At 45.1% G+C, this 72,089-nt stretch overlaps 1 protein-coding gene and 1 long non-coding RNA gene across 5 annotated transcripts; both read left to right on the forward strand.

Moving 5' to 3' along the window:
• Positions 1-17,785: 17,785 nt before the first annotated feature.
• LOC123146866 (uncharacterized) lies at positions 17,786-58,683 on the forward strand. Of its 4 annotated transcripts, XM_044566138.1 has the most exons (20): positions 17,798-18,056; positions 18,506-18,547; positions 18,668-19,004; positions 21,466-21,557; positions 25,590-25,754; positions 25,846-26,233; positions 26,317-26,435; positions 27,139-27,211; positions 27,289-27,500; positions 27,597-27,641; positions 27,828-27,906; positions 35,002-35,181; positions 35,721-35,824; positions 35,922-36,012; positions 36,603-36,734; positions 36,969-37,106; positions 37,443-37,613; positions 57,299-57,358; positions 57,436-57,625; positions 58,316-58,683. In XM_044566138.1, the coding sequence occupies exons 1-19, from the start codon at positions 17,980-17,982 to the stop codon at positions 57,568-57,570; spliced, it is 2,640 nt and encodes an 879-aa protein (XP_044422073.1). In that variant the 5' UTR covers positions 17,798-17,979; the 3' UTR covers positions 57,571-57,625; positions 58,316-58,683. The 4 variants fall into 4 exon arrangements, with proteins under 4 accessions (XP_044422071.1, XP_044422072.1, XP_044422074.1 ...); XM_044566136.1 differs by having other exon boundaries at positions 17,786-18,056; positions 18,506-19,004; XM_044566137.1 differs by lacking the exon at positions 58,316-58,683 and having other exon boundaries at positions 17,786-18,056; positions 18,506-19,004; positions 37,443-37,858.
• On the forward strand, positions 37,869-46,094 carry LOC123146867 (uncharacterized). Its single transcript, XR_006472949.1, has 2 exons — positions 37,869-38,811; positions 38,895-46,094. It is a non-coding gene; the product is annotated as an uncharacterized lncRNA (long non-coding RNA).
• Positions 58,684-72,089: the final 13,406 nt, after the last annotated feature.

Here is a 72,089-nt window from a genome sequence, read left to right on the forward strand (position 1 = left end):
ATGTGAACTTGATATGTGTTACTATATGAGAAGTTGTTATGTGTTACTATATGTGAACTTGATATATGTTACTATTTGATACCCCTTTGATCTTGAGCATGATTACTATATGTGAACTTCTTGCAAGCACCGACCCACTCACATATCAAATTATCAAAGTAGCGAACACGAATCGAATCAACATGATGAAAGTGACTAGATGAAATTCCCATGTACCCTCAAGAACGCTTTGCTTATTATAAGAAATTGTTTTGGCCTATCCTTTGCCACAAAAGGATTGGGCTACCTTGCTACACTTTACTTACCGTTACTGTTACTTGCTCATTACAAATTATCTTTCTATCAAACTATTTGTTACCGACAATTTCCGTGCTTGCAGAAATTACCTTGCTGAAAACCACTTGTCATTTCCTTCTGCTCCTCGTTGGGTTCGACACTCTTACTTGTCGAAAGGATTACGATTGATCCCCTATACTTGTGGGTCATCATATCTTGAAGAGAACAAGAGATTGATTCCGAGCTTGCGCATAGGGTCTTCCAAAAGTAGCTAAGGAACTTGACGTCGCGGTCCAAGACAATCGTCTTTCGCACTCCATGTAGACGCGAAATTTCCCTACAAAAGTGTAACATCCCAAATTTTCAATTTGGAATGTTATACATTAGATCATCATTGCATATCATATTTATTTGCATTTTGGTTGATCCTAGAAATTCTACGCAACTCAAGGACCCTCGGAGAAAGTTGGGGATTTCGTTATTTTTCATATTTGAGTTTTCTCAAATTTTGAAAATAGGATCATTTCATTTTACTTATTTTATCTTTAATTATTTCTATTATAAAAATATGAGAGAGGGAATAAAATGACTTTCCCAAAATAAAGAAATATTGAGGATTTAATAATAAAATCAACTAAGATTTTTTTTGGATTTAATTGCTATTTTATTTGAATTTAGGAAAAATGCGTGTTTTCAAAATTGCATTTAGGCCCCCAAATAAATGTTCATCCTATGTGTCTTGATTTTAGAAGACGTGAAAATTTATTTCGGGATTTTTGGAGTCCATTTAGTATTCCTTTTGTTTGTTTTTCTGTGCGTAATAAATTTTTTTTAAAAAGAGCGAACCGACTACAGGCCGTGTTTGGCCCGGACTCCTTAGGGGGGGGGGCCTTTATATAGCGCGCCCCGGGGCCCGAATCAGCCCAAGCCGTCGCCGCCCTAACCCTAAGCCACGCCCGAGCCCCGCCGCCACCGCCGCCGTTTTTTTTAGAAAAAACGTTCGGTTTTTCGTCGGTTTTTTTAGATTCGTTTTTTAGATAGATCGGTTTTTTCGGTTTAGTTAATTAGCGAGCGTTCGCTCGTTCGTTCATTTTAACGAATGAAGTTCATCGTTTAGATCCAGATACGAACGTTTGTTCATTAATCTGTTCGTCGTTTTTCTTTTTCTCAGATTTATTCCGCGATTTTTCTGATCCGATTTTCGTTTTAGTATAACTTTTCGCTCGTTTATCGGAATCAGGCGATTCAAGCGCCTGGAGTTTTGTCTTGAAACCCTCTTTTTGTTTAACCAACTCAAACAAGTTTTTGCCTCTGTAAAATTTGACCTAGATCCAGAATAGTAAACAAAGCTTGTTTCTTTTGTCGTTTGTCTTTCGTTGCTTCGTTCGTTTTGATTCTTTTTGCCAACCGGAGTTCTTAAGTTGAACTTTCTGGTTAGATCTCTTATTTGAGTTTTACCTATGCATTAGATGAGTACTTATTGTATGCTTGTTTGTTTGTGATAGAGTACCCAGAGTGCGCCGCTTGCTACTTCGAATCGCTAGGTTTTGCGGATCATCAGCAAGGCAAGTAACACTTTGATCATACCTCCGACTACCCAGTTTTATTGCATTAGATCAATCCTCACACATTGCATGATTAGGATCTAATTAAATTGTGGGTTTTGGGAAGTAGATGAGGTAGTACCTATTACCTGTGTTATTATCAAACCCTTGGGAGTTACTTCTATGTTTGCTTATATTGCCATGCTATGCTGGTAGACGTGGATTAGGTGAGTGTATCCATGACAGATGTGAGATTGTTAAATTAATGGTTTATCTAAGGTGGCAACTTAAACACACATCTGGGTGGATTGAGGCACCTAGGTATTCCAGCGATTGCCTGTTTTTCTTTTGGACCGCCACCCAGGCTCAAAGGGATCATGAGATTATTCATACTAGAAACTTCCGTGTGCAGCCACAAGCTACTATGGGCTCTATCATAGTTGATTAAATTGTGCGAACTCTTACAGTGGTAGACTAGCAGATGTAGGGGAAAGTAGGTGTAACGGTCTACCCGATCGTAAGGTGCTAGCGCTTCTGAAAGACTATGTCTCGGTCATCCGTTTCTCAAACACCATGAAGTGTGAGAATCCCAACGGAGGAGATCAAGTCTTGTGGGGAAAAGTGCGCAGACCTCTGCAGAGTGTATAAACTAATCATGGTTAGCCGTGTCCCCGGTTATGGACATCTTGAGTATCTAGTACTTGGATTATCATGTGAATCTCATCATGTCACTCTAATTAATTTGTTGGGGTTTTAATGATGATGTTTAATTGGGATTGAGAGGGTGTCTACACTCTCAATGTTTAACAACCACCATGATAGTTAAATAAAATTTATTCCTTTGCACTAGGGAAAAATTGGCTTTACGCAAAACTGTAACCATAGAGCTTTCCACCAACCAAATATGCATGTAGTATAGTCTTATTTTTTCATTGCTCTCTATGTGTTACATTGCCAGCATATTCCATGTGCTGACCCGTTTCGGGCTGCAATGTTCATGTTGCAGACTTTTCAGACGACGAGTAAGGTGCTTTTAGGTCGTGGTTCTATACTCAGTGATGCCGTTGGAGTTGATGGACTCACTTATCTTCCAAGCCTTCCGCTGTTATCGTTATTAGATGGCCTTATGCCATGTTTATTGTAATAAGTTCTCTTTTAAGACACTCGATGTAATAAGTGTGTGATTGCTACTCTATTATAAATCCTTCGAGTACTATGTGGTGTCAGCATTACTGATCCAGGGATGACATCAGAGCACAGAGATTGGACCGTTTGAGGTCTGGTCGCTACAAGAATGGTATTAGAGCACACATTGACTGTAGGACACGACCACTAAGCTAAAGCCCTAGATCACTACTCACTCTTCTCATTCTGACTCATCATCTTTTCTACTCTTTTAGGATGGCGGATGCAAGGAACAAGTTCATGCAATCACATGAAGATACACCCTTTGGACGTCACTTGAAGGAAGCCACTAGATATCTGAACATCGGAGTACCAAGCTTCACCGGAACCTACAACGCCACTTTACCTGAAGAGGAGCATTGGATGATTCAAGTTCAAGTTCCAGGAAGGACGTTCATGCCAGTCACCAAACCCATAGAATTTTCCTTTGATGCACCAACCTAGAGTCTAGGAAAGAGCATGGCACCTCACATCGCCATGGGACGTATTGGAGAAGTTTACCGCAATGATCTCAAGGATACTATCTACCAGATTTGTGGGCACCGATATGAGCAATGGGAGATGATCAACACCAAGAAGGATAGATCAATCACAGCTTTCATCCAAGAGTTAAGCCAGCACATTCGACGACAGGAGAACCAGATGTGCGCAGATATGATAGATCTGAAGAAGGCGAGGACAAGAATCACGGAACTGGAGGAAGAACTCAAGGCTACATGTGAAGATTATGAAGAGGAAATCAAAGTACTAGTGGATAAGAATGTCGACCTAACAATGAAGATCGGAATATTTATGGGAGGCCCTACACCAGTAGAAGAAGACGAAGAACTCAAGGAAATTCACCCGGAAGACTACATCATCATCGATGACACCGACTCGGATCCAGATGATAGCGATGATGACTATGTTGATGAAGCTGGAGCAGATATCATGGAGTCTACAACCGAAGAATATTTCTAGTAAACCACCCCAACAGTAGTAGTAGTCCACCATGTAAATATAGTAGTCCGAGCACTTTTGCGATAGTTAGACCGATTGTATGCCCTTGTTTGATTGAATGAAGTGAATTGTTTGCTTTTGCCTCATGTGCATATGGGTAGTGTTTTCTCTTTAGACCCCCTCTCTATTCTTAAATCTCATCTTTTTCTAAACCCCTCAGATGCCTCCGAGACGTGACCTCGGATTTACCTTCCCACCAGAGCTCACTCAGTTGATCCAGCAGTAGAACACATTAATGCAGTTGCTAGTCCAGAATCAGAATCAGGGGAACAACAACAACAACCCACCACCACCACCACCTGTTGATCACTTAGCCCGTTTTCTTAGGCTGAATCCGCCGGTGTTTTCCAGTAGCACCAAGCCTATAGTAGGAGATGATTGGCTCCGCAAGACAGCAAGGGAGTTGACCACAGCAGGATGCACAGATGCGGAAAAGGTGAAGTTTGCCGCACATCAGCTTGACGGACCCGCAGCATCATGGTGGGAGAATTTCACAGCCACTTTCCCTATCGACACTGTCACATGGGACCAGTTCCAGCAGGCTTTCCATACTGCCCATGTTTCAGCAGGAGCTATGGCCATGAAGAAGTGAGAGTTTCGCAACTTGCGCCAAGGAGGACGGACAGTTGGCCAGTATGTGGAGGACTTTAGTAAGCTAGCATGTTATGCCCTAGATGACGTTGCTACGGATGCAGCTAAGCAGGAGAAGTTTCTGGAAGGGCTGAATGATGAGTTGAGCATGCAATTGATGGTAACAACCTTCAACAACTACCAGGAGTTGGTAGATCGTGCTCTTATGATTGAAGGGAAGCGGCAGCAGATTGAGAACCGCAAGAGGAAGTATGGACAAGGGAAGTACAATTCCAGAGCTCAGCAGAAGTCACGTTTTACCCCTAGACCGGGAGGACATTTTCAGCATACTCATGGAGGAGGTAGCTCGCACAATCATAATGGTCCCAAGAATGGTAATGGGAATGGAGGAAGCAACGGCCAGAACCGTACCAACCCATCAACCCCAGCCAAAAGAGACCTGAGCCAAGTCACTTGCTTTAAGTGCCAGAAGACCGGACATTATGCCAATGAATGTCCTAAATCCCAGAATGGAAATGGCAATGGAAGATCTGGGAAGAAGTTGAACCCTTTCAATAGGGGACAGGTGAACCACGTTAACGTGGAGGAGGTTGAAGAGCAGCCGGATGCAGTAATCGGTAAGTTTTTGGTTAAGTCTTTTACTGCAATCGTTCTTTTTGATACTGGTGCATCGCATTAATACATATCAAGGGAATTTGCGGATAAGTATAACCTGCCCACTAAGGTTCTTAGAACACCTATGTTAGTAAGCTTACCAGGAGCGGAGTATATGGCCAGTAAGGGATGTTTTCAAGTGCCATTGAGTATAGGTAGGCATGTGTTTCCCTCAGATTTAATCATTTTGGAATCACAAGGTTTGGATGTAATTCTGGGTATGGATTGGCTGTCGATGTATGGAGGAAACATCAATTGCGCTAGTAAGTCGATTTTGCTCACCACCCCAGAAGGAAGAAGGATCAAGTATGTATCCTGGCATGTGCCGAAGAGGACTCAAGTAAATTCGTTAACATGAGTTGTGCAGGAGGAAGTACCAGTAGTGAAGGATTTCCCTGATGTATTTCCAGAGGAGTTGCCAGGCATGCCACCGGATAGAGACATTGAGTTTTTTATTGAGCTTTTGCCAGGCATAGGACCAATATCTAAGAGACCATATAGGATGCCCACAAAGGATTTGGAGGAGATTAAGAAGCAGATTAAAGAGTTACTGGATAAAGGTTATATTCGCCCAAGTTCTTCACCTTGGGGATCGCCAGTACTTTTAGTGGAGAAGAAGGATGGATCGTTAAGGATGGTTGTTGATTATCGAGGGTTGAATGAAGTAACAATCAAGAACAAGTACCCACTACCAATGATCAATGATCTGTTTGATCGATTGCAAGGAGCTAAGGTATTTTCCAAGATCGATCTACGATCAGGATACCATCAGTTGAAGATTCGAGAATAGGATATACCTAAGACGGCTTTTACCACCAGGTATGGGCTGTACGAGTACACCGTTATGTCATTTGGCATGACTAACGCACTGCATATTTTATGAACATGATGAACAAAGTGTTTATGGAGTTTTTGGATAAGTTCGTCGTAGTGTTCATTGATGATATTCTGGTTTACTCAAAGAATGAAGAGGAGCATAAGGAGCATTTGCGTTTGGTACTTGGGAAGCTCAGAGAACATCAGTTATATGCCAAGTTTAGCAAATGTGAATTTTGGTTGAAGGAAATTGGATTCCTCGGGCATGTTATATCCGGAGAAGGTATATCAGTAGACCCCACCAAGGTTGACACGGTGACAAGTTGGGAAGCCCCAACAACAGTTGGAGAGATCCGGAGTTTTATTGGACTCACAGGATACTACCGGAGATTCATTGAAAATTTCTCGAAGATTGCGAAGCCTATGACGAAGTTGTTGAAGAAGGATGCCAAGTTCAAATGGACTGAGGAATGTGAGGCTAGTTTTCAGGAGTTGAAGAAACGATTGGTTACCTCACCAGTGTTGATTTTGCCGGATCAGACCAAGGATTATGAGGTGTATTGTGATGCTTCACGTCGAGGACTTGGAGAAGTGCTTATGCAGGAAGGAAGAGTTGTTTCATATGCCTCATGACAGCTTAAGCCACATGAGTTGAATTATGCCACGCATGATTTGGAGCTAGCAGCCGTAGTGCATGCATTGAAAACTTGGAGACACTTTCTCATTGGAAACCATTGTGAAGTATACAAGGATCACAAGAGTTTGAAGTATATTTTCACGCAGAAAGAGTTGAATCTCAGGCAAAGGAGATGGTTGAAGCTCATCAAGGATTATGATATGAGATTGCATTACCATCCCGGAAAGGCTAACGTAGTAGCTGACGCGTTGAGCCGTAAAAGTCATGTCAACACCCTAATGACGGGAGAATTACCAAGGGAGTTAGGCGAAAATCTTCATGAGCTATGTTTGGAGATAGTTCCGAGAGGCTGTGTAGCAGCATTGGAGATTCAGTCTACCTTGATGGATAAGCTCAGAGAAGCCCAGAAGACTGACAAGGAGATTGCTTCTATTAAGGAGAAAATGAGCAAAGGAAAAGCTAAAGGATTTCGTGAGGATGAGCACGATACCTTATGGTTTGAAGACCATGTTTATGTGCCCAATGACCCGGAGATCAGGAAGTTAATTCTACAGGAGGCCTATGATTCACCATATTCGATTCACCTAGGAAATACCAAGATGTATTTGGATTTGAAGGATACTTTCTGGTGGACCGGAATGAAGAAGGATATTGCGGAGTATGTAGCAGTTTGTGATGTATGTCAGAGAGTAAAGGCAAAGCATCAGAAGCTAGTAGGATTGCTACAGCCATTGCCAATACCTGAATGGAACTGGGATAAGTTAGGCATGGATTTTATCACAGGATTGCCCAGAACTCGTTCAGGCTATGACTCAATTTGGGTTGTAGTCGATCATTTGACAAAGGTAGCTCATTTCATCCAAGTGAAGACTACCTACACTAGTGCCAAGTTGGCAAAGATATACATGACCAGGATCGTATGTCTGCACGGAGTTCCAAGGTGCATTGTATCAGATAGAGGAACCCAGTTTACCTCAAAGTTCTGGAATCAGTTGCATGAAACTTTGGGTACCAGGCTAGAGTTCAATACAACTTTCCATCCACAGACAGATGGACAGACCAAGAGAGTTAATCAGATTTTGGAGGATATGCTGAGAGCTTGTGTGCTAGATTACAGATCTAGTTGGGACGAGAATTTGCCATATGCAGAGTTCTCTTACAACAACATTTATCAATCCAGTTTGAAGATGGCCCCTTTTGAAGCCTTGTATGGAAGGAGGTGCAGGACCCCATTGTCGTGGGATGAAGTTGGAGACCGCTAGTTGTTTGGACCGGATCTGATTAAGGAGTCTGAACAGAAGGTGAAATTGATTCGTGATAGGCTCAAGGTAGCCCAGTCTAGGCAGAAGAGCTACGTAGATTCTAAACACAAGGAGACAATTTACAAAGTCGGAGACCGAGTTTATCTTCGAGTATCTCCACTTCGAGAAGTTAAGCGCTCTGGAGTTAAGGGAAAGTTAGCACCACATTTTGTAGGACCATACAAGGTTTTGGAGCGTATGGGAGAAGTAGCCTATAAGTTGAAATTGCCCGAAGGATTGTCAGTAGTTCACGATGTATTCCACATTTCCCAGTTGAAGAAGTGCCATGCAGAGATGGCTGATATACCGCTGAGAGACACAGTGTCGCTCGAAGCGATTCAGTTGAACAGTGATTTGACCTATGGGGAGAAACCAGTCAAGATTCTTGAGTATGCCAGCCGAGTCACCCGCAGCAAGGTTATCAAGTTTTGCAAAGTTCAGTGGAGCCACCACACAGAGGATGAAGCCACCTGGGAGCGAGAGGAAGATCTGCTGAAGGACCACCCTCACCTATTTTCTAGCCAACCCGAATCTCGAGGGCGAGATTCATCTTAAGGGGGGTAGGTTTGTAACATCCCAAATTTTCAATTTGGAATGTTATACATTAGATCATCATTGCATATCATATTTTTTTTGCATTTTGGTTGATCCTAGAAATTCTACGCAACTCAAGGACCCTTAGAGAGAGTTGGGGATTTCGTTATTTTTCATATTTGAGTTTTCTCAAATTTTAAAAATAGGATCATTTGATTTTATTTATTTTATCTTCAATTATTTCTATTATAAAAATATGAGAGAGGGAATAAAATGACTTTCCCAAAATAAAGAAATATTGAGGATTTAATAATAAAATCAAATAAGATATTATTTTGGATTTATTTGCTATTTTATTTGAATTTAGGAAAAATGCGTGTTTCTAAAAATTGCATTTAGGCCCCAAATAAATGTTCATCCTGTGCAGCTTGATTTTAGAAGCCGAGGAGATTTTATTTCGAGATTTTTGGAGTCCGTTTAGTATTCCTTTTGTTTGTTTTTCTGCGCGTAATATTTTTTTTAAAAGAGAGAGAGCGAACCGACTACGGGCCGTGTTTGGCCCGGACTCCTCAGGGGGGGGGCTTTATATAGCGCGCCCCGGGGCCCGAATCAGCCCAAGTCGCCGCTGCCCTAACCCTAAGCCGCGCCCGAGCCCCGCCGCCGTTTTTTTAAAAAACCGTTTGGTTTTTCTGTCGGTTTTTTTAGATCCGTTTTTTAGATAGATCGGTTTCTTTTCCGGTTTAGTTAATTAGTGAGCGTTCGCTCTTTGTTCGTTTTAACAACGCGTTCATTGTTTAGATCCAGATAACGAACGTTCGTTTGTTAATTTGTTCGTCGTTTTTCTTTTTCTCGAATTTATTCCACAATTTTTTTGATCGCGATTTCTGTTCCGATTTTCGTTTTAGTATAACTTTTCGCTCGTTTATCGGAATCAGGCGATTCAAGCGCCTGGAGTTTCGTCTCGAAACCCTCTTTCTGTTTAACCAACTCAAACAAGTTTTTGCCTCTGTAAAATTTGACCTAGATCCAGAATAGTAAACGAAGCTTGTTTCTTTTGCCGTTTGTCTTTCGTTGATTCGTTCGTTTTGATTCTTTTTGCCAACCGGAGTTCTTAAGTTGAACTTTCTAGTTAGATCTCTTATTTGAGTTTTATGTGTGCATTAGATGAGTACTTACTGTATGCTTGTTTGTTTGCGATAGAGTACCCGGAGTGCGCCGCTTGCTACTTCGAATCACTAGGTTTTGCGGATCATCAACAAGGCAAGTAACACTTTGATCATACCTCCTACTACCCAGTTTTATTGCATTAGATCAATCCTCACACATTTCATGATTAGGATCTAATTAAATTGTGGGTTTTGGGAAGTAGATGAGGTAGTACCTATTACCTGTGTTATTATCAAACCCTTGGGAGTTACTTCTACGTTTGCTTATATTGCCATGCTATGCTAGTAGACGTGGATTGGGTGAGTGTATCCATAACAGATGTGAGATTGTTAAATTAATGGTTTATCTAAGGTGGCAAATTAAACACACATCTCGGTGGATTGAGGCACCTAGTATTCCAGTGATTGCCTGCTTTTCTTTTGGACCGCCACCCAGGCTCAAAGGAATCATGAGATTATTCATACTAGAAACTTCTGTGTGCAGCCACAAGCTACTATGGGCTCTATCATAGTTGATTAAGTTGTGCGAACTCTTACAGTGGTAGACTAGCAGATGTAGGGCAAAGTAGGTGTAACGGTCTACCCGATCGTAAGGTGCTAGCGCTTCTGAAAGACTATGTCTCGGTCATCCGTTTCTCAAACACCATGAAGTGCGAGAATCCCAACAGAGGAGATCGAGTCTTGTGGGGAAAAGTGCGCAAACCTCTGCAGAGTGTATAAACTAATCATGGTTAGCCGTGTCCCCGGTTATGGACATCTTGAGTATCTAGTACTTGGATTATCATGTGAATCTCATCATGTTACTCTAATTAATTTGTTGGGTTTTTAATGATGATGTTTAATTGGGATTGAGAGGGTGTCTACACTCTCAATGTTTAACAACCACCATGATAGTTAAATAAAATTTATTCCTTTGCAATAGGGAAAAATTGGCTTTACGCAAAAATGTAACCATAGAGCTTTCTACCAGCCAAATATGCATGTAGTATAGTCTTATTTTTCATTGCTCTCTATGTGTTACATTGCTAGCATATTCCATGTGCTGACCCGTTTCGGGCTGCAACGTTCATGTTGCAGATTTTTCAGACGACGAGTAAGGTGCTTTTAGGTCGTGGTTCTATACTCAGTGATGTCGTTGGAGTTGATGGACTCACTTATCTTCCAAGCCTTCCGCTGTTATCGTTATTAGATGGCCTTATGCCATGTTTATTGTAATGAGTTCTCTTTTGAGACACTCAATGTAATAAGTGTGTGATTGCTACTCTGTTATAAATCCTTCAAGTACTGTGTGGTGGCAGCATTACTGATCCAGGGATGACACCGGAGCACAGAGATTGGACCGTTTGAGGTTTAGTCGCTACAAAAAGAGATTGGCAACATGTGAAGCATCATCTATCTTGTTGCATGGGATAAAGTGTGCCATCTTAGAGAAACGGTCCACAACAATAAACGCGGAATCCTTTCCATTTTGAGTTCTTGGCAAACCAAACACAAAGTCCATACTAATATCTTCCCAAGGGTGATATGGAATAGGAACTGGCATATAGAGACCATGGAATTGAGCTTTAGACTTAGTTTTGCGACATGTAGAGCATCGGCTGGTGTAGCGGGGGAAGTCGTGGAACATCTTGGGCCAATAGTAGTTCTTGGAGAGCGTAGTGAATGTCTTGTCGCATCCAAAGTGTCCCATAAGTCCTCCTCCATGAGCCTCTTGCAAAAGTAACAAAGAAAAAGAACTCGGGTATACAAAGCTTGTTTGCTCTCATTACATAATCGTCCTTGATATAATATTGCTCCCAAGATGTATGTGTCAAGCATTTGGCATAAGGAATCGTAAAAGTAGGATCATGCGCATACAAGTCTATGATGTGCTCAAAGCCAATAACATTCAATTCAACTTGTGTTACAAGCATGCATTTGCGGGAAAGAGCATCCACCAGAACATTTTCTTTACCTTTGATGCACTTGATAACATAAGGAAATGACTCAATAAACTCACTCCATTTGGCATGTCGCTTATTCAATTTTGTTTGACCCTTAAGATATTTAAGAGTTTCATGATCCATATGGATGACAAATTCACGAGGACGGAGATAATGCTCCCACACATGCAAGACTCGCACTAAGGCTGATGAGGACATGAATACCTTGGATACGACCAAAAATATTGCATACATGCATATTTGTGAGGTGATTTCTAATGCAAACTATACAATAATTTATTTATGTTACCCTTGCTCCTATATAAGTAGATCCATCTAGTAGCTTTTTCCTTGGGATTTGTTTAGTTAAAAGTTAGCATTGCAACTTCGTGTACTTTGTTTGTGTCCAATGACTAGACCAAGACCGCTTTCGAATCCCCACCTTTATCAATACTTCATATATATTCGCAATATTCAGATTGCTTTTATTATATTCTTACTTGTTCTTCGATTGCGTGCAGGAATAGACCTTCGTGGTAAGGCTGATCGTGCTTCCAACACCATCAGTAACCTCGGGAGATTGATTTAGCAATTGCTAAGGTTCAACGTCGTGCATGTTTGTAGTCGGATCGTCAAAGTAGACTCCACCAAATTGATAGTAATTATCTCATCGAAAGATCAGGACACCCTCGCCTCTATCAAAGGCTTATAGCTCTTTGTCATAGATGGGATTGTTAAGTTGCACTCCGGAAAGTTTCTCAGTAAAAAAAGCAATTGGGCACTTTTCTTGCATTAACACACCTCTTATGCCATTAGCACTAGCGTCGCAATCCACTTCAAAAGTTTTATCAAAATCAAGCAATTAATGTAGCATGTGTAAGAAAATTCTTAAGCTCATGAAATGCGGTATATTGCGATGGTCGCCAAACTAATGGTGCATTCTTCTTACTCAAGGCATGCAAAGGTGATGCAATAGTGCTAAAGTCCTTAACGAAATGACGATAGAATCTGGCTAAGCCGAGGAAACTATGCGTTGGTTGCAAGTTGGTTGGTTGTGGCCATGTTTTAATAGCATCAATTTTAGCTTCATCTACATGAACACCCTTAGATGATGCAACAAAACCAAAGAAAGCAAGCTTGTTAACACTCAAACCTAATAAAATCATTATTATTAGTGTTGGAAAAGTCACACAACTTGGTATTTTCTTGAGACATCGTGACAAAGCAAGCAATCTAGCACACAAGCAAGCAAAAAGCAATCGAAAAGATGAACGGAAAGAAAGGGTGAATAAAAAGGCAAATATTTTTGTGTTTTTTTGAAACGTTTTAGAAGTGGGGGAGAGGAAAAGAGAGGCGAATGGCGAATAATGTAATGCAAGAGATGAGAGTTTGAGATAGGTACTTGGTAGGCTTGATGTAGAACCTCCCCAGCAACAGCGCCAAAAATTCTTCTTGCTACTTCTTGAGCTTGCGCTGGTTTTGCCCATGGAGAGGAAAGGGTGATGCAGCAAAGTAGAGATAAGAATTTCCCTCAGTTAAGAACCAAGGTATCAATCCAGTAGGAGAAACACACAAGTCTTCAATGACAGCACCTGCACAAACAAACAAATACTTGGACCCAACGCGATAAAGGGGTTGTCAATCCGTTCACGGTTACTTGCAAGGATGAGATCTGATAGAGATAGGTATAAAAGATAGATAAAAGTGCAAAAGTAAATAAATTGCATTAAGGTATTTTTGGGTTTTTTATTTTATAGATCTGAAAATATAATGATAAAAATAGACCCGAGGGCCATAAGTTTCACTAGAGGCTTCTCTCTTGAAGAAAGCATACGATGGGTAAACAAATTATTGTTGAGCAGTTGATAGAAAAGCGCAAAGTTATGACGATATCTAAGGCAATGATCATGAATATAGGCATCACGTCCGTGACAAGTAGACCGACTCCTGCCTGCATCTACTACTATTACTCCACACATCGACCGCTATCCAGCATGCATCTAGTGTATTGAGTTAACAAGAACGAAGTAACGCCTTAAGCAAGATGACATGATGTAGAGGGATAGATCCAATCAATATGGTAAAAACCCCATCTTTTTATCCTTAATGGCAACAACATAATACATGCCTCGCTACCCCTTCTGTCACTGGGTGAGGACACCACAAGATATAACCCATCACAAAGCACCTCTCCCATTGCAAGAAAAATCAATCTAGCCGGCCAAACCAAATCCATAGATCGGAGAGAAATGCAAAGCTATCTTAATCATGCATAAAAGAGTTCAAATAAGACTCAAATAATGTTCATAGATAATCTGATCATAAGTCCACAATTCATCGGATCTCGACAAATGCACCACAAATAAATATTACATCGAATATATTCCCAAGAACATCGAGGAGAACATTGTATTGAAGATCAAAGAGAGAGAAGAAGCCATCTAGCTACTAGTTATGGACCCTTAGGTCCATGGTAAATTACTCACACATCATCGGAAGGGCAACAAGGTTGCTGTAGAGGCCCTCCGTGATCGACCCCCCCGGCAGAGTGCCGGAAAAGGCCCCAAGATGGGATCTCACGAGAACAGAAGCTTGCGGCGGCAGAAAAGTATTTTTGGTGTGCCCTATGGTATACGGGGAATATTTGGGTATTTATAAAGTTGGAATTAGGGTTAGGGAAGTCCCGAGGGGCCCACAAGCCTGGGGGCGTGCCTCTAGGGCTTGTGGCCCTCTCGTGGCTCCTCTGGCCTCCTCCTGAAGCTTCATGGTTGTCTTTTGGTCCATGAAAAATCCTCAAAAAGTTCCATTCCGTTTGGACTCCGTTTGGTATTGATTTCTGTAGAAGACAAAAACAAGGAAAAGCAACAACTGGCATTGGGCACTAGGTTAATAGGTTAGTCCCAAAAAATGATATAAAAATAGCATAATAATGCATATAAAACATCCAAGATGGATAATATAATAGCATGGAACAATCAAAAATTATAGATACGCTGGAGACGTATCATTTTCTTATTGCTATTTATAATGTTTTAGGTCAATATTTCACTTCATGATGCAATTCTAATGCATTTTCTCTCTTATTATGCAAGATTTATATGAAGATGGAAATTGCCGACAGTTGGAATTCTAGACCTGTAAAGAGCTATAGCATAGATGGTTATTCTCCGGAGCTCCAAATGACCTAAAATTTATGGAGACTTATTTTGTAATTAATAATATATACAAGAAGAAGAGTCACCGGGAGGGGCCCCACCAGTGATCCACAAGCTCAGGTGGTGCCCCCCTCTAGGCGCCCCATGTGAGCTTATGGGCCCACCAGCAGGCCTCCGTGGCCCTCCTCCTATATGAAGCCATTTACCCTAGAAAAAACCGAGATAAGACTTTCGGGACGAAGCGCCGCCGTCTCGAGGCGGGACCTGGGGAGGAGCACTTTTGCTCTCTGGTGGAGCGACTCCGCCGGGGATACTTCCCTCTGGGAGGGGGAAATCCAAGCCATCGCCATCACCAACAATCTTCTCATCATGGGAGGACTCATCTCCATCAATATCTTCACTGGCACCATCTCATCTCAAACCCTACTTCATCTCTTGTATTCAATCTTTATCTCAAAACCTCATATTGGTACTTGTGGGTTGCTAATAGTGTTGATTACATCTTGTAGTCGATGCTAGTTGGTTTACTTGGTGGAAGATCATATGTTCTGATTGTTAATCATATATTATTCTCCTCTGATCATGGACATGAATATGATTTGTGAGTAGTACCGTTTGTTCTTGAGGACACTGGAGAAGTCTGGTTATAAGTAATCGTGTAAAGTTGGTATTCATTCAGTTTGATGATGTGCATGTTGTTCTTTCTCTAGTGGTGTCGTGTGAACATCGACTACATGACACTTCATCATGTTTGGGCCTAGGGGAAGCATTGAGGAGTAGTAAGTAGATGATGAGTTGCGAGAGTGACAGAAGTTTAAATCCTAGTTTATAAATTATTCCGTAAGGGGCTGATCTGGATCCATATGTTTCATTCTATGATTAGATTTATCTTAATTCTTCTTTCATAGGTGAGGATGCTTGCGAGAGGGGGTAATCATAAGTGGTTTGTTTGTTGAAGTAAGAACAACACTCCATCATCGGTCCACCCACATATCAAACTATCAAAGTAGTGAACACAAATCAACTAAACATGATGAACATAACTAGATGAAATTTCCATGTGTCCTCGAGAACATTTTACTCGCTATAAGAAGTACTTTCGACTTGTCCTTTACTACGAAAAAGATTGGGCCACCTTGCTGCACCTTTGTTACTATTGTTACTTGCTACTTGTTATGAATTATCTTGATGCCAAACTATCTGTTACTACTACTTAAAGCACTTGAAGAGAATACCTTACTGAAAATCGCTTATCAATTATTTCTGCTCCTCGTTGGGTTTGGCACTCTTTCTTATCGAAAGGACTACGATTGATCCCCTATACTTGTGGGTCATCAATGGTGTAGGCGTGCTCTTGTGCTTGGACTCTCATTGACAAGCGTGAAGCTTAACTCAAACCTATGAACACACGAGGGAGCAGGGTCAAGTAGTATACCATCATTTGAGAACCAAGTAGACACATAAAGGATAGAGTTCACCCTAGTATATGTGTTGCGCGTGTTCATTGGCGATGGGGCCATATTTGTGGTGATGACGGTAGTGTGCTCCGCACCACATGTGCTCAACTATAGCAAGTTGATGCTGACAATGAACTTGTTTGTCTCAAATATCACCATGAACTTGAAGAAATTGAGTCAATGTAACTGGCTCTTGGTGAGAATGTGTCGCCAGTTCTCCCACATTCTTGTAGCAGTAGTCTACACGACTTCCACACTCATCTTGTATTATCATGTTATGCGGGATGATACAAGTTGTTGTAATTTCTCGGTGTATCTCCAGATTTCAATACCTTGTTGATCCACATACAATTGCAAAATAAGCTTGCTGAACCCCCAAAGGCACATGTGGGAGAAAAGTTTGTTCCTTTCACCATTGGATTTGGAATTGTCTTCACAAACGTGGCCCATTGGGGATAAATGACATCTGCAAGGTAATACCCATGTTGTAGTTGTGACCATTGATGGTATAATCCACTTTTGAAGCATGCCCTTCAACTGGATTTGCAAACATGGGTTAATAGGGAAGAACATTTATATCGTTATGAGATCCTGGTAAACCAAAGAAAGAATGCCAAATCCAGAGGTTGTGTGAAGAAACAACTCCAAGAATGATTATTGGCACACAATTATGGCCAACAAAAAAAATCCTTTATGTATAATAGGGCTATTTTTCCATTTACAATGCATGTAGTCGACTCGTCCGAGCATATCCGAAGACCCCCTTTGCTCTCTGACTGCAAGTAATCTAACACTATCTTTGGTATTTGGAGATCTCAGATTATGACAACAAAAGACCTCGATCACAACACACAAATCTTTTAAGATTATGTAAGATGAAGGACTTTACTAGCGGATAATACTCATGAGTAAGACCACCTGATACCAAATACCGAGGGCAACTTTTGATAATGATGTAAACCAGGAACACCAACGCTATTTATTCTTAGGAAAAAAATAGCTACCATATGCCTCTAGAGCATTTGCTATGCACGAAAAAAGAGGATGATACATTCTATACATGTGACGAAAAACTTAAATGAGACACGAAGAGCGACAAGTATGCCGAAAAATAAATAAATGCACCGGTTGCATATGCGGAACAACCTTGGGTCGAAGGTACATTCCTATGTAAAATAGTCCTTGTGAAGGTTTTGAAAGCGTTTGCAAAATCGTGAGAAGAGATTGACGTACCGAAAGTGAACATCCACAGCGTGCAACCACGCTTGTTTTGCATGATTGCAACCATGATGAGTTCCTCATCTTTGGATGAGGAATCTTACCAAAATTGTCGGGTCAAGTTTCGGTGAGGACCAATATAAAAGCAAAATTTTACTGTCCATTTTTACATGGCAAGACCAGACTAAAAAGCGAAATCATTACATAGACTTGTCTAGACAGAACTGAAGAAAAAATCCAACCAAAACCAAACCGAAAAACACACGACTGAAAACTAGACACTCCCAGAAAAAGGAAAAGAAGAAGAAAGGGAGAAGCCAAGTGGCCCTTCCCGGTGCCTATCGTTTCCGGGGCCCACTTCCCCCCTCCTCGCTCACCTCGCCTGGAAGCCTTGCTTCGGTTGAGTTCTTTCCCACCGCAGCTTCCCTCCAGATATAAACCCTATCCCTCTCGTCCTCGCTTGTTGTGAAGCTCGTGAATCCCGCGCCGATCTCGTCGTCGGCCTCGAGGAGTAGCAGCCCCTGATGGCGACCGCCGTGGCGTCGCAGCCGCGACACTTCACCCTCGGCGGCGAGCCGAGGGCAGCCATCTGCGCAGCCAGGTCGGACTTGTCTCTCTCGTTCTATGTCTTTCCGAGGCTTCGCTAGCTGTCCCATTAGTCGCTAGTTGCTACTGTTAGCTCTCTGGTGGGAGGTATTGCGCAGGAATGCGCAGATTAGTCTTGCTATTGGGAGGTGTAGGTGTGACTGCTTATGGTTTGTTGAATTGGTCTCTGAGTTGGGCGGGTGATTCGGGGTTGTGTGTAGGCTGGAAATTTCTGCCTGGTTGGTCTGGTAGCTTGCCGGCAAAGGTGATGCCTGTAGCATTGTGGTCTCACAGTCTCATCGTCAAAAATGACTTGCGAATCGGGTTCCAAAACTTGTTTTGGCTTCTGTTCTGTTGGTTTGATGGGTGGAACTAGTGGACAAATACTTGTGATATAATGAAGTTCATTTTACAGTTCTGTTTACTGTTTTGGATTATTAACTGATCAAATGGGTGTGTTTGCAGCACATCAAAGATTTGCACCCTGGACAAAGTATATGGATTCAGGTTCGTATGCAGAAGTGTTGTTGATCTAAGGAGTCAAAAATTCCATTCCCAAATTTCTAAGAGAAAGTGCTATTTAACAAGTTCACCATCGGAATTTGAGAAGATCATTTTGAGTGCTAGATGGTTAGAATTTAGGAGACAGAGGATAGCCTTTCAGAGAACTAGAAGGTGGGTTCACAGTATTCCATTGGCTTCTCAAGATGATGGCAGTGGTGTGTCTGTTAATGGAGTACCACAAGTTGATCCAGCAAGTCAAATGAAGGAAATAAGGGTGGAATTGGATAAAGCATTGCAAAATGAAGACATAAGCACTGGCCTTGTCCAATCAATACATGATGCTGCGAGATCTATTGAATTGGCTTTCCTTGATCACAGCAAATCATCAATAAACTCTTGGTTCCCAAAGATGTGGCTTGGTGTCGATAACAATGCATGGATAAAATCACTGTCTTACCAGGTAGAAACTCCTTTGTGCTTTGCGTGAAGAGAGTGATAAATCTCTGTAGTCTTAATAGGTTTTTGTTGAGTTTTCCCCCATTCCACTCAGAGAACAGCCATGAGTATTTTGTGTAAACCGTAGTTGTTACATGCATCCTTATTTCTTTTGCTTCTTCAGCCCATTCAGGTAATTCTGTTGTTAGTCAATTTTTCTTCTTGAATTATTGAGTACAATTCTGTATTTCTGTTGTAGTCAGTTTATATACTTGGCGGTTATTTTGTATGTTAGGCGGCTAAAAAAAATTATGGATGGGTTATCAATTGTAACTGAATCCAGTAGTGTGTATTAAAACAGTAGTAGCTCTGTCACAACCTAGGTTGCGGAGGGGATAACCGTGGGACGTTGGAAGGAGGGGGACGAGGATATTTGGGTCTTGGAGCCGTGGTGAGGTAGACATCCCCTCTTCTCTAATTCTTTCATCGATACCTGATTACATGCTAATTGCCTGGCTTTATAATGCAGCTTGGCAGTAGTTTAGGAAGGACTTGAACCGACTCAACTAACAAGGAAAGAACTAAACAGAATCTGAACTAACCAAACTAACTTGACTTGGGAAGCAATAAAAGCAATTAGGAGTTTAGGACCTATCTGTCTGGCCCAGTATCCCATGGCTGGCGTGACGTCACTCGCCCCTTCGACAAGCAGCTCGTTCTTGAGCTTGAAAGAGCAATAGTCTGCCTAAGAAGACAACGGAACCAGTGCTTGTGTCCAGTTGGTGCCTCGTCTTCGGAAACATCTACCCAACAAGCATAAAGGCACTTGCAGCGATGGCCGGGGTTGTACTTGCCATCACCGTTGTAGCAGAGGCCCTTGGCACGCCGCTCGTGCATCTCGGTTCGTGATAGCCGCATGAGTTGCCGCTTGCTGGGTAACGCCACCATCGCCTTGGGAGGAGCTGCATGTTCTGGAGTAGATGGCTTGACACCTCCCTAGTGGTTCCCTTGGGCACGACAGCTTTCTCTCTTGCTGTCTTCTGGTGTGTCACACTCCTCTTACGCGCGTGCATGATCCATGTCATCCTCTAGTGTCGCTGGGTACATGAGTTTGATGTCGGTCTGGATCGACCTGTGAAGACTCACCATGAACGGCCCCACCTGGTGTGCCTCTGTAAGTCCTTCGCACCTTCACACGAGAGTTAAAAATTGCTCCTCATAGTCGTCGACGGAGCCGATTTGATGCAGGTTCTTAATCCCTGCCAGCTCGATGTTCCGGATTTTGGCTCAAAACGCCGACCCAGCATTGAACTGAACTCCCTCCAGGGAGGCGCGCTATGTGCACGTCTGAGGCGTCGGTACCATAGTGATGCCTGCCTTCGTGCCTCGCTAGATGGTAGGATGTGAGCCACTCCTTGCACTTTCCGGGGTGCCTTGTCCATTTGCTCAACATGAGTGAGCCATGGCAGTGCGTCTTCGGAGACGTCAAAGATTCGGAACTCCAGCTTGTGAAATTTGGGTTTGCACTCGTCGGTTTCAGTTGTGGGCAGGCTGTTATGGTGTCTGTCTTCAGGTTATCCCTGTACTGGCCCTTGACGGAGCCACCCACTCGAGGCACTCGATGCCCATGCGATTGGCTGCTGCTTGCTCCCTGATTTCTCAGTGCCCTCTTTAAATTTCTTGAAGACAGTGCCTTTCAGTTCACCCAGAAGTTCTTTCTGGTGGGCGGACAACTTCTCATCCAGAAGCTTGGTGATCTTGGTGACCATGGGGGATGCTGGTGGGGATTGGAGAATCGGTTCGTCTCATGCCAAGTTGTCATGACCTAGATTGCGGAGGGGATAATCGTGGGATGTTCGACGGGGGCAATGGTATTTGGGTTTTGGCGTCGGTAAACCTCCTTTTTTTTTCTATTTCTTTCTTTGATACCCGATTACATGCTAATTGCCTAGCTTTATAGCGCAGCTTGGCAGTAGTTTACAAAAGACTTGAACCGACTCAACTAACAAGGAAATATCTAAACACAATCCTTACTAACCAAACTAACTTGACTTGGAAAGCAATAAAAGCAATTAGGATTTATCCGGCTGGGCCCAGTATCTATGGCTGCGTGACAAGCTTCCTGGTGGAAGTGATTTTGCTCTGGAAAATATGTGTGAACTTGTGAAGATGCTGCCACTATTAATCACCTTAGGTCCAAGCACCACAACTGACATGCTTTATTTTAATACTCCCTCCGTTCACAAATATAAGATGTTTTGGACATTTCAAAATATGGACTATATACGGACTGAAATGAGTGAACACACCAAAACGTGTCTATATACATCCGATTTACAAAAAAGTTAGAACATCTTATATTTGTGAACAGAGGGAGTATTTCTTAATTCCACATGGATATCTTTCAAATAAGCCAGCTGCAGATTACAATTTTTTTGGTGAGATTCGAATTTTCTTCTCCCTCAATTATTACACATTGTTTGCAGGCTGCTGTTAGCTCGTTACTGCAAGCAGTTATCGATGTTTCATCAAGGGGGAACGGCAGAGATAGAGATATTAATGTATTTGTTCAAAGGAGGTAGGTCCTCTAGCTTTTATCTTGATTTTCATACCGAATTGCTCAAAATTTGGCCGAAAATTGCTCAGAGCTTATCCTTATTACTTACTCCCTCTGTCAACAAATGTAAGATGTTTTAAATCACTAAAGTAGTGACCTAAAATGTCTTATATTTGTTTACAGAGGGAGTATATATGTGTTTCTATTACTGAGTTCAGTGTTGTGGTGGATTATGATAATCCCTTTTGCCTAATCAGCTCTTACCTATTTTATCCTTTGGTTTGGCTAGCCATCCTTTTCCTGTATATAAGCGAGTATATGTTTTCCTGTTTACACATGACTTGAGGTGCAAGGAAAGTAAACATAGACTAATAAGGACTCCTAGACCAATACTAATACTTCCGAACACCCCCCCTCAAATGCAAAGCGTATGCAATAGCATTGCACTTGAAGAAGTGTAATACTACAAAAAAGATGATAATCCAAATCCGCGTCTTGAGAGTGTCGTCGTAGCATGAAGAGTCTTCAAAACATGTCTGTTAGGAAAGCAACTTATCTTTATTGAAGGCCCAAGGGGCATATATATATTACACATGACTTGAGGTGTAAGGAAACTAAACATAGACTAATAAGGACTCCTAGACCAATACTAATACTCCTTAACACCCCCCCCCCCCTCAAATGCAAAGCGTATGCAATAGCATTGCATTTGAAGAAGTGTAATACTAGAAAAAAATGATAATCCAAATCCGCGTCTTGGGAGTGTCGTTGTAGCATGAAGAGTCTTCAAAACCTGTTGAGTCGCCAAAGGGGATAACGAAGAGATGGCACATCAGAGGAAGACACCGCATCGATAGAAGATACAAGAGAAGTATCAAGAGAAGATGGGTTGTCGAAAGAAGATGGCACATCAAGAGAATGAAGCATTGCTTAAAGAATCATGGCCCATGAAAACCGACGGCGAAAGAAGCTCGGCGGCAAGAGAATAGGCTTAGATCAACAATGCAAAGAGAGGCCATAGAAATCATATACAGAGGACAATGACCAGAAAAAGGCTGACGGACATAGCTATTGTAGACTCGCATGGCATGAGAAACACAAAATATCAACGGATTTGGTGGACGCAGCGGAACATAAACTAAAAACTAGAAATCTAGGAAGCACACACCAGACGAAGATGATGAAGCAATCGTGTTTGCAAAAGAGATTATGAAGGAAGTCGTGCATGTAAGATGCCGACAAAGAGCAGCAAGCAGAGATGCATGAGTGCTACGAGGTTTAGCAGCAGCCAGCGCAGACAAGCATGCAGCAGCAGCAGCCAACATAGCAGGAGATAGCAGCAGCCACGCACACTGAAGTAGAAGCAGGAGGAGAGTAACACGGCTGCATGAGCGGACGCACGCGAGTGAGAAGCGGCTGCACACGGGACACACGTGCAGAGAGCTGCGATTGATGAATCGGGATGGTGGTCGTCACGCGGCGGCGACGGTCTTCGTGCGGGAGGGCCAATCGTCCCGGTGGCAGACTTGGAGAGCAGCCAGCGCGAGCACAAGAGACTTGCACGGGGGCGACGCTGACCGAGGCGGTGGCGATCTTCAGGGCGATGAGATCCTGCGCGACGGTATTGACTGATCCAGCCCGATCTGGAGGCAGAGTTAACCGGGATGGCCCAATCTCCTGATTTGGAGACAACATTGACCAGGGAGGACCCCGGCAGGGCACGTGAAGGAGGGAGGGCGGCGCGAGATGTCCAGAGGAAGAGGGCGGCATGGCGAGGGGAGGTAGCGTCCGACCAAGAGGGGGTTGGTGGCGGCGCGAGATTAGATCGGATCAGCACGAGTTGCGCGTGCGAAATAAAACCTAACGCTCTGATACCATGTTAGGAAAGCAACTTATCTTTATTGAAGGCCCAACGGGCATATCTATATTACACATGACTTGAGGTGTAAGGAAACTAAACATAGACTAATAAGGACTCCTAGACCAATACTAATACTCCTTAACAATGTCGAGTCGCCAAAGGGGATAACAAAGAGATGGCATGTCAAAGGAAGACACCGCATCAATAGAAGATACAAGAGAAGTATCAAGAGAAGATGGGTTGTCAAAAGAAGATGCCACATCAAGAGAATGAAGCATTGCTTAAAGAATCATGGCCCATGAAAACCGACGGTGATAGAAGCTCGGCGGCAAGAGAATGAGCTTAGATCAACAATGCAAAGAGAGGCCACAGAAATCCTATTGAAAAAGGCTGATGGACAAAAGTTTGGTGGACTCCCATGACAAGAGAAAACACAAAATATCAATGGATTTGGTGGACGCAGCGGAAAACAAAGAAAACTAGAAAGCTGGGAACACATACTGGAGTAGATGCGATAGTAGCGGAAGAAAATCATGGCGGCGAGGCCAAAAACAGCTGAGTAGCAGAAGGGCAAGTGCCCACATACACAATGGGATCATGATGCGTACACTGAATCAGACCCAATTTGAAATAGCACTAGCTTGCGGCAATATGCAGAGGAACACGCAGAGAAGCAGCAGCACACTAGCAGCAATAGTAGGCTGGAGGTGCAGAAGCAGCCCGGGACACCCAAATCGGGCAAGGAAGCAGCCGGGCAGGACCGTAGCCGGTGGATTGACACAAAGTTGACTAGCGGATTGGCGACCTTGGACGGGATCCACGAGCGGCGAGGCGGACCCAGCCAGCTACAACAGCAGCAGACACAGGTGGCAGTGACTCTGATGGAGGCGGGACTGATCTAGAGTATGCGCGAGCGCGCAGGATTGCGTCGGTGCCAGGCTTCTAGATCACGTGCGCGGACGTGGAGATGACCCAACTTGGGTCCGATCTGAGGGACGGTTGTTGGTAGCGGCACCATGGGCTGTGAGGCGATCGCGGAGAGGCCACGCAGGCCCGCAGCAGAGGAAAGCATCGAGCAGACACCGCAGACAGTAGGGCGAGATGAGGCAGGCCTGCAGTAGCCGGCCGGAGAGAGGAGCAGCGGCGGCCCGCCCGATGGGAACGACGGTGGAAGACGAGATTGACCAACAGATCGATCGATCGATCGAGAGAGAGAGAGAGAGAGAGAGAGAGAGAGAGAGAGAGAGAGAGAGAGAGAGAGAGAGAGAGAGAGAGAGAGAGAGAGAGAGAGAGAGAGAGAGAGAGAGAGAGAGAGAGAGAGAGAGAGAGAGAGAGAGAGAGAGAGAGAGAGAGAGAGAGAGAGAGAGAGAGAGAGAGAGAGAGAGAGAGAGAGAGAGAGAGAGAGAGAGAGAGAGAGAGAGAGAGAGAGAGAGAAGAGAGAGAGAGAGAGAGAGAGAGAGAGAGAGAGAGAGAGAGAGAGAGAGAGAGAGAGAGAGAGAGAGAGAGAGAGAGAGAGAGAGAGAGAGAGAGAGAGAGAGAGAGAGAGAGAGAGAGAGAGAGAGAGAGAGAGAGAGAGAGAGAGAGGAGAGAGAGAGAGAGAGAGAGAGAGAGAGAGAGAGAGAGAGAGAGAGAGAGAGAGAGAGAGAGAGAGAGCTAAGCTTCAGTGTTCACTACTAGTAGTTCTGTGTGTCTCTGAGAGTGTGTGAAGCATATCTCAGGAAGAGGGGGGGGGGGGTTGAGTGATTCAATTCCTACATGTGTTTCATATGTGTGTGAGCAATAAATATCTTGTAGCCAAAAACTGCTTTTCTATCTTTAGATAGTACTCGTGGAAGGACCTGCTACTGACATAACCGTAATTACTGAAAAGTAGATAAAATTAAATGACAATATTCTTATTTGCTTTATTGAGAGGGGTTGGCCCTTTTATATAGTAGACAAGAATTGACCAACAAGCTGGTAAATCTATTCAAGCTCAATACGATCTCTAAACTGACTGGACTCTTCCTAACAAAGTTGCTTCATCAATTGATCTATCATGATTCATGAAGAAATAAACTGCCAAGGTTTACCATGTGAGGTTGTATTTATATTTTGTTTAGGAAGGCTGTATTTGTGCTTTGTTAGCTCAGGGTTAATTTGACAATGGATTCGATAATAAATTCGCGTAACCGATGTATATTTGGTTGCAGTTTATCCCGCCTTCTCAGCTCTCTAGATGGTGTTATACAGAATGAATTGGCTAGAAGGGAACCTTCATTATATCAGTGGTATTCATCTAATCAAAATCCATTGGTGGTGAGGACATTTGTGAACACTTTTGAAAATGATCGACGATTTAATTCTGCAACAGCAATGTATGTTTTATCAATTTCTTTTCATGTAATATGTTTACTGTACAATGCGTAATATGTGGCTCACATATATGTCTGTTTTGTATGTTCTTAGATGCAGCGAAGGCAAGCCAATGGATACTAGTGAAAGTGACCTTTCTTTGCTTGTGCTTGGTCTGTTCTGTCTTGCTGCTATTACGAAGCTAGGATCAGCAAAAGTTTCTTGTCAGCAGTTTTTCTCCATGGTCCCTGATATTATTGGCCGATTCATGGATATGCTTCTTGAATTCGTTCCTATAAGTAAAGCGTATACCTTGACGAAAGATATTGGTCTTCAGAGAGAATTCTTGTGCAATTTTGGTCCTCGTGCTGCTGTTCCTAAGTTTGCTAATGATCATGGACTTGAGATATCATTTTGGATTGATCTGGTTCAGAAACAATTACTAAGGGCTCTTGATCGTGAAAAGATATGGTCAAGACTGACAACAAGTGAAACTATTGAGGTTGGAACCCAACAATATTTCATTTCTAGTCTTAAAATCCTCTCTGATTTGATCTAACCCAATTTGTTTATTTCTTGCTGCAGGTTTTGGAAAAGGACCTAGCGATATTTGGTTTTTTCATTGCTTTAGGCAGAAGTACACAAGTATACCTGTCTTCCAAAAGTCATACAGATTCAAATGATTCTATCAATAGTATTGTAAGGTGCGATAGATGTGAATTTTAGATAATCTTCTCTCAGTGAAATTGAGTTTTACTCCCTCTGTAAGGTGCGATAGACGTGAATTTTACAGAGGGAGTACTACATAAGCTGTAGTCTTGACCAAAATCAGGTAGGAAGTGAACCGCTCTAGCGACTTCCACTGCCGCTAAATGGCCTCTCCAGCACCTCCCTCCTTGTTGCCGCCGGTCAGCCGGTGGCGGGGCGGGGCTCCTCGGTCTACTCCTCCCTCCCTCCCTGCCCCTTCTTTTAGGCTTGTATGATTTTACAGTGGCGGGTAGGCTGCAGAGGTTGACATGCTGTAGCCTGAGTGCAGTACATGGAGCTCCGTTCCGGCGGTGGTGCAGCTTTGAAAACTGGTGGTGCCGGTGGCCGTGTGAGGCCGGCGGTCTGCAGCGCCATCTGTCTGCTCCAGAGCGGGAGCGACCCAACTTTGTGTCTCCTCAGAGTTGGAATCTCGCTTCCTGTCATGGAGTTTGCGTCGTGTTTGCTTGTGTGGATGGCATCTAGGCCGGGATTTGTTTGGTGGTGTAATGTTTTTTTTGTTTTAGTCTTGTCTTATGTGCTCAATTGTTTCGGTCTACTTTTAGGCTTGTATGATTGTAAATCTTTCTTTCTATCGATGCATCGAGAAGCAAGCTTTGCATTCTCTCCAAGTGTTTAACTTATCAGCTTATGGTCATCCAGGTACCTTATTGGTGGGAGCGTCCTATATTATCCACAGTTGTCCTCGATTAGTTCTTATCAGTTGTATGTGGAGGTAAGTATGCATGCAACAGAGTGAGCTCTGATGCTAATTCGCTTTTCAAATGGTTAATATGACTTTCTTGTCTTCAGGTTGTTTGTGAAGAGCTTGAGTGGCTTCCATTTTACTATGAAGATGTGCCAACGCCAATAGTTAATACTGAAGGCAGAAAAGAAATGCCTAAAAGAGAACTGATATCAAGGGTGCTAAATGTCTGCACTTATTGGATGACTAGTTTTATAAAGTATAGCTCATGGCTTGAGAACCCCTTAAATGTAAAGGCAGCACGATTCCTATCTAAGGGGTATGTCAACCTTCAGTTTTGGCGACAATTCTCTCACCTTATGTTACAGATATGGATTTGCAACTAACATTAATACATGTCAACAAATTTTGGTAGGCATGCCATGTTGAGGGACTGCATGACTGAGCTTGACATAGCAAAGTAAGCAGGAATGTCCAGTCGTATCTGCTACTCCCTCCGTTCGGAAATAAGCGACGTGGTCACTTATTTCTAGAATACCTGATATATGCTTATTTCCACATGGAGGGAATACTTGATATATGCTTATTTTACATATTGTGTAGAATGTCCATATGTTATATGATATATTTACTCGCTACATGGCAGAAATAATATGCCTAAAGACCGAAGTTTTCAAGAAAGTGGAGTATTGGTTGATGCGACTGAGCTAGCTTCCATTGACAAGGTGTTTGTTATAGAATGCACTTCTGGATTGCTATTATGTTTTTCATTGTTTTGCAAACCCCAACTAAAGCAATGTTCTTCAGTATTAATGAAGTTCTTTTCCTTTTATATGTTCTGAGATGTTACTGGAAATACATTACTGATTATATTAAATATCAATGTCCTTGGGATTTCGAAGTTATAAGTCCGATTATCAGATTTCTACAATAAACTGTTGTGCAGATAATTAGATGCCCTGGTCTGTACATGAGATTCCTTTATGCATATAAACTACATGTCTCATTAGATGCATTTTAAGATCTAGTGGAGAAAGAGAGGATGGATCCAGTTTACACATATATGCTTCTCTTCGTTAGCTTTCTTCCAATGGACAGTAATCATATGTTAGATGTGGTATATGGTATGTTTCTTGTACAGACTTAGGTTGAGGTAATTTTCTGTTTCCTTTGGAGAAATCATTAAAAAACATAAGCAATTGATTTCTATGAGCTCTTTTGTACTTACTTTACCATTGAAATCATTTTTAAGTTATAATGGTGATTCCCTGGAGAGTATAAATTGCACTCTACTGGTAGATTGTCACTTGTCTCACACTGCACCTGTTTTGTAGCAATAAACACCAAGTACCAGGGTAGAGGGAATAAAATTGCACTTCATACTGTTATGGATGCACCTTATCTCTATTAAGTATGTGCTCCCACGTACAAATATACATCTTAAACAAATATTATACCTCTTTATCATTCTCAATATACCTTATTAATTATTCTAATGTACCTCAATACAAGTTTCATGAATAAATATCATCGAAGCCCTCAATATGTACTGTATACATTTTTTTACGTACAAAAATGCAATTTACTTGTAAATAAAATAAAATAAAATATATGGTCTGAAATGTAACTTTTCATCAAACTCATTCTAGGGTATCTAGTACTCCCTCCGTCTGAAGAAGCTTGTCCCTCAAATGGATGTATCTAGCACAAAGTTAGTGCTAGATACATCCATTTGAAAGACAAGCTTGGGACAAGCTTTTTCGGACGGAGGGAGTAATTGTTAATGAAGTATATTCAAACGATAAAGAGGTATAACCAATTCATCTATGTGGTATATGAGGAGCGGCAGTATGTACTCCCAGGAGTATATACCTGAATTCGTCTATGCATCATATTTTTTGCATACTCCTTTTTACGTACAAATGTGTACATATTTCACAAATATAGTAAAGACTATGGGCTCACTTGCAAATTTTTCGTGTATCTCACTTTGGAGTATTTTAGATTGTACATTTAACATACTAAAAATGATAAAGTAGTATATATACTACCACATAGAAGCAGCCAGATAGATTTGATATATGATTTTATTTTTATTTTCCTCATCTATTGTTCCTCATCATTCTCCTCTGGTTGTTTGGAACTCGACCTCGAGTTATCTTCATAGGGCGCTTCTCGCTGTTCTGGGTGGTAGAGAGTCAAGCCGGCAACATGAACATTGAAAGTGTTAGATATACCCATGTTGCTAGGAAGATCTATCACATAAGCATTATCATTTATCTTCCTCGTAATAGAGAAGGGCCCATACTTTCGCTGCCTAAGCTTCCCTTTAACACCTAAAGGCAGCCTCTCTTTTTGGAGGTAGACCATCACCTCCCCAACTTGGAATGATTTTGGTCTCTTTTTACAGTCAGCAAGTTGTTTATATTTCTGATTTTGTGCTTCCAAAACACCATGAATCTCTTCAAATAACTCAGTGTAATTATCAACAAAGGACAATGCTGATTTTGAGTTTTCCCTGATGGTAGCTTCACCAGGTCCACCACATGTGTTGGAACTTTAGTGCAGACAATGGAAAAAGGACTCCTTCCTGTGGATCTATGCTTTATTGTAGGACAGCTCTGCAAGAGATAAAGCCAAATCCCATTGTCCCTTCTTTCTCCACAAATGCAACTGATCAGATTACCCAAAAATTTGTTCACCACTTAAGTTTGTCCATCTGTTTGTGGATGGGCAGTACTGGAAATTTTTATTTAGTGTTGAATTGCTTCCACGAAGTGAGCGAAAATGCAGCAAGAAACTTGTTACCACGTTCTGAGGCGATGGACCTTGGAACTCCATGAAGTCTGACCACTTCTCGAAAGAATAGGTTTGCCACATGATGAGCATCCATTGTCTTGTGACATCGGATGAAATGAGCCATCTTAGAGAATCTGTCTACGGCCACAAACACAACATCACTCCCTCGTCTTGTTCTTGGCAAGCCCAAGATGAATGGAGCAACAGGAATAGGCAAAGGCATGTGTAACCCTGTGTTCTGAACTTAGCCTTTGCAGGTTTGACATATGGGGCACCGCTGAATAAACTTTCCAGCATCTCTCTTTAGTTGTGGCCAAAAGTAACAAACCTCCATGTTAGTGATAGTCTTGTCGCGTCCAACATAGCCACTAAGATATCACTTGAATGGAGCTCTCTAACCAGTTTGTCACGTAGAGAACTTCTTGGCATGCACAAATGATCATTTTTTGAAGAGATAGCCATCTTGCGCCAAATAGTCATCACCTAACGGCTAGCCCCTTGTGTGCTTCACCCAAACATGGCCAAAGTCTTCGTCATCCTCAAACAACTCCTTTATTTGATCCATGCCTAGAAGTTCAAACTCAAAAGAAATCAAGAGGCATGCACGCCGACTCAAATCATCTGCCACTCCATTAGTTGTTCCAGATTTATGCACGATGATATAATTAAACCTCTTCAGATATGTTGCCCATCTTGCTAGCATGCGATCAACATGCTTTTGATTTCTAAAATGCTTCAAGGATTGATGGTCACTGTAAACAATGAACTCTTTAGGCAGCAAATAGAGTTCCCAAATTTTCAAAGCTCTGAAAACGGCATACAATTCTTGCTGATAAGTACTACATTTCTTCAAGTTGAGTAGAGCTCATTTTCCTTTAGTACTTCTAGCACCTTCTGAATGTGATCAAAGTGTTCATCCTCATCCTTGCTATAGATCAAGATGTCATCAAAATAAACCACAACAAAGTGGGATAAGAAGGGCCAAAGGACTTGGTTCATCAATTGCATAAAGGTACTTGGTGCATTTGAGAGTCCAAATGGCATGACCAGCCATTCAAACAACCCTTCTTTGTCTTGAAGGCTGTTTTGCATTCATCCCTGGGTTTGATACGAATTTGATGATATCCGCTTCTTAAATCTAGCTTTGTGAACACTCTTGCTCCACTAAGCTGATTCAACATATCATCCAGACGGGGAATTGGGAATCTATACCTTACGGTGATCCTGTTAATGGCTCTGCTGTCCATACACATGCGCCAATATCCATCTTTCTTGGGCGTGAGCAGGGCTGGTACAATACATGGGCTAATACTTTCTCGAATGTGCCCCTTTTGCAGCAATTCCTTCACTTTCTCGTTCAATATTACCATGCTCTTTTGGGCTCATTCGATAGTGTGGAAGATTAGGAAGACTTGCTCCCAGAATTAAGTCAATTCCATGTTGAATTCCTCTCACTGGTGGCAGGCCTTGCGGCTCTCCAAGTATCTTATGAAATTCTGCTAATAAGCCATATACTTTTGCTGGAATTTCAACAACCGGGTGCTCTTCTCCTTTTACAATAAGTGCAACACACACATTTGCCTCCTTCAAGTCTTCCATAAACTCATTAGAGATGTGGGAGATAGTTAACATACATTCACCCTCTTCATTAGAGATATTACCATCAGTTTTGTTTGGTAGAATAATGATCTTTCGCTTGTTCCAAATGAAAGACTAAGAATTTTCCTTGCCCTTGTGTGTAGTATCCACATCAAATTTCCAAGGTCTTCCTAGAAGGACATGACTGGCATCCATATCAACTACATCAGACAACACATTTGAGCAATAATGCTTGACCAAAGAAAGTGTCAGGTTGCATTGTTTGGTGATCCTCATATTCACCCAATAGTGCACGGGTTTGGATGATCATGAGTCTCAAGCTTTAAATGGTTCACCAACTTCTGGGAGATAAGATTCTCACAGCTACAACTATCAATCACTAATTTGCATACCTTGCCATTCACCGTGCATTTGCTCTCAAATATTTTCTTCCGTTGTGTGTCATCAGGTTGTGATGTGGAACATAGGAGACGCTGAATCACACATACCACCTCTCCACCTTCTTCTTGACAGACGTCCTGTCCATCTATATCCTCAGATTCGTATTCTTCCTCATTTCCTTCACCATCATGGATAGTTGTGTTAATAAATTTCCTCGATGGCGGACGTCTGTAACTGAACTTTTCACTTTTCAATGCAAAGAAATGCAAAGCTTTTGCGTTCTCTCGAAAAATTTTCCTCAATGGGCAACCGCTGGATATGTGTCCCTCTTCACCGCATTTATAGCATTTTGGGCCTTCATTCGCCTTAACCTTGCCTCTAGTTTGTTTTTTTCGAGAAAACGCAAATGGCTTTTGCGTTTCATTGCATTGGAAAGAGAGGGAATTTACATCCTCCTGGGAGGCAGTTTTACACAGCCGTTAGGGGCTCAGTGGATATCCCAGGATGATGGCAAAACGACCCTGAGCCCTTGAGCTCCGGCCTTTGCCCAACATCGGGCCTCGTCCTTGATCGTGTCTAGAAGCTCATTGAGCGAGGGGCTAACATGGTCAAAAACGCACGCGTTCCGAAGCCTCTAGTTTGCTTCGGGATGGGCTGTTTTGCCTTTGGTGGAGCAGTCTTTTCTTCCACTCTATTAGTGTGACTCCTAGATGAGCCTTCAACATGAGGACATGTAGTCTTAGTTGTCTTTCTTGTCCTCACAAACCTCTCGGCCTTTAAGGTTAGAGCATGTGCTTGATCAATGGACCAGATTTGTTGCACCATCAATCGGTCTTGAATAGCATCATTGAGACCATCGATGTACCTCGCAACTTGTTAATCTGCAATTTCGGTAATCTGAAACAGTTCTATTCCCTTGAATACAGTTTTGAAATTGGATAAATAGGATCTGATCATAATCAGCAGGCAAAAATCTCCCTTTCAAAAGACTCTTCATTTGCCGCCAAGTTCTCACACGAGGTTCTCCTCTCAGCCTATGCTCTTCTTGAACGCGGTGCCACGATGCACCGGCTCCTCCTTTCAGCTTGTACGCGACCAAAGGAACTCTACGATCTTCCGGAACCTCCATGACCTCGAAGAAAGTCTCCACTTCATATAACCAATCAAGGCACCCTTCAGTATCAATATTTTCATTAAAAGTTGGGATCTCAGCTTTCAGCTTGTATGTATCCCTTGCATATGTAGGGTTGGGTACTCTCCGATATGCATAGAGATCAGGTTCTTCAAGGGCATCATCATATTCTTCACCTTCAGAAGTTTCAACATAAATGGCCTTCTTGAAGTACGCTGAATTGCACATTCTTGTGGTGGTCTTGCTCCAAGATTACCTCCCCTTCTTCGTCGTTGAACATCTTCTTTAGATGAATCTCCTTCATTGGCAGCAGGGGAAACACCCTTTCTTATCATCTCAACCAGCTGATCGAATTTCCCATTAAGATCTTCACACAACTCTTTGATCTGTTGTTCTGCAACATCCATCCTCTTTTCCAATTGCTCCATTGCTTGCTGCAACTCGCTCTCAAAGAGAACATGAAGAACTAGTATGGATCAACGGGGCTCTGTTACCACCTGAAGCAGCACAAGCTTGTGGAGGAGCAACTCCACTTTGCTGCTACAATGTGTTCAACACAAGTGTTGGAAGGAACAACTTCAACGTCTTGTGCTAGATATCACTCTAGAGTCAGAGATAGGGCCGATATGGCTGCAGGAGTTCAATCCAAAACTCCTAGAGCACAAGATCTAGTCCAAGATCTTAGATAAAAACAAGTTCTATTATAGGTAGTGGGTACATAGTCTGGGTTACAAACTAGAGGTGAGGACCTATATTTATAGGGCTTTGGGAAGTCTTCACATCTCATTTCTATTTATGGCTAGATTTAGCGAACGGTGGAGAAAGGCCCAGTGCCAGCTAGCAGGTCCAGTGGTCAGAGGAAACAGTGGCGAGCAGGTGCAGCAGGGAGAGGGAGCGGCGCACTGGGCAGTCTCCTGGTGAACAGCAGCGGCAGCCGGGAGCTTGAAGTTGACATCAGCAGCCGTCCTGGGGAGAGGAGGGAACGTCAATCTGGGGACTACAAGCTCCTCGTCACGAGCGCTAGTACAGGAAAAGGAAGTAGCAGCCCAGTCCAAGGAGGAGATGGGTGATCCAAATCAGGATGGCTACCTGGCGTGACTGGTGTGCGAGAAGATGCGCACGAACCAACAGGGGAGACTGAGATCGATTCAGGGATAAAGCACGAGTTGCACGGTGCCCCCCCCCCCCCCCCCCCCCCCCTCCAAACCATAGGCTCTAATACCATGGATGAATGCAACTTATCTCTATTGTATTCCAAGCAGCATAATGTATACTCCCTCTGTCCCAAAATAAGTGTCTTAACTTTAGTACAAAGTTGTACTAAGATTGAGACAGTTATTTTGGGACGGAGGGAATATTACACAAGACTTGGGGTACAGGGAAGGACACATAGCCTAATACGGACTCCTAGACCAATACTAATACTCCTTAACATGTACCACCTCCCTGCTACTTCTCATCGCCTAAGGGAATCTACATATGTGAACCACTTGTGAGTCAGTAGCCAAGGCCCCACATGTAAGGCTTGCCTTCTAGTTCTGCCCCGTCCTATTTTTCATGTAGTAGCCTTAGCAGGGCAAGGTCTCAACGGGAGGGAAGAAAGGCTCTATGGAATCTCATCTTGTGCAAAGCGGAGCTGGTGAGGAAAGAAAGGAGGACCATGCCAATCTTGGGAGAGAACAGAGGGCTTCATAGGAGTTAGAAGTGATATGATCTGTGCAGCGGTGTTCCAGAGGTGGTGCAAAGTGCAATATTACTCCCTCTACCATGGTGTTTTGTGTTTATTGTTGCAAAAAGTGGTGACGTGTGCCACACGTGGCAATCTACTTGGTGCAAAGTGGGAGTTATGCTTCCCTGAATAATGCTATCTCTTGGTAAAGCTTGATGATCATAGTTTCAATTATTGCAGTCACTTGAAAGTGTTGAGGAAGCTTTGGTTAAGTTAGAAAATTTGCTTCAAGAATTGCATCTTTCCAGTACCAACTCTGGTAAGGAGGATCTAAAGGCTGATCTAGAAATGATCAGAAGACTGAAGAAGGAAGCAGAATTTCTTGAGGCTTCCTTTCGAGCAAAAGCAGAATATCTGGAGGTGAGCTTAGTATTTTTACTATTTTTCTTCTACTGCAATTATCTGCAGTAGACATGTACTTTCCTATTTGAAAATAGTCAGTCTTGCATACAAGTAACGTGATCACAGTGATTTCTTGAGGTATTTCACTGCATAAGGGTTGAGGAGCATTCCACCAACTATGGTGGCTATGAAGGACTCATTGTTCCTTGCACTTTTTGAAGAGAACACTAGATCTCTTTTCTTTTGGTTTTCCAATAGAAGTAGTTTAGGCTCCTGAGCTCCTTTCTGACTGGTTCTGGAGATGATTTATTTGTTTGAAAACGTTTGTCCATCCTTCCACATGCTGCAATTGTACATGGTTTATATCATGAACATGAAGTTATTTAGTTGATTCCAGTAATACTACCATGACTCTAAAGTTTTTGATGGTTGACTACCATTCCAGTAAGGCACGCAAACATGTACCCCAATTGTATAGTCAATAATATCATAGGGTGACACAATAACGATTTTGCACAACCATGATACATGTGCTAAAGTTTTTGATGGTTGACTAGGCTGATACTATTAGCAGAGTGTTACCTCCTGCTGGCGAGGGAGAACACGGAAAGACGGGCAGCATGGTTAATGAGGTTTTAACACCACAAAAACCAGTAAATAGGTGATATTCTCTTGTAACTAATTCAATTATGGTTGTGATAGGTGATTTGACGGTGAAAATAAATGATTTCCGGTTTTTGTTATTTTTATTATGTTAGGATGGAGAACAATCGTCGTCCGTTTTGGGACATTTTTGGTATGACTTCTGGAAGGAAAATTGTGCCAGCACAACAAGCTGTGGATCAGGATGTATGAATTTGTGCATTATATCTTCTCTACATCATTTCTCTGCATTCGGGGCGGTGTGATTCTCCTCTATGGTTTGTGGGGTCGCTGGGTGGGTCATTGAGCTGCTGCAATGGGGGGGGGGGGGTGACACAGCTTTGCTGGTACTGGGACAGCATGCAGTCACCACGCAGCCCTACACACGTTCACACCTGTGACTATATTCCCCGCACCATATCAGTGCCCATGTTTAATTATTCGTAGGAAAGCGCCCACATTTTGGCCACCAATCAGTCTCCAACTCATGTTGACCGCCCACACACGTAAAAGAAGAGAAAAAATAGGCAGCACACATACACAGGCCTTACCCATCAATGACATTACGTGGGGCTGGCCCAACTAAAATCAGCAGCAATCTATGCGCCTATTGCTGGGCGCGGCGGAGCGCGCCATTTCTTCTAGTCATCATCACCTATTATGCAAATGAGTTTTTGTAAGAAGTACATATTACTGGAAAATAATATCTATCTTCAACAAATTTATCTCAAAAGATGTTTTCTTCCACCATGTTAAACTTCCTTATAGGATTTCCCTGTTTTTTTCATTTGCGGAAGGCTTCTGCTGCCAAGGTGGATCAAATAGACATGGAGTCAAATGACATCCGCCGCTTCGAACAGTTGAGACGTGAGTTGATTGAGTTAGAAAGGAGAGTGCAGAAGAGTACAGATGGTGCTAAAAAAGAGGAGGTATGCTTGTTTAAGATATATTTTTAGATAGCAAACGGGAATGCAGTTGGTATTTGAGCCAACACTTGAACCTGAGACTCTGCAACCTCCATGGAAACGACATGACGATCAATCAGTCATGTTCTATTTGCAGTTCTGTTATATACCATTACCATACCATAATGGCTGGCTTTGTTATTGTAGAAGTTTCTTCAGCTTTGACGAGTTATTCATCCAGCCATGTCCTATTTTCAGTTCCAGGAAACGGAGGTTCCAGATGAAACAATGAGCCCTTCTGAGTCAGCACCCCCTCTGTCAGGGCCTTCTGGTTCAGTAATCAAGAAAGAAAATGTTATTACAAAATCGGTAGAGAAAGTTAAGGAGAGTACAACGGTATGACAATTTGAATTTTATTCATCCTGCATAAGAAAATCCTGTAACATAGTTACTTCCACAAACATTCAAAACAACTTGTGCATCTGGTCATTTCTTACCAGATTTTGTGTTGTTTTCTGACACTAACGGTGCTTGATGGCATCACAGGGTGTTAATATTTTTTATGGTGATAAATTTTGACAACACACAACAGTATTAATTGGATATGATTGCGAATTATTTTGGTAGGGAATCTAGTAGTCTGAGTAGCTGTTGCCTCTTTTCATTCCTTGCATTAAACTAATAATAGTATTAAAGGGTTAAAGTCTATTTCATCTTCTTTGTGCTGCACAGATTGTGTTGCAAGGGACACAGCTCTTAGCAATTGATACAGGAGCTGCTATGGGTTTACTGAAAAGATCTCTTATTGGGGAGGAACTAACTCAGAAGGAGAAGCAGGCTCTTCAGAGAACCCTGACAGATTTGGCATCTGTCGTTCCAATAGGAATACTCATGCTTCTACCAGTGAGTATTTCTTTCGGATTTGTACCTTCTGAACATGTTACATGGGGGCAGACATATAAGCGTCGTGGTTGCCACCCGGCGCCTCCACAGTCTAGTTCAGAGATAACACCAATACAAGATGGAACCGCTCTTGGTAATCCTCCAGATTAGGGGAACGCATCATCAGGAAGAATTCCTATTGATGGGGGGATTGCTACTGCAAGCAGAGTCCTCAGGTGGAATTACTATTGATAGGAAAGCTACAGGTTAGTCCGTATAGAATAGACCATAGTTTCGTTCGTATTAGACATGGAGTCAGAGCTCAGAGTCGGTTTGTAAGGCAGATCCTCTCTATATATGAGGTAGCCACGCACAACATCTGCACCTAGGGCCTCCAGCCCTAGCTGCATCTTCCCTTCCATGGCTCCCAAGTGCTCCCGTATTGGTCCTAATCTAATCCTCTACAGATTGCGTTCCCACAAATCAAGTTGTGACATTTTGGTTTCAGAGCCAGCCATTCCTTCTTCCATGGGGACCAACGACAGTGATGATGCTTGGAAACAAGAGCTCATGCAGCTCATGAAGTTGATGGCTGCGACGAACCAACGTCTTGACGACACCATTGCTCGTTTGGACAGCCATGATGGCCTGCTTGACTCCCTCGCCAAGCATCTGGACTGCCATGGTACTCATCTGGCACGTATTGAAGACGCCAGCCAATCGGACGGATGCCGACAAGGAAGACGCGGAAGGTGCAGCTGCCGGAGACAAGCTGGTGGGCCCCGGCGATCTGCCCACCTCGTACGATTGAGGAGAGCAAGGCCACCAGCATTTTGGCGTCTTCAAGACGTCGTTCGCATCCTTTGGCAGAACGGAGGATGCCTTAAGAGCATCTACAGCCGGGCTCTTCAAACGCGCCCGCGGACGGCCTGGTCAGTGATCGGTCACAAAATCGTTCCTGACCGGCACACCTCATATACAACCCATATCTAGGATGGATATGGGGAGGCCCGGGCGCGTCCGTTACGTCGGATCTGACGGATCTGACAGACAGGACCCACCACTAATTTCACCAAATCCGCCCCCCTGACCTTGCTGGATCAACCCTTTTCCTTTCCTCTCTTCTCCCTCGTCCGCGTCGGCCCTCCCCTAGCCCCGCCGCCGTCCTGACCCCTCGGCGCCGCCCCAGACATTGTCACCGCCTCGGCCGCCACCAGTGGTACGTCTGGCTATTCTCGGACTGTACCATGCCCTCCATGTGTTCGACAAATTGTCCGACCAGTCTTTTTTGTTCTTTTGTAGGCAAAATGATAGATTCGGAGGGTTAACAAGGAGCTTGATGAATTAATGCAAAAGGAGTTCTTCGATTCGTCAGAGTCGGATGGAGATGCCGAGATGATGATGATCATGAGCATCCAAGAGGAAATGGACAGGGAGGTGGGGCGCATTCTGAACTTCAAGGGTATGATCAAAGGGAGAAGAGTTTTCAACCAGGATAGGGTCGATGGAGGACGGTTGCTCTATAAGGACTACTTTAAGCCCGGCCCAACAGTCCCTGATAATTTTTTTGCCGACGCTTTTGTTTGCAAAAAAAAGACGTTTTCGTTTGCGCAAACCCTTGTTCTTGCGCGTGGTGGAGGGAGTGGAGGCACATGATTCGTACTTCAGGCTCAACAAGGATTGTTGCAGACAACTCTCGTTCTCTCCTAAGCAGAAATGCACGGTTGCTATGAGGATGCTTGCATTAGGTACCGCCATCTATGCCATTGGTGAAATGGTTCGGATGGGAGAGAGCACATGCCTGAAGACCACTGTGAGGTTTACCCGAATAATGGTGAAGGTGTTTGGAATAGAGCATCTAATAGAACCAAATGTGCAAGACACATCAAGGTTGATGGCTATTGGAGCGGCTAGAGGTTTTCCAGGTATGTCCGGTTCAGTTGATTGCATGCATTGACTTTGGAAGAACTGCCTCAAAAGGTTCGCGTGAGATGTACCAAGGTCAGTGTTGAGGAGAAGAAAGGGAATGGGGTTCAACACACTCGATTATGCTCAAAGGCTGGGTTTGTACAGGTTGCCGTCCTCAGCCGAGCAGGATCGTGGGCATGCCACTACCTCAGGATGTGCATCACTACCTACACAACTGCTGCACGATCATGGCTATGCCGTATGGCAGGCTATACAGGGCGCATACGGTATAGAACTACCTAGTCTATCAGTCAGATAAAAGAAACCACCATCATACTCGACGCAGTGGCATCAAGGGACTTGTGGATTTGGCATGCCTGGTTCTCACAATGACATCAATGTGCTCCAGTGATCTCCCCTGTTCAGGAGACTTTGTAATGGGAAAGCGCCACCGTGCAACTACACAGTCAATGGGCACGACTACAACATGGGGTATCCTCAGTAGTGCGGCGTTTGTGAAGACCATATTCGATCCCCATGGCAACAAATAGTCATTTTGCAACAATGGAAGAAGCAACTAAGAAGGATGTGGATGTTGAAGTGTATATGTGGATTGCCTAACCCTTTTCACCAGTTTGAACTTTTGGTTGCGTTGACTAGTGCATGAAGCGTAACGTGGTATCAGGGTCTAAGGTCTTGAGTTCAAGTCCTGGCTTTTGCAATTTATTAAAAAAAATGTCGTTGCCCCCCTCTTTGTCCATGTATAGGCCTCTTGAGCCATACCTATGAGTCTATTCACATGTTGACTTCCTGTGTCACACGTGAGAGGGGGTGTTGGAAGTGTATATTGGATTGCCTAGCCCTTCCCATCAGTTCAGACTTTTGGTTGCGTTTGCTAGTGCATGAAGCTTAACAGTGGAGAGGGCATTTAGAGTGCTCCAAGTTTGTTGGGGTATTGTTCGTGGAGCTGCAATGATGTGGGAATCTGAGACTTTGTGGCAGCTGATGACATGTTGTGTCATTTTGCACAATATATGATTGTCGAGGAGGAGAGGGTGAAGGGGCAGCCTGAATCCATGATTTCGGGAAGTCTCGAGAACAAGTCCACATCCCGAAGCAAGAGACAGATCAGATTCCGAATTTTCTGCATATGTATCAGAATCTTTGAGATCAACAGGTGCACGTGTAGCTACTCAATGATATTGTGGAGCATATGTGGACCCACAATGAAAACCGAGGAAACCCAAAAAGTTTAATGTTTGAATTATGCACTTCAAATAAATTTTATGTTTGAACTATGTAACAAATGTTATTTATGTGTGATATTCATGTGTATGATCGATGTGCATGAATTTGAGGGTTTTGATATGAGGAGTGTGGCTGTCCGACAGGACATATGATGAATTTGAGGGTTTTGATATGAGGAGTGTGGTTGTCCGACAGGACATATGAGGGGCCGTCCGGCGCTGTTCGGGGTCACGTCTGGGCTCGTCGGTGGACGTTTAGGAGGCGGGATTTGCAAAGTCCGGCTGTAGATGCTCTAACTTGGCTAAATTTGTGCGAGCAATTTTTGAAGCCTAGGACACACACCCCAACGATAAGGTCTGGATGGCATCCAATCACATGTCTGGCAAGGCCCGCAAGTGGTACATGCACCTTCTACGTGCTGAGGACAGCCGCCCAGGCTGGGATCGTTTTTCTGCTCTTGCAAGCAAGCGTTTTGGACCATCCACTTGGCGCAACCTCATTGGGGATTTGATAGAGTTGCGCAGGGGTGGAGGTACCTGGAGGACTACATCAACAATTTTTCAACCTCTCGGCATGCACGACCAACCTATCCCTCCAGCATGAAATGCAAATATTCATTGCAGGGTTGCAAGATCCGATCAGGATGCCTGTTGAGCTCCGGGAGCCCTTTGATCTAGAAGAAGCTACTGAGTGTAACTCGTGCTTTTGAGCGTTTGGAGTCCCTGGACACAGGTCCTCGATCTTCCAGCAAGTAGTCCTCTAGCAAGTGACTGGGTTAGTCGTTCCATAACTTACGCGGGTAGCTCATCTATCATAGCAGGAGCAAGAACTACATCATCTGCTGGCGTCACAGGATCAACTCGAGCATTCAAAAGCTTGACACCACCTGAGATGGAGGAGCGCCGACGATAGGGCCTCTGCTATAATTGCGACGAAAAATTCCAACTAGGGCACCGTTATAAGAAGCTATTCATGCGTCACATCATACGTGAGTCCGATGATGACGAGGAGACAACTAACAACACCCAACAGGAGGAACCGCCACAAATTTTGCTGCACACCCTTACGGGTATCTGGAGCTCCAGTACCATGCAACTTCGGGTCGACATCGGTGGTGTCTTCCTTCTTGCTCTTGTTGACTCCGATTCGACTCATATCTTTCTCACCGAGGAGCTAATCAACAAAGTGGGTGCGGTACTTAACCTCTGTGCTGGGATTCGGGTTGCAGTTGCCAATGGCGAACATGTGATCTGCAGCGGTGTTTACTGTAACACTAGCAGTGCCATTGACATGGAGCCATTTTTCATCGACTTATTTGCAATACCACTCGGTGGGCTCGATGTTGTCCTCGGTGTGCAGTGGCTGGGCATATTGGGTCCCGTCCTTTGGGATTTCAAACGTCTCCGGGTGTCCTTCTGGCGTGGCCGACCATCAAGTTGCATGGAATGGGGAGGTCATATTGACAAACCCAATTCGCCTTGCAACAACTTCTGGGCCAGTCCCTGGACCTCCCAACGGAGCTTCTTCTCGAGTTTGACTCCCTCTTAGACGACCCCACAGGTCTTCCTCCTGAGCGCAGTCACGACCACCGCATCCACTTGCACACTGACACAACAGCCATGCTGGTGCGGCCTTATCAATATCCAGCCTTACAGAAGGATGAGTTAGAACAACAATGCTCTGCGCTCCTGGCTCAATAGTTCATCCGCCTAAGCAATTCTGCACTATCAGCACCAGTCATCCTTGTCAACAAGCATGATGGATCATGGCGCATGTGTGGACTATCGAACGAAACAATTAAGGACAAGTATCCTATTCCTGTAGTGGAAGAACTTCTGGACAAACTCAAGGGAGCGCATTACTTCACCAAGTGGGATCCGCGCTCAGGTTATCATCAAGTTCGTATGCACCCTGCAGATATTAAGAAGACCGCTGTCAGGACGCATGAGGGCCTGTTTGAGTTCTTGGGCATGCCTTTTGGGTTGACTAACGCACGAGCCACATTCCAAGCATTGATGAATGATATCCTTTCCCGTTCCTGCATCTTTTTGTGCTTATATTTTTCGATGAAATCTTAATTTACAGTGCTTGCTGGGCGGATCACCTATGCACGCACGCGCAGTGTTCAAGCTACTTCAGTAACACCAGCTCTTGCTCAAGCGCTCCAAGTGCCTTTTTGGGGAAACCTCTGTAGCCTACCTTGGCCACATTATCACGACCAAGGGAGTTGCCATGGATCAGATGAGTTGGCTGGTGCATGAATTCAACAGGATGCACACGGCCAACACCAACGCACACACACACACAAAACATGCCGGCGAATAGCAAAGTCATGTAAGATCAAAGCTATGCATAGGCAAGGAAAAAAGAAAAGAACCCCAAAGAGACTGGATCCGCGATCGTCAAACAACAACAATGACCATATCCACACCAACCATCCGATGACACCACACGGACGACAAGATTCTTCAACAGCAATGCCTTAAGGGAGCGACACTCAGTTGCCGTCGTCACCGGATCCAACCATCCAAGGCTAGAATCTAGGTTTTCGCCTTGAAAAATCAGTTTGAGCATATCCTAGCAAGGCTACGAGACTCTTCTCGTTTCGTCCACGTCTCTCCCGTGAGAGACCGGGCGAAACCCTCGTCGCTGCCAACCCTCGTTCCCCTCGCCCCACTTTTCCCCTCGCCGCCGCCAGGGCGCGTCGTCAGGCGAAGCCCAGCTAGTGTTGGCGGCGGCGGGGATCCTGTTCCTTCTCGGCTCGTGTGTGGTGGCGCGGGCGTTGACATATATATTGGTGGGGGCACCTCGCTTCGGCGCAGTGCGTCACGGCGGGGCTACGCTGGTGGTGTGGCTAGGCGGCTGTTTTGCGGTGGCTGTTCTGCGGCGGCTACGTGGCGTACGTGGCGTTCCTCTCCTCCCGCCTCCGAAGCGTCTTTTTTTTGAAGGTTGAAACAGTAGGAAAGGCTCCTACTGCATATATATTAAAGAATCAGAGTCACTGTGGTGTTACATGCATTTACATATGGAGTGGGGTCAGTTAACCTAAACAGGTCAGAATTCTAAGATCTAGTCTATGAGGGGGAGTGAGCAAGATTTACAAAAGTCACAAAGACAATCAGGGTACTGCAGCCAGGAGGTCGAGAACTAGGTGTCTTTTTTGGGAAGGCAACCTATAGGCCATATTGCCAAAGTCCTCCTTGAATCTGTTCTTCCAAGAGCTCATCGAGGGGCACTCTTTTGAAGTAGTTGTTGTTATGTTCTTTCCACAGGCTCCATGCCGCTACTAGGAAAACTTCCATGATCATATTGCGTTTGTGGCTTGCTTTCATGCGCTCCACGAGTTGCAATCTGTTTAGGTGGTTGCTCCATGTAATGTTCAGAATCTGCCAGCATCGTTGACTGAATCGACAGTGAAAGAACAGGCGTTCCACTGTCTCCTCGAAATGTTCTTCACATAGGAGGCAGTCAAGGTTGTCTCCAATGTTATAATGTCTCCTTTTCAACATGTTTCTGGTATTTAGGCGATCAGACAGAAGCAGCCAGCCGAAGACTTTGATTTTGGGGGTACATTTTGATTTCCACAATCAGCCAAACGCCGCGTGCGCATTGATTTCTCTGAAGTAAAAGTCGTAGTACGTTTTGGTTTTAAAGCTGCGGCCGTTCCAGGTGCATCGCCAGGTGTCATTCCCCCCCCCCCCCCCCAATATGTCCACATTAATCACTTCAGCCTGTATCTGTCTCAATTCTGCATGAGCTTGCATCGAGAGTGGCAGGTGAAAGGTTGTTGACAGGTAAATAGAAAGCCAAGAAGATCTCTACGGCGTAAACTGAACTGGTCCTTCCTTGCCGACCCCCTCCTCTCCCCTCCCGAGGCGCTCCCGTGGCGTCCCCGGGAGGCAACCCTAGTGCCGCCGCCCCCGTCTCCTCGCCCCGCTCCCCATCCCTCGCCGCCGGCGGCGGCGTCGCCGGCCAAAGGCCGCGTGGCGCAGGCGGCGGCGGGGCGTCTTCCTCCCACGCGCAGGTGACGGGCGGCGCGGGGCGCCCTCCCCTGCTCGGTGGCGCCGGGCGCCGGTCGGCCGCTGCTCCGTTTTCCTCCCTCCTGGCGTCTTGGTGGACTGCCGGCACTCCCTCCTCCCCTCCCCCCCTCCTCGCTCGTGGGGGCTGGAGGCCCGGGGGCGTGCTGGCGGCGGATCTGGCAACCCCTGCCCAGATCCGGCTGCTGGTGGTGGTTGGTGGCGTCAGGGGTGGCCGGTGGCCCTTCCAAGGTGGTGGCGCTGCAACTGGTCCTCGTTTTGCTCCGGTGGGGTGGCGGGGCATCGGCTGGTCCTGGCCAGGGCGTGGAGATGCAGGTGGCGTGGTGGTGGTTGACGCTCTTGGCGGCCTTCTTCGGCGGCTGTGTGTGGTCGATCCGGCGGCCCTCGCCGGCGGACGGGTGGCGGCCTCTTCCTTGCAGGTTCTGGCCGGAGGCCGTGGTAGGGCGTCAGGGGTGACGCAGGGGAGGCTGCTGGAGGGACGGGTAGACCGACTACCTGTCACCGGCGCAGGGGTGCGCCGGTCCGGACGAGCTCCGCTCCCCCCTCCCCTTTTCCTGGCCTAGTGCCTCCTTGCCGCTGACAGTTGTTCGGGGCGGGTCGGTCACCGGTGGTTTCGATGGTGCTAGGGGTTTGCCGGTCGGCTCAAAGCTCGTGCCTTTGATGGTCTCCGGAGTGTCTGGATGCAAGGCGACGACCTTGGTGGTGGGAGCTGCTGGTTGCTCGTGGGCGGAGCTCGTGGCTCGGGCGCTGACGGGCTTGCTGTCATGGCCGCGTGGGCGGCATGGGGGTGGGCCTTCGACGATCTTGGTGGTGGTGCGGCCGGCGCTCTCATGTAGGGCCGTACCTTGGACGGAGGCTGAGGGTGGTGAGGGTGGTGGCTGGGGTGAAAACCTCGTCTGGCTCGGAGCCAGACCGATGGCGGCGGCGTCCATGCGTCGTTCCCTTCTTGAAGGCTCCCTCGCGGTGACCCTGCGTCCTTCGTGTTACTCCGGGTGAAAACCTAGATTCCCTGGATCGGGCGGTGGCGGCTCTTCGGTGCCGTTTCTTTCTTGGAAGCACCGCTTTGGAGTCCCTGGTTCGTCGAGTTGCGGCTTCGTCTCCTCGCGGTGACTCGTTCATGGTGGAGAGCTCTTTAGACCCTTAGCTATGCTCTTCTGCCTACTTGTTGTTTGCTTTGGGGTGTTTAGAGTAGCGTTGCTGTTCGTCAGCTCCCTTGTATCTGCCTTGGGTGTGTGTGTGGTGTCGGGTGGTTTGCATCATGTATGTCGATCGTTGCTTTATATATAAAGCGGGGCGAAAGCCTTTTTCGGCGAAGGTTGTTGACAGAGACATCTTCATGCTTGGAGTACGCGTATGCTCTTGGGAACTTTTCTACGTTGGTAATACCACGATAAATGGGCATTAATTGTATCAGGTCTCTCCACCAGAAGGAGCCGCAGGAGTCGGCTGCATGTGGCACATCATTTATGTAGTACGTATCCCAAATAAGATTATCGTGCCGGTTGTAGAACTTGTGAAGAAATTTGAGTAGCAGCGCATCACTTTGGACTTGGAAGGTTCAGAACTCCGAGCCCACCACTTTTTTCCAGACGACACACCATATCCCAGGCTGCTAAGGAGTTGCATCTTTCCCCATTTCCAGTCCTTTTGTTCCATAGACAATGTCGTCTTATCTTATCTAATTGCGCCAATATTTTTGGGGGAATTCTGATGGTGCCCATGGGGTAAATTACCAGAGACGTGATGATAGAGTTCATCAACGCAAGCCTTCCTGCATGTGACATCAGTGACATGGCTGCCGTAATTTTTCTTTCTGCCTTGCATACCATAGGTATCATGTCAAGAACAGATGGTTTAGTAGTGCCCAGAGGAAGCCCCAGGTATGTAAACGACATGCTAGCTTGGTTGCAACCGAAGAGAGTGGCTATAGCGTCACAAGTTTCCTGTTGAGTATTGATGGGCACGAGGGTTGACTTATGGAAACTGATCTTAAGCCCAATAGAGGTGGCGTAATCTTCCAGGATCTGCTTAATCTTGGCAGCTTGGGTGAGGCAGGCTGGAAGCACAATGATCGTGTCATCTGTGTATTGTGTGACCGGATATTTTGCATCTCCTTTGTGGGGGATGGGGTGTTTGATGAGGTCAAGGTCAAGGGCCTCATTAAGAGCAAATTGCAAGAGATCGGCCGCAAGAACAAAGAGTAGAGGCGACAGCGGGTCACCTTGCCTCATTCCGCATTTGCAATGGAATTGTCTGCCCGGTACACCGTTGAGCAAAACTGAGGATATGCCCGAGGAGAAGATAGAATGCATCCAATCAAGCCATTTGGTGGGGAAGCCCATTTTCTTCATGATCAAAAGCATGGCCGAGTGCTCGACAGTGTCGAAGGCTTTGGCAAAATCCAATTTAAGTAAGACAATCTCCTTTTTTGAAGCTTGGCATTGGTGAATATACTCAAAGGCCCACGCTAGGCAATCATGTATCGATCTTCCTCGAAGAAAACCATATTGGTTATGATGCACAATTTGCAAAATAATTTTTTGGAGACGATTAGCTAAGATCTTTGTAATCAGTTTGAGACAGCAGTTTAGGAGGGTAATGGGGCGATAGTCATTGACTGTCTCAGGCGCATTGGTCTTCGGTATGAGGGTAATGTAACCAGTGTTCAAGCTTTCTAAGTTGAAGTCTCCATGATGGAATTCCTCGCAGAGAAGGTAGAAATCCTGTTTTATGATAGGCCAACATGCTTTGAGAAAAGCACCGTTAAAACCATCTGGCCCGGGTGCTCTATCAGGAGGCATTTCTTTTACAACAGCATCAATTTCCTCATGAGTAAATGGCGTGGTCAGGCTCGCAAAATCTACCACATCCCTCAACAGTCGTGAAAGATTAAATTTCATGTCTAGGGGGTTATTTTTGCCCATCCGGGCTTTGAAGGCTGCAAAGAGGACTGATTCCTTTCCAGAATGATCATCCACAATTGTCCCATCATTAGTCTTTAAGGTTTTGATGCAGTTTCTCCTGTATCTTTCTGTGGCAACGGCCTGAAAGAACTTTGAATTTTCATCACCGAACTGAATCCAACGAATCGTGCAACGCATTTTCCAGTGTTCTTTTTGATAGCGTAGCAGTCTGAGGAGGTGCCATTTGAGAATGCCTCTGAAGTTACTTTCTGGAACGGTGAGAACATGGCGATCTTCAATGTTATCAAGTTCTAATAAGGCTTTGTTTGTGTTCTTGAGAGCAACCTTCAGACGAGAGATGTGCTTGCTCCAATTCTTCAGGGCATGTCGAACAACTTTAAGTTTCTGGCCCATTCTAGAGGCTGCATTGGAGGTTTTACCATGTCTTATGGGCTTGTGCCAAGCTTGTTCCACCACTTCCATGAAGCCATGATGAGCTATCCAGTAATTTTCAAAACGAAAAAGTCTGCTTTTTGGTATTGTGGTCTGAATAACAATGGAGCAGGGAGTATGGTCAGATACGGGCTTATCCAACGGGGTTACCAATGTATTGGGGAAGGAGGGGGTCCAGTTTGTCGTCGTGAAAAACCAGTCAAGCTGTTCGAGGAGTGGATTTTGTTGCATGTGGGACCGTGTAAACGATCTACCTTTAATCAGAAGCTCAGTGAGATTTTGTTCTCGAATGAAATCGTTAAATGTGAGCATGTCAGACACATCACCACCTGGTTTATTGCGGTTATCAGGAGAACGATAGTTACTGAAGTCGCCGAGGAGTAACCAATCTTCAGAAGGCGGGATATTAAGATCAAAAAGCCATTGTGTGAAAGTAACTCGATGTTCACCCTGACAAGGCCCATATATATTGACAAGTTTCCACGTATGGCTTGACTGTGTAGACATAAATTCAATGCCCTACGCAAAAGATTCAGATAAAAAGACTCGGTCTGAAAACAAACTGCCATTCCAAACGGTAATAATACCACCCGACGCCCCACATGACGGGATATAAGCGAATTGATCAAAACGACGAGGGCATATTGCTTTGAGAGAGGAAGCATCAAACGTCTGCATTTTAGATTCTTGTAGACAGATAACCGCACAACCGCTAGAATCGATCGCATTAGAGCGCGCTAAATGCTTGTCCGGAGAATTAAGGCCGCGAATATTCCAACAAAGTATGTTCCAATTATGCAAAAGAACCATGCAGTAAATAAAAGAGCAAGTAACTAGTTGGAGGAAGACGAGCCTTTCTGAGGCTTGTTAAAAGCTTCAACAGACAGCTCTTCTTCAGGGATGGCGCATAGCTGGGCGCCGACGGCTTGCATGGAGGAGATGGACGTTGGCGGTGGGATCTCCATGTCACAGACTGCAGAGCGATCATCTTCAGCAGTGGATTGCGCAGATGGCACAGAGCGGGGCCGAACCTTAGACTTGGACATACGAGAATCAGTGGGCTGCATAACTCTAAAACCATCATACTTGGTGGATCTGTTGCTGCGTCTAAGAGAAGAAGTATCCACAGGAGCTTGCTTTTTGCCCTTCCTCATCTTAGGTGCCATGCTTGACGAGCCAAATTGTCCCTCTGAATGTATGTCCAGATCAACTTCAGAGAAATTGCTACTGTCAGACAGCACAGACTGGGTGGAAGAGCCAGATTAAGAAATGCTACTGTCAGCGGGGCCGAACCTTAGATTAACAATTGCAGAGGGATTGTTGCTGACAGAAAGATCTTCCATAGAAATTGCCCGAGACAAAGACTGATCAGCGGCGACCACAATGAGCTGAGAGTGCTCTGGAGGTGCCTCAGCAATCTCATAACCATATGCTCCATCCAGGGATTCCACAGGACCAGGAGGCGCCAACATATTGTTGGTAGCAGGCTCCAAAACCTCAGAGATCTGAAGTGCATTGCCTCTCAGTTGGGCGTGCTGTGCATCAAGCTGGATGAACTGAATTCCTGCAGCATCAACAGTAACTTGTATGTCTACTTGGATGTGCTCCTGTCTCAGACCATATCCGTGGCTCCACGGCCCCATAGTTGCCAGCATTGGGCGCAGAGTCGAGAAAATTGCTTGGTTAAGCAGTTGGCGAGGTAGTGGGTCAGATAGCAGCAGGTTCATGAGGTGATCACCATGGGCCGAAAGGTTTGATTGTGCAGTGCAACTGACACAGTTAGGTGATCTTCAGCGAGCATTGGTGCACTAATCTCAGCATCTAGAGCAAAAATGATGTCCAAAGCAGAGTGATCCAAAGCAGAGTGATCCAAACTAGAATCATCTGATTGAGTGATAGAGTCATTCCATGCCTGTGCAGCACTGTCAACTAAGTTATCTTTAGGGACCAAACCATCCCATACCTGTAAACCTTGTTCAGCAAGCCAAGCTTGATAGTTCATCAAGAACGAAGGCAGAGGAGGCAGAGGAGGGGCTGGGGGTGCAGGCCAGGCACCCCAGCCCTGATTGCCTTCACCTAGGCAGCAGCATGCCCATTGGGGGCACCATTGTTGGGAGCAGCATTCTGAACCAACCATTCATGAACCTGTTGTTGATATAGTTGTTCTGTCGTAAGATCGGGGCCAAATTGGGGGTGAGGAACCATCAGGTGGAGGATGTTCTTCACCGGCGGGGGGCACCTCCGGAAGCAGAGCGTTCCAATCATTGCTCCGGAGAATAGTAATCTGCACGGTCCAACAATCGCGTGCACCACCCAATTGCCAAACCACAAAACTTTTAGGAACCAAGCGCAGACTGATTACTCGAGCCTTGATCAACATGAAGCGTCGATCTTGCCTAGGATTGTACCACGAGACAAGAGATCCAAATCCACCAAGAGACTTGTTAATGTAATAGTCGGTCTGGTAGTCATACGGAAAGCCAAAATACTTCATCCAGATTTCAGGCCCAAAGGTGGTGGTACGGCGATTCAGAGCTTCGTGATGAGGAACAAAAGAAATGAGCAAATCTTCCTCTTCTAACTCAATAGGAGTCGCTACAGCCGTATCGCGAATAAAGGAGTCCACAAATCCAAAGATGCCAATACCGAACGGGCGATCACTAGCCTTAGTGGTGAACAGTTGAGCTTCATGGAGCAAACCTTGGATTTGGTGACGAATGGCAGCGCGGCGATGCAGAGGTACGTACGTACTGACTTGATTCAGCAATCGCCAGGTAGTCATGGTCCAGAGGCGGGATTGGCCCGACCACCATTCCGCTGCGGACGACGTGGTCCGCCGGCCCTGGTTCCACAGCAAACCGTGGTGGCAAGAACGGCACGGGGTTCAGTGGATAGTTCGCCATTGTTGCGAGGTGGAGTGAAGGTGGCGGGTGTGGTGAATGGGCAGGGCGGGGCAGTGGCGATTGAGGAATCGAGGTAGAAGCTGGACCGTGAGGGTAGAATAGGTATGACAGGACTGCTTGGGGACCCATTTCCAGCACTCGTTCCATTTTTTGGAATGCCAAGATCGTGCCACATGTCCATAGTTGCCACAGAAATCACATCTAATCCTTGAAATTTTGGGAAGCTAATTACTCAAATTCGGGGGTAACTGCGCAGAAGATCCGGTCTGAGTGATATATTTCCCATGGGCAGGTAGATTTGAATCATAAAGCTTAGGATCGGTCAAGGAGGGGCAATTAATTACCTTGTGATCAGGTGCCGAGCAGTGAATGCAAATAATCCGTGCTTGGCATTAATCTTTTTATGCCCCCATTGCAGGCAACGGGCACAAAGAGATGCCCAAAAACGATCCAGCGTCAATATTTCCTCCTCTGAATAGGAAGCCTGGGCCAGGTCCGCTTTATGTTGGGCCGAGAGGGTTGGAGGCCAACTATTATGGGCCGGAGCATATTTGAAAGCCGAGGAAAGAAAACATTGAGGGGGAGATGGATAAGGCACATTAAGTGGGCATTGGAAATCTCCCAAGGCAAGGAATAAAGGTTGGTCTGTTTCCTCAAATTTCGCCTGTTTGAGATAATGCTCCATTAAGACAAGACGTGGGCTGATTGGCATCATTGTCGGTCTATCTTTGGCAGTTACCTTAACTGGCCCAATTTTGAATTGTGCATCCATGAGGCAGCCAATAGGATTAGCTTGGTGCATCAACGTAGAAGATGAAGCCTCGGCTGAATTTTTATTGGAAAAGCTCATATGATCCATAGGCACAAGGTTGAATTTGCTAAGTTCACATTTGGATGAATCGCTGAGATGTGTATGGTGTTTGAGAAAATCCAAATGTGGTTTAATAGCCATCGGTCGTCGAGACGACAAATCAACCAACTCTTCATCAGCATGCCAACAATGAAACAAAATGGGAGCACGAGTGAAACGACCCTTGAAAAGTTGAAAGTGACAAACAAAATCCAGCCATACTTGATCCTTGAGACCATATATGAAATGCCCCACTTTGTTATTGGCAACTGAGAAACGGAAAGCTCGAGGATTGATTTGAACAACCTTAAAACCAGAGCTAATACCACCCAAGCAACATTGCAAAGCAATTCCAGCTGAATCCACCGTGAGAGGGAAGGAGGCAGAAGAAAACGTGGCCACAAGAAAGAATTCCTTGCGGTCTCGAGAGGGGGAAAAAATGCATCATAGATCCAAAACATCGTCTCACGTGATCCACAAGGGCTAGGCCAGGGGCAAAATCCCAATGCAGAAGACTCTCCATCTTGATCAATGTTCCTCCGGCCGGTCAGGCTTCAGATCCGGCCGTCCTGGTGGCTGGCGACGCCGGATGCGTTCGCGTTGGCCCGTGGAGCGCGGTGGTATGTGGTCCTCTGCCCTGCGGGGGCTCAACCTCCTGGGAGTTCGTGGCTGTGGGCAGGGGGGCGCGGCTGCTTCCTTTCCTCGCTCGGTGGTCAGGGCACCGCCGTCCGTCTCGTCTTGGCGGGTGGGGGAGGTTGGGGAAGGCTGCTCCCGGTCAGATCTGGTCCCTTGTGGTCGATTTTTGGGTTCGCTGGTCGCTGCCCAGTGGTGGTGGCACCGAAGTGGTGTGCGGCTTCATCCATGGTATGCCGTGGGACTGGAAAGGAGGAGCCTTTCCATCCCGTCGCTGGTGAGAGAGGTTGTCGGTGGTCGGTGCGGTTGTGCGGGGTCGAGGGTGGGACCTTGGACGCCGGGGCGGCAGCCTTGGGTGGTGGTCTGTCAGATTGGCTTCTCAGCAGGTGTCTTGGCGGCGGTAATGGTTGCGTCCTTTGGCCGTGTGGGTGGTAGAGGATGTTGCGTTCAGTGATCCTGGTATCAGCGTTGCCTTGGCAGTGGCGGTTCCCAGATCGTGCTCTGGAGAGGTCTTGCTTGGTGGCGGCATGTCTTTCTTCTGGGTAGACAGGTGCACGGAGTTCCTCGGGTGGCGTGGGTGAGAGGTTCTAGGTGAAAACCTTGTGCTTCGGTGCCAACGACGGTGATGCTCGTGGGTGTCATTTCCCTCTTGAGGGCATCGTTGCGGTCCCTCTCACTGAGCTAGGGCTCCGGGTGAAAACCCTTGACTGACTACTTGGTCTCGACGGCAATGACGTGCAGTTTCGTCTTCCTCCTGAGGGTGTCGTCGTGGAGCCCAGATTTCCTCCAGTGCATCGAGTCTCCTCGACTCTGGCATGGGTGGTTGCACTTGCCTCCGCATCTTCTACACGGGTCCTCGTTGGCGCCACCCACGGTCCTCGCTATTCGCTTGCAGGTTCGGGCTCCACAATCCGGAGCGAGAGGGTAGGGGGCCCTCTCCAACAACAGCTTGTTGAGTGTGTCGGACTGAGGTCCGGTGATTTCCCCTGGTGGCTAGTCATCTTCTTCGTCAGTAGTCTAGGGTGCTTTGTGGTAGGGTGTGGATTCTCCTGTATTTCTGGCTTTCTTTCGATCTGCTTTGTAAGAGGTTCTCCTCATCACCATGAGTTTGGCTGTGTTGCTTTATATATAAAGCCAGGTGAAAGCCTTTTTCCATATATCCGAGCAATGCCTTCAACAAGGTAATGACGTAAAAACATCGCCATTGCGAGGTATAACTAACTCATGTCAAACCTAGGGTGCTCGAGTAGCACTACCATCGACGTCACTTATGTGTTGTTGCCATCACTTTTCCGCGATCCCAGCAGCTACATGCGATGTGCGACTGCGGCTGCCCACTGAAGCTGTTGGAGAGGGCCCTCTGCCCTCCCGTATATGACTCCCCACTGAAGTCAACCACCGAATCTAGAGAGAGGACACTCGGAAAGACCTTTCGGTGGTCACCGTCGCCAGCCAAGGTCTTTCGAACCAAGCTGTACAGAGGTGTGTGGCAAGTGCTTATTCAGTGGGAAGGCCTTCCAGCTTCAGATGCTTCATGGGAAGATGTTGAAGCTTTCAAGCGTGTTTATATTGCGTTCCAGCTTGAGGACGAGCTGTTCGTCGACGGAAGGAGAGATGTTATGTAGGGGCAGACATATACGGGTCATGGTCATGGTTGCCACTCGGTGCCTTCGCAGTCTAGTTCAGAGATAACACCAATACAAGATGGAGCCTCTCCTGGTAATCCTCCAGATTAGGGGAACACATCATCAGGAGGAATTCCTATTAGAGTCCTTAGGTAGACTACTATTGATAGGAAAGCTATAGGTTAGTCCGTATGAATAGACCATAGGTTTGTTTGTTAGTCAGAGACTCAGAGTCGGTTTGTAAGGCAGACCCTCTATATATTATTATATATAAATGAGGTAGCCACCGTGAGATTTAATTAAGCAGAGAATTAGAAGACACCCCTTCTTTCTCTGCCCCTCGGGTCCTCACGCATAACATCTGCACCTAGGGCCTTCTGTTAGAATAAATCCGAGGCATATCGTCGATCATCCGAGGACCAAGCAATCACACGAGCACGACACCGAGATTTGTTAACGAGGTTCACCGATATGGCTACATCCCTGGGGCTTGACTACGGGCGCTCCTCCCCGTGACACCGTCACAATACCGCACCCGGTCGCCCTGGACACCGGCACATGCCGTCGGCTTCCCCTGCGTTCCGATGCTATTATGTTGGCATAGGTTACATCGTGTGTCTAGCCCCGTTATATATGAGAGGCCTAGGATACAAGTGTCCTACGAGGACACGACTCCATATCCTATCTAAACACAATACAACTACAAGTCCAATTGTAACCTAACTCGTACACAATATTCGACACAACTCTAACAAACTCCACCTTGGCGAATATTCTCCACCACCTTGAATTCGTCAATGCGTCGAACTTCCATGTACATTGGACTTGAGTTTATCCCATGAGAACCGCTGCTACTCCAAAGACTCCATGTGACTCCACCTGCAACTTGTAGTCCCTTCTTTTCTTGACCACAGTCAACGCTCGAGCAAAATTTTAAGTTCCTTGTTACTCTAGGTGCTCCCAACTTCCAGAGTATCAGTCCAACATCATCACACACTGACCACTGACCTGCGTGAAAGTGAACAACTCACATATTGGGTGTCACGCATAAGAGTTACCTGAACTCAACATAACCGCTCCTTTCTTGACCGCCTGTCTGAAACTTGAAGAAATTTCACCATTGCTTGTAGTCATCCCGAGTCAAATTCGCAGTTGTCTCACCACATGTATGACCACCAGAGCCCTGACCCGTCTCCATGCCCCGTGCATACCGCACGCCTCGCCGCTATTACCGCGTCGAGCCTCCGCTGTCCCGGTCGAGTCTCAAGGGTCGCGGACCCACACCACTCAACCCCACTGCAGAGTACCACCGATCATCACAGACCGATGACGAGTTTCACGCCTCCATCAGACCACTGGGCTCCAGTCCGAATTACGTGTCACTCGCTTTTTCCCAGCTGAATAGGCTTCGATTCTCTGGATCCTTACACCGTAGCCCCTCAATCCAGCTCCACCTTCAACATGACTCCATGGTAGATAATCAGTCCACCCTCGCGCCCTGTCAACTTCAAGCTCCGTGTGCACCGTCTTGAATCAACCTCGCGCCATAGTCTTGTTGAAGCCACACAAGTCCTCAGACCTGTGCCACGTGTTTCCACGCCCAGAAGTCGGTCACCATCAGCATTACGCTCCTATGTCGCCGTCGCCGATCCCGCACCGTCTTCTGTACCAACCGACTTGCGTCGATCCGTCAGACTGTCTAGTCCGACTCAGTCCCACGGGCCTCCGCAACCTATCCACGTGTTTCAAACCATCTCAACAAACCGACCCATAAAAAACTCCCATGCAAACTGCACAAATTTTCCTTTTTTCCTGTCACTATTTGCTGTTGCTTCTCCGTGCACTTCGTAGCAGAAAATTGATCGAATTGACCGAACCAAAACTGCTCCTGTGCACACACGTGGTCCTGATTGCTATCTTTTTTTTCTCAAACAAATCCTCACGATGCCTTGCTTCGGCTCCACATCATTACCAGCTCCCTTCCGCGCAACGCATGCGCATGCGTGAACCCCACAAATCATCCAGCCCATCGCCTGGGCCTGGCCCTCCAGCGTAGCACTGCCGCCACCCAGAGAGAGCTGCAGCGCCGCTGGCCCAGCCCACTAGCCGGCCTTGGCCTTGACTTGTCAATGCCACGCGCATCCGCGCGTACGACTGCCGCCTCACTCGATCGGATCGCGCGCTCCCAACGCCGTAACCCGTTCTCGCCTAGGGTTTGCCACACGCCACCAGGACCGATCTGGATTGATCGACTCCGCCGACGCCAACGACTGCAGCCATAAGCACACGTGCCTTCTACTGATCTTGCTTTTCTCCAATTTCGTCGAGAACCACGTCCGTAGCACGGCTGCATCTCAAACTCAATGATTCCTCTAGATCAACACGATTAGCACCTCCGAACAACCTAGCTCATGATACCACTTGTTAGAATAAATCTGAGGCATATCGTCGATCATCCGAGGACCAAGCAATCACACGAGCACGACACCGAGATTTGTTAACGAGGTTCACCGATATGGCTACATCCCCGGGGCTTGACTACGGGCGCTCCTCCCCGTGACACCGTCACAATACCACACCCGGTCGCCCTGGACACCAGCACATGCCGTCGGCTTCCCCCGCGTTCCGATGCTATTATGTTGGCATAGGTTACATCGTGTGTCTAGCCCCGTTATATATGAGAGGCCTAGGATACAAGTGTCCTACTAGGACACGACTCCATATCCTATCTAAACACAATACAACTAGAACCTAACTCGTACACAATATTCGACACAACTCTAACACCTCCAGCCCTAGCTGCATCTTCCCTTCAACGGCTCCCTAAGTGCTCCCATATTGATCCTAATCTAATCCTCCCCTACTGATTGCGTTCCCACAAATCAAGGTGTAGGAGAACAAGTCTCCGGAGGTCCATATTGTTTCTTTCTTTCAGTTTTGTGCCATAATCCTGTAATCTCTTTGCTTCATCCACTGTTACCCATACTGACTAGACAATCCAATCTCGTTTAACACCAAGTTGTGATGGTCAAGGTTTTTGTTTTGTGTGCCTAAGAGTTTAAATCATATTTCTTAGCTTGTGAACTTCGTCTTTAGTGCAGTTGTCTCCATGTCAGAGCATTATAAACAGGTGCCTTTGTTTGCAGGTTACTGCTGTTGGGCATGCTGCTATTTTGGCTTTCATCCAGAGATATGTGCCTTCCATGGTTTGTAACTCTGTACAAACCCTTATTACTCCCTTCGTTGCAACATGTAAATGTAAGTGTATATTTGTGTATTCTAGATCCCATCCACATATGGCCCCGAGAGGTTAGATCTCCTCAGGCAGCTTGAGGAAGTGAAGGAAATGAAATTGCCTGAAGGCAGCAGTGAAGATATTTCTGACGCAATAGGTTTGAGAGGTGACCAAGTGAAATAAGCTGACCATGTACAGACGGACACAAGTATATTTCTGATTGTCTTTTCTGTAAAGAGTAAGTAACAATTTGACTTGTGCATGCTTGTTGCATTTCTTCATTTCCTTGTTTTTAGTAACTGCCTGCATTCTGGCTTCCTTAGAACTAAAACTGCTCCACTTAGTTAACCACACTATCTGCTTACAAATGTTTGTCCTTTGCCCGCGATGAATTTCTCTAAGTATGACTACGAATTGTAGGTTCACAACACAACGCAGCCTCTCGTAATGCGCATTAACAGAAGTTCTAGATTGTACATGTATTTACTCCCTATGATCCATATTAATTGACACCGGGTTAGGTCAAAGTTAGTACAACTTTGTACTAAACCAGCGTCAATTAATATGATTGGAGGGAGGATTTATTTTTGCAAACAGTGCATGTGAAAAAAATGACAACTTTACTTTCTTCTGAAAAATACATTCAAAACATCGTAATTTTTCTGAGTTACACTTATAGATACAATAGATGTTAAAGTCTGCAACATACATAATATCAGTCTAAGAGGGACAAGAGTATATGATTTTTACAAAGGGATACAACTCATATAGGTCCTTTTTTTTGCGGGTGATATAGGTCCTCTTCTTCGGAGACTTCAAATTTAAAAAGGCTCTTTGTTTCACTTAAAGATGCTGTTTCTTTGTAGCGCTTTTGCCTGTAATTATCTCACGGATGATGCTCTGAACCATTTTCTCAACATTTGTGTAGTGTTTTTGAACAAGAGGCGGGAGGGTTCGTTTCCTTATACTCTACTCCTAGAAGACCTCTCAGTGCATGCTGATGGGAGTAGAGCTACACATGTTACAACCATACGATACATGGGCATATGTTGAGGGGCTATTCTTCCTAAAGTTATATGCCTTCGTAGATCTTTGTCCATACTTAACAGTTACAACTTACAAGAGTATTTGGTGCCCACTCAGCATATATGATCAACATCCAAGTTCCTTTTGCATAATGGCTTTGTAGAGTAGGCATTTTGATAAGTGGATCGAATACCTAGCTAGATATTTGTGTATCACATGTTGTCATGTAACCCCATGTATTTATATTTGAGATAATTAGCTGTTCATACATGAACTTGCCTAGGACCTGCAATTTCGTACATGTCGCAAAATCGCTTTAGTTTTTTTGAACACAGTAGACATAGGCGCTCATGTATACACACATACATTCACATCTATGAACACATGCATGCACACTGTACCCCTGTGTGCTCCTTTGAGAGACTGAGCTGGCACGTCATCTTAGATTGATGCAAATACTATAGGAGCCTCTGTAGTCGACGTCTGGTCACACAGAATAAACATCGTCGGAAAGCCTAAACTAAAATGCGAGCAGCAGTGCAAAGTCTAGGATTTGAACCCTGATGGGTTGGTTTCACCACAAGTAACCTAACCATGTGAGCTAGACTTAGTTTGCCAAAAGTGCATTAGTTGATCAATTAACTTTGCAGTGTGTGTGATTTCATATAAAAGTAGCTGACCTGAGCCCACCTTGCTGACTAACTCTACTTGCGATCAAGCATCTCTTATGAGTTTTCTGGTGGGACTTCTACTTCTACACATCTTCTTTTCCCGTGCACCCCTCGATCGCCCCTGCCAAGGGCGACGTGAGGGAAGCTTCCCCACCAGCAACTGCCGGTGCCAACCCTCTCTCCCCACCCATTGGTGGCGGCAGGACCTCCTTCATTTGATTCCATGTTGTGATGGGTGGGTCGCCTTTAGGTTGAAGCCGCTCTATGACTTGCTCCCATCAATTAAGGATGTAGTCTTGGAACTCAAGTGAGGCCATGTCAATCTTCTTTTCCACTTCATAATTGTGAACACGAAATATCTTGTCGACCTTCAATGTCCATGAGAGGTAGTCTTCGGGATCGTTGCTTCAGGAGAACTTAGGCATGTTGAACATGAGCTTGTCGTAGCGTTGCTCTTCATTATGTTGGGGGCGATGGCGATGACACTCTTGCCGTGGTTGAGGGTCTTCAACCGCTTGCTCCTCATGCTCTGCTTGATTAACTTGACGTTGAGGGCGTGGAATTCTTGCACGATTCCTCGTTTCTTGGCGCTCCTCAAAGTGTGCGGCTTCTTTTGTCGCTCTCATCGGAGGGCCTCTTCTTGTTCACACACACAGCGATTGTGCTCATTGACGGCGTGTGTTGCTTCACATAGAGCATGTTGGGCTTCAAGCACTTGTTCCTCACGACGTTGTTGCTCTTGTCGGAGGGCGTTGCCATCTTAGTTTGTTGTTGTTGTTGTTGTTGTTGGCGTCGTGGAGCTTGTTCTTGTTCCATAGATCATTTGCTTGGTGAGTATGTCGTTCATGTTCCCGAAGGCGGCCTTGTAAACCATTGCCATGAAATGGTTTTTTTGGAGCTTGATGATCTTCATGATCTTGACGACGATGCGGACGAGCTCGGGGAAGACTTGCATCCGAAGAAGTGTCCGAAGAGTGTCGGCTTGAATGGCGCCGTCTTGATGATGATGATGTTAGAGAAGAGCAGTTGACTATCAAGGCACGAAACTCTTACATTTGGGATGATAGCATATTGTTAAGGTAGTCCTTTCTAAGTTGTTCGGATTGTCGCAAGTCGGTGGTGAGTTGGTCGATGCGGTCGTTCAAAGCTTCATTCTCTTGATGCAAAGCTCTATGTGCGTCGAATAGTTAATTCTTGGCGACGTAGTTGCTCGGCTCCTCTTCTTGCTCGATGAAGAGTGGGTTGGTAGAAGTGATTGGCCTATCCATCATCTCAAGCAAATATGTGAGTGGAAGAAAGGAAAGAACTAGACCAAATGTACTTTATCTGATGTTGAAGATGGATCAATGATAACTCAATATGGTATTATGGAAGTAGCACAATTGGTACCGGATCTTGTCAATCTCACACCTACACAAGTAAAGCTTTTGGAGTAGCTTGGTGAGGATGGTGGCACAAAATTTATGCAATTGTTAGCAAGAGTCAATAAAGTTGAAAGAGATTCACAAATTTGTAAGTGAAACAAGTAGACCAATAGCCAATATGTGCCACACGAAAACACACACACACGGATAGATAAATGGGGTTGTGCAACCAAGAAATGATCTCAAAATGTGGATACCACGGAAAATGCTCTTGTTGCATAACTCTAGAGAGATGCTAGCACGATTGCTCAATAGGCGAGATACGACACTTGTGCACAAAACCTATGAGAAACGAAACATATCGACTTCTATCCCGATTATGCTATGTATGTATGATTCCCTGTGGTTCTCTCACGATGATCCAAGATGATTGAATTGGCAATTTGATATGCAATGTGGTGATGCTATGGCTATTGCTTACAAGCTCTTTGTTGTTCTCTTTGCTTAAAAGCTTTCCTTCTCTCTCTCTCTCTCTCTCTCTGATATGGCCATGATACGAAATGCTCAAACCAAGATAGCAATGTATATGCGGGAACAAACTATGACACAAGAGATGATACGATGATATATGCACGCTATGATTGCTATGTGGAACGGTATCACTAAAGTGCACAAGTAACTTTACCCGACAATACTCAATGGCTAGTCTTGATGTAGGTTGGAACCCTATACGGCCGATCTTTCACGAAAGGAGTGGATCCCGCGATGAACACGAAGAACACAAGAGAAATCACGAAGGGAAACACAAGAGAATCACTCAAACCAACGAGATTAGGTCACAGATATGCTAGATCCGAGTACACATAGAGATCACACGGTCCAAATCCAACAAGGGACGATACATAGGGTAACCGGTTCTTCTCTATGAGGAGGTCTTGAGGTCTTCCCGTTAGGGCCCTTGAATCCAAGTGGATCTTCTTCAAAGAGGTGTCGGTCCTTCGCGGTGGAGCAGATATAGTTGGATGAGTGAGGCTCTATCTCACATATGAGCTATCACAACGCTAACCCTAGAAAGAGGGAGGAGGATGAGTATATATAGTCTAGGGGGGCGAAGGGGTACATGGGCCTCGGCCCTACACTGTGCGCAGACAGGGGAGGCCGGACGTCCGGGCGTCAGGCCGGATGTCAGGGCTGGGGGGCCGGATGTCCGGGCTGGCGGGGTTGGTCTTGATGCATTCGGGATGGAGGACGTCGGATTTCCAGGCATCGGACGGATTTCCGGTCTTGGCTAGATGTCCGGGATGAGGTCGGATGTCCGGGGCCTGTAGGTTCTTGGGGGCTGTCGTGGTGGATGCTCCAGGGGCCGGATGTCCGGGGTCATGGCCAGATGTCCGGGTCTTGGAAGCTGCTCTTGACTCCTTCCGTTGGTTCTCTTCATCTGTGAACTTGGGGACTTGTCCGTCTTCACTTGCATCTTCGGGAGGGTCCTCTTGGTACCTAATCATGCACAACATTCCGGACTTAGGTAGTAGCCATGTCTCGAGTGGATCATGTGTGATATCACTAAGGAAGGGAGTCACCTCAGTCTCGAGAGCTCTAGCTCTAGCTCGTGTCGTAGGTCCTCTTGGCACTTGTTGAGACGATGGTATGTCCATGGGGATGACCGTAGGATGCTCCGCATCATCTCCCCTCCCTTGGGAAAGATCCGACCTTGGATCGAAATCTTCATCACCATGGTAGGGAGAGAGATCTTTGACGTTGAAGATGTCGCTCACAGAGTACTTGTCTCGTGGAATGCCGATCTTGTAGGCATTGTTGTTGTAGCGTTCAAGCACCTTGAAGGGTCCGTCCGCTCGTGGTAGAAGTTTGGACTTGCGTTCGTTGGGGAAGCGGTCCTTGCGAAGGTGTAGCCACACAAGATCTCCAATGTTGAATACCATGGGGTGCTTGTTGATGTTGAGTTTGGTCGTGAGTCGTTGTACTTGGCGCTCGGTGGTGTGCCTTGTATCTTCATGCATCTTCTTGAGGTAGTTGACTTAGGCACTCGTGTCTATGTTTGTGCGCTCTTGTAGTGGTAGGGGAAGAATGTCCAATGGGGACAACGGGTTGAAACCGTAGACGACCTCAAAGTTGGACTTGCCGGTAGTCGAATGTCTTGCACGATTGTAGGCATACTCAGTGATAGGTAGGCACTCCTCCCACTCCTTGATGTTCTTCTTGATCAACACACGTAGTAGAGTGGAGAGCGTACGGTTCGTCACCTCCGTTTGGCCGTCAGTTTGAGGATGGTATGCCGAAGAGAACAAGAGCTTGATTCCGAGCTTGGCGCATAAGGTTTTCCAAAAGTAACTCAAGAACTTGACGTCGCGGTCCGAGACAATCGTCTTTGGCACTCCATGTAGGCGCAAGATTTCCCTACAAAAAAATTGCAACATGTGAAGCATCGTCTATCTTGTTGCATGGTATGAAATGTGCCATTTTAGAGAATCGGTCCACAACAACAAACACGGAATCCTTTCCATTTCTAGTTCTAGGCAGACCAAGGACAAAATCCATGCTAATATCTTCCCATGGGTGATATGGAATTGGAAGGGGCATATAAAGGCCATGAGATTGAGCTTTAGACTTAGCTTTGCGACATGTAGAACATCGGTTGGTGAAGCGTGAGACGTCGCGGAACATCTTGGGCCAAAAATAGTTCTTGGAGAGTGTGGCAAATGTCTTGTCGCATCCAAAGTGTCCCATTAGTCCTCCTCCATGAGATTCTTGCAAAAGTAACAAACGAAGAGAAGACTCGGGGATGCATAGTTTGTTAGCTCTCATAAGATAATCTTCTTTGTTGTAATAGCGTTCCCAAGATGTATGTGTCAAACATTTGGCATATGGAATAGAAAAAGTAGGATCATGCGCATACAAGTCTTTTATGTGCTCAAAGCCAATGACATTCAATTCAAGTTTGGTGACAAGCATGTTTATGCGGGAAAGAGCGTCCGCCACGACATTTTCCTTACCTTTAATGTACTTGATGACATAAGAAAATGAATCAATGATCTCACTCCATTTAGCATGACACTTGTTCAACTTAGTTTGACCCTTAAGGTATTTAAGCATTTCATGGTCGGTATGGATGACAAATTCATGAGGGCGAAGATAATGTTCCCATTCATGCAAAAATCACACTAAAGCATATAGCTCCTTGTCATAGATGGGGTAATTGAGTTGCGCTCCGGAAAGTTTCTCACTAAAGTAAGCTATGGGGCACTTCTCTTGCGTTAACATACCTCCTATGCCATTACCACTAGCATCACAATGAATTTCAAAGGGTTTGTCAAAGTTTCGTAATGCAAGCACGGGAGCATGAGTAAGCAAATTCTTAAGCTCATTAATGAGATGGTCCCCAAACAAAGGGTGCATTCTTCTTACTCAAAGCATGTAATGGAGAAGCAATGGTGCTCCGGGGAAGGGGTGCTCCGGGGATGAGGTCGATTCGGTGTTCGATGCCTCATAGTGGAGGTAGACCCGGGGGTAGCTCGTCGGGGAAAATGTCTTGGAATTCCTGCAATTGAGAAGATAACACTAAAGGAAGATTGAGAGAGGTGTTAGCTTTTAGTGCCTCGTCCTTGCACAAAAGGACATGTGCATGACACTTGATGGGTTCGCACATACTTCTCTCATCTCACTTTTGGTGGCAAATAGGACTAGATTTTTCTTTTCGCTCATCGTGGAGGCACTCAATTTGGGCTTGTGGCGCTCACTCTCTTTTTGGTGGTTCGCTCTCTCACTATTCTCTCCACGATGGGTGGCTTGCTTATCGGCGATAACTTGGCCTGGAGACATAGGTCGAAGTACGTGCCCCTTTCCTTTCATCTCGAAGCTATAGAGATTCGTTCGGCCGTTGTGGATGACACCTCGATCTAATTTCCATGGTCGCCCAAGAAGAAGGTGGCAAACGAACATTGGAACGACATCACACTCCAAAGTGTCTTCACAAGCTCTAATCTTGAAGGAAACTTGTACCCTATGCTCGACTTGGATAGTGCCGGAGCCGCTTAGCCATTGAACTTTGTAGGGGTGTGGGTGCTTCATCTTGACCAATTGGAGTTTGGAGCAAAGTTCTTCACTTGCCAAGTTATGGCAACTCCCTCCATTGATGATGATCTTCATGGACTTTCCATTGATGCCGGTGTCAGTGTCAAAACTGGCCGATCTCGGGTAGGGGTCCCGATCTGTGCGTCCGAGGATCAAAGGTAACGAGAGACAACGGGGACAAGATGTTTACCCAGGTTCGGGCCCTCTTAATGGAGGTAATACCCTACTTCCTGCTTGATTTATCTTGATTGAGAATAGGGGTTACAAGAGTTGATCTACCTCGAGATCGTAATGGCTAAACCCTAGATGTCTAGCCTATATGAATCCTGATAGCCTCTACAAACTAAGCCCTCCAGTTTATATAGACACCAGAGGGACCTAGGGTTGTACAGGGTCAGTTTACAAAGAAATGAAAGCACACATCCAAATGCCAATCGTGCCATCCACGCAAAGGAAAGTCCTACCCGGACACGGGGGGAGGCCTTCTACCTTGTAACTTCACTGCCCATCAGTTCGGCCCATGTCACATACACTACTGCAAGATGGTGCTAACGCGACACTACGATCAGAGACCCTTCGACGAACTGTGTGCGATGCCATAATCGCAAGCAGTGGTGTAAAAAACCCATCAAAAAAGGTGCAAAACGTTTGCGATGATAGATGCATCAAACACGATTCAGATTTTAGTTCTGTGTGCGAAGCAGGGCATACGATTGAGCCAGACGAACTATTTGCGATTAGACAAAACAACAGAAATGGGCAACAATATTAATGTGTGTGTGATATACGGCATACGGTTCGCTCCGATGAACTGTTTGCTATTAGGGAAAGCAACAGAAACGGTCAGCCAGATCAAGGTGTGTGTGATATGCGGCATACGGTTCAGTCGAATGAACTGTTTTCAATTAGGGAAGAGAACATAAACGGTTCAACTTAACAAGATGTGTGTGATACGCGACAAAAAGGCCCGAAGATTAATTCGAGAACAAGTACACATAGGTTAATTTGACATACATGACTTATAAGTTTCACAGAAATCATATCACTTTTTTTGCAAAACATTTAATTGCGTTGACTGTATATAATGCTCCGTCCTACTAGTTGAATTAACCTCGAGGTCCATGTTTTGGAAACTTGTCGTAAAGTAATGGGAGTTTTGTTAGATGAGCTATCGGTAGGGAAGCTGGTCCTTGCCGCTATAGGATCCCTCTTTGCATCCTTTATTAGGCACCCAGATGACCGATTGTTGCCGCCCAATGGTCAATGCCACGTCCCTCGCATGGTAGTTTTTGCAGTGGGTAACTGCATCGTCGCGCCGTGCCCGGTGCAACCGCATGCACACGAACATGCGTGATCATGCGCCGGCCCCAAACACTGGCAACACAAATTATAAATTGACGGATGGAGTACTAGTTACAGTGATGCATATAATTAAGCAAAGGGATCGCACATGTCTGTATTGACTAGAACGAGAATGCAATAGCACAATAAGAATTAAGGCCACGATGATGCGATCGCAATGGTGGTTACAGGAGGCAAGAAGAAAGATGCATCCATCAACGTACGACCTCCTCCTCCTCCTCCTCAACTCAGTCCGCCGGGCCATCGTCCGGTGGCTAAGAAGCGGCGCCTTTTGTGGCGAGGTCAAGGTGCTTCTCAGATAAGGCATCCAAGGCTTCCAGCCGGTTGAAGAAGGCCAACGGCGTAGCATCCTCACTGGCCTTATAGATACCTATGTACACGATTCGCTCGTACACATGGATGTGTAGGTCTATAGTTTCTTGCAGGGCGAGGCGCCTCGCGGCGAGCGTGACCTCCAGGTGGACATTCTTCGTGGCGTCAGCGGGCAGTCGCAGGGCCAGGCAATGAGGAGCCCGGGCGCGCGGGCTGGAGGAGTACGGCGATGTTGTCCGCGAGCTTCTTGACAACGGTGAACCTGTTGGTGGTGCGAACGATCATCTGGTCATACTGAGAGTCGTAGCTGGCATCGACGGCGGCCATCCGCCAGCCGGTCGCCAACACCGTATGGAGACGATCCACGGTGCCATGCCGCATGCCGGCATCGTGGACCATCTGGCATAGCCGCTGGCCACTCGCGCGCATCGCCGCCATGGGTCTGGAGTGAGCACTTTTGCACTTATTAGTGTAGGTGCTTAGGCAAGTGCTTAGGTGCGTATGATGTGGTAGATGCATTGGAATGGAGTGGCGCCTTTACATGAGTGCAAACTGCGTTGCATTCACATCGTGCTGCCTCTTTTCTCGGTCCTCCTCCCGTTACTTCCCTCATGCATTCACACGATGCTAATTGAAGGAGGATGCATCATTGGCTGTTCAACATTTCGGGAACCGCTACCCTCTCCCTCGTCTGCATTAAAGCTGTATCGGGAACTGCGCCGCCCGCTGTCAAATCGAATAGTACTGCGCCGCCCACTTCACGTCCGGCTGAACACGCCTCCTTACCTCCATCTATGCTTAATTACTGAATTTTAGTTGCAAAAATTAGATACTGCTAGTGATTTTTAGCTTCATATTTTGATAAATCGCAGTGTTACACGGTTGGAAATGGCAATGTTACTAGATCAACAAATGTCAATCTTTCTAGTTTGACAAATGGAAACATACCCAATATGGCAGATGCAAATCGCACCAAATTGTTTGTAAGTGGTTCACATGGGTCATCCAAAAGAACCATTTGTGTTCATGAGATGCACAAATCCTGCTCTCACTTTGCATACGTGTGTTCTATCTAAAACGTTTGCGACCAAGAGCCATTAGAACCTATATCCATTAAAACCAAGATACATGGCGTCACGTGAATGGTTAACATAACGCACATGGTTTGAATTATACAAAGTTTGAGATATTAAAGTGGCAGCTATTTTTTCAAAAAGCCTTTGTTGTCTGTTATTCGAGTGCACCTTCTCTCAAAATGGACACGAAAAATACCACAACTTCTTTGGTGCCATTCCATTATAGCATGCCAAATTTCATGAATTCCAGACGAGTTTTGGATTTACTAGAATTTAAAAACAAAGTATCTCAGTGATGGTGGCAGGGTGTTTGACATTCATTCCCATTTCTTGCATGTGACCTAAGCATGCACCCAAGGACAAATATTTGATTTTTCAACCAATTTATATGCACCGGAGCATGTGCATGTAGTTCAAATTTGAATTATGCACATTAATGATTGAAAACTCACTTAATGCATAAAAATGTCCAAACGAACCCTGAAAAATCACAAAAATAACACAACACTCCTGTTGTTCTATGTTGACATGAGAAATTTTTTAAAAGTAATAAGAGGCAATGGATATCGTTTCGTCCCCAAAGGTGGGGCATTCCCTACCGAAACCATCATGCTTGTTGAGAAGCTCTGGTTTGTGAGAAACATATACCCAAACCTGCCCCAAATGGGACAAACAATTTACCATGGCATGTTGATGCCATTCCATGAAAGCATGCCAAGTTTCATGAATTTCATACGAGTTTTGGATTTACTAGAATTTAAAAACAAAGTATCTCAACGTTTTGTTGGCAATCAACGTTGCCTTGGTGTTTGAAATTCATTCCAATTTCTTGCATGAGACCTAAGCATGCACCCAAGGACACATATTTGAATTTTCAACCAATTTATATGCATTCGAGCATGTGCATGTAGTTCAAATTTGAATTATGCACATAAATGCATTGAAAACTCAATTAATACATAAAAATGTCCAAACGAACCCTGAAAAATCCCAAAAATTGACACAACACTCCTGTTGTTCTATGTTGACACGAGAAAAAAATTTGAAAGCAATAAGAGGCAATGGATATCATTTCGTCCCCAAAGGTGGGACGTTCCCTACCGAAACCATCATGCTTGTTGTGAGAAGCTCTGGTTTGTGAGAAGCATATCCCTAAACCTGCCCCAAACGAGACAAAAATTTTACCAGGTCATGTTGATGCCACTCCATGATAGCATGCCAAGTTTCATGAATTTCGGACGAGTTTTAGATTTACTAGAATTTAAAAACCAGGTATCTCAATGTTTGCGACCGAGTGACCGTGCCCTGGTGTTTGACATTCATTCCCATTTCTTGCATGGGACCTAAGCATGCACCCAAGGACATAGATTTGATTTTTCAACCAATTTATATGCATTAGAGCATGTGCATGTAGTTCAAATTTGAATTATGCACATAAATGTATTGAAAACTCAATTAATGCATAAAAATGTCCAAATGAACCCCAAAAAATCCCAAAAATCGACACAACACTCCTGTTGTTCTATGTTGACACGAGAAAAATTTGAAAGCAATAAGAGGCAATGGATATCGTTTCGTCCCCAAAGGTGGGACGTTCCCTACCGAAACCACCCGGCTTGTTGTGAGAAGCTTTGGTTTGTGAGAAGCATATCCCCAAACCTGCCCCAAATGGGACAAAAATTTACCACGACATGTTGATGCCGCTCCATGATAGCATGCCAAGTTTCATGAATTTTAGACGAGTTTTGGATTTACTAGAATTTAGAAACAAGGTATCTCAATGTTTGCGGCCGAGTGACGGTGGCAGGATGTTTGACATTCATTTCCATTTCTTGTATGGGACCTAAGCATGCACCCAATGACAGAGATTTGTTTTTTCAACCAATTTATATGCACTCGAGCATGTGCATGTAGTTCAATTTTGAAATATGCACATGAAAATCAGTTAATGCATAAAAATATCCAAACAAACCCTGAATAATTCCAATTCTTTTATGACACACATATAGTTGCATGTTCACTGTAGATAAAAGGTCTAGCAATTTAAACACCATCCATGGCCGCTGTGACCCCATTATGTAATTCAAATCGAGACGAAAAATCAAGCAGATCCCACACAGTTTATTATAACCAGCCGTGTGAGATGCACCACAAAATATCTTGGTGCGACGGCTATAGTCCACAACCTGCTCTGAATAATGGACCATGTCTGATGACACTTTGCGCGCCAGTTTTTTCGCTGAAGCGATTCCAAATTTTTGGCTTTTGCGGAAATATCTACATCCCCGCCCCCCTTACCAAAAGCCATATTTCCCCTGTTTCCGCCTTCCTTTCCAAGTTGAATCCTTCACTCCTTGCTTGCAGCGCCGCCTCCTCGCCGGCGACCCTCCATCACGCTGCTCGGCCTCGCCTATCCAGGCAGGTAATCCACACCCGACCCCCATCCTCCTCCTCCTTCCACATCCCACATGCCCTGATCGCCGGCGCGAGCGTGAAACCTTCCACCCAAATCACCAACCCCTCCACCAAATAAGCGCCGGCCTAAGCGATGGGGCACGCAGTATAGCCAGGATCTCAAGAAGCATTTGGCACCGGAGAAGCAAAACGCGGCCGCACGCGCGGATGAGGTCGAGATGGATGCCATTCGTGCCGACCCCCAGATCTTGGAGGAGCAACTCGTCGCCGAGGCCACTGTTGACGCCTAGCGCGCCGACGCCGCGGCACGGTTGGCTGCTTTAAACGACAGTTCGTGGCGTTTTCTCGAGGCCACCGTCGGTGCCTTCGACGAAGACTACGAGGTGTTTTCTCAGTGTGCACGTGCTTACCTCATCTCGAGAGCCATTCAACTCATCACTACAACGAGGGCACCCACAATGCGGAGGCCTCGCCCCCTTCCATGTCCAAGGAGCCAATCGTCATCGATATCTCCGACAATGAGGAATAGCTTGTCTTATTAGCTCACTATAAGGACCCATGTTCAGTTTGCTAGCTACTGCCTTTCCTTAACAAATTCTAGTGAATTGTGCTATCTACTTTTACCATGCAATCTTCTGCTATAGTGTATATGTTCTATATGTCGTGCAATGTGGTGTTCAGTTAATTGCTTGGTTCAATTATGCAAATGTGATGTTCAATTCTTCAGGGTGCAGTATTTCCAAGTTGCTAAGCATGCTTGGTTTGGTTAGCTGTCTGATCTTCTATTACGAGTATGTTATATTGTGCAATGTGGTGCTCAATTAACGTTTGGTTCATTTGTTGTGGTGTTTAGTTAACTGCTTGGTTCAATTCTGCAATGCGATGTTCAGTTCTTGTGGCTGCATTCTGTTATTGTATACCATGTGAGAAATAAATCGAATTTGGCTGCACTTAATACATGAGAAACATATACAAGTGCTATATTTCCTAGTTCTTAATCATGCTTGGTTTAGATAAATGGGTTTTCCATGTGGCTTGAATTAATCTGATGAATCTGCAATGTGCTTATTTATCATCAACATATTTTGCTGATAGCATGCGAACCCTTACTTAACCTGATGACTAACTACCTTATATGTCTTGTAGGGAAACAATGGGAAGGACCGAGGTTTACAAGATGATACTAACTATTATACCTTGCCTTTTTAATTCCTTTGCCCCATTTCTAATATAGAGAAGATATTTATGCACATCCTTGTTTTCAGGCTTCACTGATGATTACCTCTCAAACCACCTCTGTGGTCAGGAGGCGAGGAAAGTTTTCATACAACAACCACGGTTCAATACTGAAGTGTTCCTGAAGAGGTCGAAGGATGGATGGTCAATCATGCACAGACACTAGCCTAAAGTTGCAAAGACCTTCAACATGAATGAAGGCTCAATATTCGCCTTCCGTTTCAGCAGTTTTCCAGATGAGATGCATCTCTTTATGTACCGTCTATGATGCTAATTTCGAAAGGTTCTACATGTTGCATCTCAACCCGGAGACATTTGCCACAACAACTTAGCTAGAGGTTAGAGTTAGTTTCTAGCTCATTACTAACCCTGAACTAACTCCTCCAAAGAGTTGTTTAGATGGCAGGGTTAGATTGACAATAAATGCACTAGGAGAACTAGCTCCAATTAGCACCTCTTGGGTTGGATAGTTTTTTGGGTGGGTTATAGATGCAACTAGCTCAAACTAGCCCTCATGTTTAGATATACTTTAGGGCTATTTGAGCCCGAACTAGCTCAAACTAACTGTAACCCCTGGATACAGTAGTAGTTAATCAGCCAATAATTTGTAAGAATGCACTAAACTCCTTCCGGCCCATAATATAAGATGTTAATTCATCTAATATGTGAGTATATTGGATGTTATAAGATACTCCCTCCGTTCCTAAATATTTGTCTTTTTAAAGATTTCAAATGGACTACCACATACGGATGTATATAGACATATTATAAAAGAGTGTTGTACTACATCATGTGCAATTGATGTTTAGCTTCTAATATTAACTTGGTGCTTTTAGGTACATATGTCATTGGTATAGATCCGTGCTTCGACCCTTTCTGCGTATGGGGCAATGAGATATCGATGAACCAGCATCAAGTGAGGAAGCTGATAAAGATTGTTAGTAAAATTGGTCCAAAGATGGAATTAAACTATTTGTTTACACTTTATCCAAGACAACAACAAACTGCAGGATGGTAAGTAAGAACTCTGCAGCCTTATTTTTACTGCCCATAATGAGTTGTGTTAGATGACAATGTCTGAATCTTTTTCCTTTGCAGTGGTTGCTAAAGCAGTTTCCTCAAGATTACCTCTCAAACTACATGATTGGTGG

Source organism: Triticum aestivum, chromosome 7A (genome assembly GCF_018294505.1).
Source record: "Triticum aestivum cultivar Chinese Spring chromosome 7A, IWGSC CS RefSeq v2.1, whole genome shotgun sequence".
Lineage (NCBI taxonomy): Eukaryota > Viridiplantae > Streptophyta > Magnoliopsida > Poales > Poaceae > Triticum > Triticum aestivum.

Coding starts and splice junctions, on each gene's coding strand:
- LOC123146866 (XM_044566136.1), top strand. CDS start 17,980: ATGGCGACCGCCGTGGCGTCGCAGCCGCGACACTTCACCCTCGGCGGC. Junction 36,013..36,602: donor AACAAGCTGTGGATCAGGAT/GTATGAATTTGT, acceptor CATTTGCGGAAG/GCTTCTGCTGCCAAGGTGGA. Junction 37,614..57,298: donor GAATACTCATGCTTCTACCA/GTGAGTATTTCT, acceptor CTTTGTTTGCAG/GTTACTGCTGTTGGGCATGC.